We start from the raw sequence: 71,563 nt of genomic DNA on the forward strand, positions 1-71,563 counted from the left end.
AGACGTCTATTTGGGGCAATAAACCTTTCCGGTGACCTATGAGATTTTTGACGACCTCTTTGGGGACACTCGGCGAGATTTTCAGAGAAGTCCAGTGGGCTGTACCCGGTGACCGGAATCCGGCGAAAGTTGGCCGGAATCCCGCGACCGGGCTCCGGCGAAGTCTCCTATGGTTCTCTCTCTTCCATTTTTTTTCTCTCTCTAAGTAACAAAGGGATTGTTTGAACCTATATTTGGCAAGTCCGACGTGGCAAATAGGTGGGCCCGGCCCGCAAGGCCTAATGAATGACCGCGGCCAATTAGCCACGGCACATTAAATGTTTGTTGTCAAATTTATGACCGAAGATAACATGTGCACAGAGCCATTATTAAGATCAAATGAATCACAAGGCGTAATGAATGACTGCGGACCCACAAGTCGTAATGAATGACCGAGGCTAATTAGCCACGACACATCAAAAAGGTTGATTGTCAGGAGAAACGTTACCAAAGTTTGAGGCAATTAACTTGAATAAGCATAAGGAGGTGTTATTGCCAATCATCAGTTACAAGACCTGATTGATTGCTCATGAAAGAATCAATCATTGATAATGTCAAAAATATCACAAACATGAATACTATTCTATTTATAATCAATGCGGTCTTAGCTGTAAAGGCTGAGATTGTTGTTTTCCTTCATTCAGTAATTTAGCTTCACTATAAAAATGACCATAGGATTCATTGTTAGAGGTCCTCGACCAAACGCTCTACGCTATTACTCAAATTTTATCTCAATACATTTCAACAATTCAACAACGCTTATCAATCTTTACGTATTTATCTTATAGCTTTCTTTACCGGTATTTATCTTTCCTGCACTTTACTTTGTTGCTCTTTACATTCATGCAGTTTATCTTCCTGCACTTTATTTGTTGCACTTTATTTCCCGCGATTTACATTGTTGTTCTTTATCTTCCTGCACTTTATTTTCTGCACCTTTACATTCCTGCACTTTCTTTACCTGAACTTTCGTTTATGCTATTTATTTGTTTGTTATTTACTTTACGTCAATTACTTTATACAAAATCACAAAAAGAATTATCATCACTTCACTTTCACCTTAATCACCGAGTTACACAGCACGAAGACTGCGGCTAGTTAAGGCCGATCCGTGCTAAAGTCCTTGCATTCAAGGCAGAGAGAACCCCGCGGTCAATATTGATCCTTCGTCGGCCCAGAATCAACTGATCAGAAGTTGGATAGGCGTAAGATCTACAATCTATAACAAAACCTCGCTTGGCCTACCGGCCGCGAGTTGGCACGCCCGCTCACACGTCACCACTCCAGAAGGACACGTGTAAGCCAAAGAAGTCCTCGGCCCAATGAGACGCGGCCGGGACGATTTTTGAGCGTTACACAACACGAAAACTGCGGCTAGTTAAGGCCGATCCGTGCTAAAGTCCTTACATTCAAGGCAAAGAGAACCCCGCGACCGAGATTGATCCTTCCTCGGCCCACAATCAACCTATCAGAAATTAGATAGGCGTAAGATCTACAATCTATAACAAAACCTTTCTTGGCCTACCGGCCGCGAGTTGGCACACCCGCTCACACGTCACCACTCCAAAAGGACACGTGTAAGCCAAAGAAGCCCTCGACCCAGTGACACGCGGCCGGGACGAATTTTGAGCGAACAGGGATGGGGGTAAAATAGTCTTCAAAACAAAAACAAAAAAACAAAAAAAAAAGACTTAATGGGGTATTAGGTTTGATTTGGGTAAGAGGGAACTAAAAAAACTTAATGGAGTAAGTGAGACATAATCTCTTTAATTTTAGTTTGTTGGGCCTCAATGTTTTATTGGGCCTCTCTCAAATGATTGGTTTCTTTAAGTTGGAGCACGGGTGGAACTTGCTTTAGTCATTACGCTACAGTTGGTCTAGTTCATCGATAGTGGCTTGACTTTGGGTGCTCATGACCCAAGTACTATTGCCAAATTAATCAGGTTTTTTTTTTAATTAGTAATTATCAATTTTCGTGCACTGTTGTACCCAAAATAATTGAAAAAATTTATGATGGAGAATGAAAATGGCAAAGGAGGGGACATAAAGTTCATATACACATGGAAAGGGGACAAGGCTCACATGTAAGAAACATGCATTGCTAAATTGAATTCCATCAATTCTATTCAAAGCGATCTCTGTTTGGTTCCATGTTAGCATGCATCTTTATCTTATCCTCTTTTCCTCTTCGTCAAATTATTATCCTTCAAACATCTTCTCCAATCATACATTTACATATAGGGCCATTCTTTGGCGCCCATCTTCCTCTTTTTGTAACCCAAAACCGATGCACTCCCCGACTCATTTCTCTCACCGACCCATCCCGTCCCTGCAGTCCTATTTAATGCATAATAACATTTTCTGTAGTGGAAATTATTCTATGCACCAAAAACAAGACCAATCTATAGTCACAACTTCAATCTATCTTATACTATACTAGGTCACTACTATAGAGAATCAATTAAATGTTATTGTCGTCTTGTCGATGAACCAAAAATCTATTGTCAACAAATCAAAAGGCTATGTTGAGATAATAAAAAACTACTATCATTATTCAGAAAAATTATTGTCATTCTCTGGAAAAGTCATTGCCATCTTTTGAAAATTTACATTCTAAAACTGAAAAAAAAAAAAAAAAAAAAAAAAACTATTGCTGATGAACTGAGAAATTATTGTCATTCTCAACATAACTGGTGTCATTCACAAGAATAGTTATTAAATCATTCGAAAAGCTATTGACATCTTCTGAAAATTTAATGTTGACGAAGTAAAAAACTAATGCTAGCTAGAAAACAAAAAAAAAAACTATTGAGTAACCAAAAAATGATAATATGTGTCTTAAAAATTGTACTTATGACTAATTTGCTATTATAAAAATGGAATGTACAAAATGTTAATGCTAAGCTTGAAACACTTCAAGAGAATCACCGCCATGTTAGCATAAACATAAAAACTTTACGCAAACACATGCTTATTATTATTAGTACAAGAACAGAATATGAACATGAAGCTACTTGGATCAAGAAACACCTGTTGGAGTTGATAAGGCCATTGCCAACACAAATCCTCTGTGCTTCTTTCTCTGATGTGTTATCTATCTATGGGGCAAGAAATCTGAATATCTCGGTGAACAAAGATAATAGTCGGATCAATGATGGTGGAATAATACCGAATCTGCAGCGCACTAAGCAGTACGCATTGACGGCGAGGTCCAATTGATATGTAGATGCGACTTGCGAGCAGTTCTTAATATATTAAATGAAATTATTTTATGCACCGACGGTGTAAATGACCCAACACTTATAAGATGATCTCAACACTTGATATTTATAATTAATATTTATATTAATAACCTAAGAGTGTATTTAATATAATATAATCATTCATTTATGTCGGTGTACTGAATCCTCCCCAATATATTAATGAGGTTTAAATATGATCGAGCACATTTTGTTTTGAAATGATCGAGAAACTGGACGAGTTACTTGAGACATGATGCATTTGGTGACCGTTAGTCTGAGTTGACAATAAATTATGGATCAGTGTGCCTGCTACATATAACCTAATCAAAGTTACTATTAATTTGTTTCCATCTTCTTGAGATCTCCTCTCATGCATTTAATTAACTAGCTTGATCAGACTGATTAAACCAATAACCAACTTTAAGTTCCTTGGATATTCGAACATCGCAAGCAATTACTAATTAACTATAATCTAGGCAGCTTACGATGTAACGACTACAAGATCCGATCGAGTAATATATGTATCATTGTATCCTGTATGCGTGAGTGGATCTATCCGCAACATACGGAAACTAAGCGGATATTTGTGCTCTTAATTTGTGATCGATCAGGATGGCGGTAACGTAACAGATGCCATGCAGCATTAATGAGTACATATGTCGATAAATTGTAGCATGTTAGTTATTTGTAAAATAACCACTGTAAGTGGCCTAGTGGTTCTTGTCTAGTTGGGTGTGCTCCCTAACCTAGGTACGAACCCCGAAGCTGTCAAAGTTGTCAGACACTGTGCTGCAATGCACAGTTTGAGCATTTCACATGCGCCGAAGGGGTTTATTTTGGGCCTAGAAAGCTTTTGGGTTCTCATTGACAAAGTCAAAAAAGTTATTTGTAAAATTAACATCGTAAAAGACATGAGTTTGAATTTTTTTTTTTTTACCCGGCTACAATCAAATGGCAGCCCCCTACTAGTGATTCGGTCAAAATCAATTTTGATGGTTTGGTTTGTAGAGCCTATGCAGCTCGAGGCTTTGTTATTCGAAACTCCTTTAGAAGTCATCTAGCTGCAGCTACAGGAAATATAACAGTTCCTGTTGCTGAAGCTACTGCCCTCCGAGACAGCCTTGCTTTCGCAAAAGACAAAGGCTACATAAGAATTGAAGTGGCATGGAAGGCGATTCCAAACTAGTCATTAATGCTGTCAATGGTGTGATTGCCCCTCTCTGGAGATTGTTAAAGACCATTCAAGATATAAGGGGTATTGCAGCTCATTTTGATTCAATTTCTTTCAAACATGTTCTAAGATGAGCAAACTTTGTTACTGATGCAATAACAGACCTAGGTCGTAATACTGATGTAGGTGCTTCTTGAAACAATAAAGTTTCGTCTGAGACTTCTAGAGCCTTATTGTTTGATGTTGTAAACTCTGATTGCCCCAGAAATTTTATCCTTTAATGTATTTCTCTTATTAATATATATATATATATATATATATATATATATATATATATATATATATATATATATATAGGGCCCTTCTAGTGAGGGATCCCTTTTTTTGGTCTTTTCTAGGGATAGGGCATTAGACCAACTTTTCGATCATATTTTCACATCTCAACCGTTTATTTTTTAGGTCCTAATGTATAGATCACTTCTGCAAATTTTCAGCTAATTTGATGATCGTTAAGGCATCCAATACTGCAATTTACCATTATAAATACGAACGGTTCCGGTTCGACAGATTCGGTCCGTTCGTGTAAATTGCAGTTTTGGATGTCTTAACGATCATCGATTTAGCTGAAAATTTGCAGAAGTGATCTACACATTAGGACTTAAAAATGAACGGTTAAGATGCCGAAATATAATCAAAAAGTTTGTTTAATGCCTATCCCTATAAAAGACAAAAAAAAGGATCCCTTATTGGAAGGGCCCTATATATATATATATCTGTTTACACATTACAAATTTTATTTTTCTTGTATAAATTTACGTACATTCAATCTGATCTATATATAATTGTCTAGTTTTGATCCTCAATCAATTGTCGATGGGTCGGTACGTATCATACATTGTTTAATATTTACATTTTCTTAGTACAGTTTATTAGTTACATTTGACGGCATGGGTGACATTTTTTGGATCCCTATATATCATTTCTACATACGTCGTCATATTCTAGTTACGTTAATATTATGTTGTCGTCGTGTTCAAGAAAGATCGAAATATAACTGCTATGGGGTTTCTTAGCCAATTAAGGTAGATATGGTAGCTCCACCCAACCCCTCATTCAATCATTTACATATCCCTTGCTTTTTGTTAATTGGTTAAAAAGAACCGGTTGTTCAACTGTTCTTATTCATATAATCTCAACTACTCAACTACTTATGTTATAATATATTAGTTGTTACATTCTTATCTTATTTATGTGAACGGACTCCATCAGAAAAATAATTACGGTCCGATCCATTGCTTCTGCTATAGAATCTGTGCTAGGTCGTCACCTTTGAAAACCTAGAAAATAAATCTCTAGAGTGAAGAAAAAAATTTATTTTACACAATTCTTGAATGGAAAAGTAGCTTTACTATTTGCTAGAAAACGAAGCCACGAAATAAAATGCCTATAAAATGTCCATGATTATTAATTATAAGTTTGTAACAACACCTTAATCATGATATAATGTTTTCTTGCTAGATAGTCGGCATGCATGTCCGATAGTCTGATTACTACCTCATTTCGGACTTACAGTTAAATTTTCATAATCATTCACATTCCTTTAAATATCATTTCAAAATATCTCTATCTGATATATCTTGATTTAATTGCAGTTGTGCCGTACCCAAAATTGAAGCATACCTCTTGGATTAACTGGTCTTAATTAGTATCAGAAAAGCTAAAGATGAATGTAACAACACCCAGAGAGAAGGAAGCTGCTATTGCACCAAACTTTCACTAGAGAAATGACATGATTATAAGTTACAAACTTGTTAGTTAATTAGGTCAGTGGCTAGGGTTGGTGGCACAGATATATCGACCAGAACCACGTACCCAATAACAATTAAGATGATATTAGAACCTAAATTATTTGTGTATATAATTGGAGTTGTTAAGCAATGACGATTACAACTTGAATTTGCACTTCAACCTTATATGTATGCGATCGGATCAATATAATAAACTATATTCTGTGCCCACCCACAACCATGCATGACTACTTCAAATGTACTAGATCAATTTGGGCAGTTTTTTTTTTTTTTTTAATTTATATTTTAATATAAAAGCGAGAAGATGACTAACTCAAATGTACCAGTACTAGATCAATTTGGGCAGTTGTTCTTATGGAAAAAGGAAACAAAACAAAACGAAAAGAGTCAAATAATCTGAAGCATATGGTGGTACATTTGATTAAATATTGTCATATCATAGTACTTTATGAGATAATTTAGGGTTTTTTTTTTTTTTTTTTTTTTTTTTGCTACCGGAATGAGAGATTGTTATACGCTAGCTTTAGTTTGTGGTAATAATATTAATGTTTTAAAAAAAAAATGCGTGAGGCGAGGCTTTTGGTGTAAGCCTTAAGCCTAAAAGTGCCTTGAGGCACTTCGTGTTGAGACGTAGCCTTTTCGCACATTGCATTTTTATAATAAAAATTATATTATACGTAACAAATATAAAGAATCATAATTATTTTATTAGAAACTACTAAAATATGTAAGAGTGTAAGATAATATCATAATATCATCCAAATTCAACTTTAATGAAATTGTCTCCCCCTCCGGTCAATCCGTTTAGTTGGGTTTATCCTAGAGGCTTCTCTTTGTAATTTTGAGTTTCTCCTATAACAAAAAATCATCCAAATTTAACGTGAACTCACACCCGTGTTTCATTTATCCTCTAAAGAGTTAGTTCTTGCTATGATAAATATGAAATTGTTATGATCTTCCTATTAAAAAAATAAAAAATAAAAAAAGCCTTTCAAGGTAGCCTCAAGGCATTTTGATGAAGCCTCGCATGCTTTAGGATGCGCTATTTTTAAAACTGGTAATAATTCATTGAAATTGAATAAAAATATGTATGTATACTTTGAAGAAAACCAATTAATTATATAGTTGTTGTTTAAATTACTCAATGAGTTTTAGTTTAGTCGGTTTCAGATTATTTTTCTTCTTCTGAATGAGATGAAAAGCTTAATATACATTTAATTGCCGTCCCAAATATCATAGATAAACAATCTTGGATCTTTTTTCTTTTTTGTTTTGAATGAAACTCTATCTGGGAGTGTCATCTACATCCACTCGATTGCAATGAGAAGAAGACACAAAGATCTGTACAGGTTAAGCAGATACAGTCTCTTGCTCTGCGACCAAAATTATAGATTTAACTATTAAGTGTTGAGAATATATACATCCCACATAGGAAAAATGTGACATTGCATGTGGCTGGGTTTATAAGAATTTGGGCCACTGCATCCATTGTCAATTGGTTTTGACATGGATGTGAACCCCAAATCCACTTTATCATGATGTCAAAGCGGGTTATCCAACGTGTGCATGTCTCACGGCCACGCGGACTCCACATCACTCAAAGTTGTCCACATGTATGGCTTGAAAATTCGCCACACGTGTGGGGGTGTGTTGAAAATATATACATTCCACGTGGAAAAAATGGAACATTGCCTGTGAGTTTATAAGAATTTGAGTTACTCCATCTATTGTCAATTGATTTTGGATGTAAACCCCAAAATATTTTATCCGTAAGCATTGCTTTCACATCGAATGGTATTGGCTTGACTTAAATAATCCCATGATCCTTGCATTTAAACTACCAACAACTCACATATATACTTTGTTTATATGCATGTATGAATCATCATCATCTTGCCTTCGAATTATATATGAAGTTGTACGTCATCTGGTAAAGGTGAAAACTTGTTTTATGTATTGACTATAGTGGATGCTATATACCCATGCTTTATGATACAACCGCGTAATGCCGCGCTTTACTATTTCTTTTTTTTTGAATGAATGGAGGTCAGCCCTTTATTGATAAACAAAAACTTACATCAAGCAAACATCAGCTGCCACAGCAGCTTGAATGAAAGAAGGTGTAGAAAAGAAGAAAAAATCTTGCGGCTCACTGCATGCATGAGCAGCAAGGACATGGGCTACCATATTAGCAGTCCTACCCTTGTATGTGATATGAATATCTGTGTTTGCAGCCAAGATTGCTGCCAAGTCGTCGTACAAACGTCCAAGAGGCGAGGTATTGCTCCCAATATGGTTGGTCAGTTGGCGCTGCACCATGAGTGCATCAGTTTCCACCACAGCAGGCCTAAATTTCTTTTAAATTGCACTGAAGATTAAGGTATTCTTTTAAGTTTTCTATAATGTTCTTAATTAAAGATGAGAAAATTGACCTCATGTGGCATGTGAGGTCCAGAAATTTGCCAAAATGTTGACCGAGTTTTTTTAATGAATTAAAAGTGGGTCAGAACTATAGATGCTCTGATGCTCATGTTTAACCAACCATATGAATATATGAATCAAACAACGATTTATTTTTATATATTGCCGGTGAAGCTTTTTTTTATTAATTTTAAATACAAGACTATAAAAATGAAGAATCTGATAATAGAAACGATTCACCATCCTCCATTAATAAAAAAGAAAAAAAGATTCATGATTGATATAAATAATTAAACTTAGCAATAGATTATAGATCTAAAGCTTTGCAAACTGAGAAACCAAATAAATTAAATTAATCCCAAAAATAAATAGAATAATATCCTCCTAAACACTTAAATGTTGAACCAATTCGGCAAACCAATTTATTTGAATTTTTTTTGTCTATGTGAAACCACTTATTGATTTTCCGTCTCGAGTTCACTTTTTTTTTTTTCCCTTTATATATTTTGGTTTCTTATCCATTGTTTTTACTATCATGACTGAAATAAACATATGAGGTTTGTTATATTAGTGATTTCTATATACAGTGTCCTTAAACGTAAGTCATCATTTGTAAACTTCACTTTAAATAAATGATTGCCTTCGACCCCATTTTGGTTTTTAACGGAGGCTTTTGTTTTTGGTTACCCTGAACTCTAAGCCACGTAGTATTTAGTGCTAACTTTTATATATGTTTTTAGCTTGAGGAAGTGAAATTCCATTATATTAGCAGCATGTTCATCAAACCATGGTTGGCTGAACGTGTATGACTAAAGAATATTTGACTCAACTACCAAAATTAGGGGTGGACGGCGGAGTCACGTTGGGGCCCAGTGAATTCCATGACCCATTGAGTATTTATTTATTTTTTAATGCTGAAGCATGTATTTAACGTACTTGATGTGGTCTGTCTAGTGTAGTGGGTTCCAGGCTTCTAGCTTAGTAAGCAACAATGTGGTCTGTCTTGGAAACTTACTTGATGCATTTTTGAGTTTTTTTGTTGTTGTATGGACTGAATATTTGTATTCATATATAATACATATTATTTTATTAGATATTAACACTATTAGTTCTAGTTTTGAACTAATTTTACGTATGCTATATTCCCATGTTAATTCAGCTTGGGATACATATACATAATATGTATGGATAACTTCAATTATTTGTTTGCATGACCAACTTTACGTTGACACACTAGTAATTAAGATGATTGATATCCAATAAAGCAGCATATCTCTATGTACAAAGTGTAACTGTAACAGTAATAGAATATGCAATTGTACGTGACATCACAACTAAGACCTAGTTGTTCTTAGGGTTCTTCACAAGTAGTACATCGCGATGTATATATTATAATATTATATTACATACTTTATAATGGATGCTCATGTTGCCCTAGAAATACATCATAGCTTTTATTACGCAAGAGTTGTATGATTGAAGCATGTATAATGTGGTAGCTTAGCTTAGGAAGCTAGGGTGTGGGGTTTAGAACAGCCATGATGATGATTATCAAAGTATGTATGTAAGTTTGAAAGAGATGGATAAGGAGTTTGTTGAATATGGAATGAGAAAACGACATGAACAAAGGCACAGCTGGAGGCTGTAAGCTATGCCCATATATTGCTGATGGAATTAATAACAATTCTGAAGGACACCCACAAATATTTAATGGCTCATGTTATTGGTGCACTAGTCCGCTAATAATCATTATTTCATTACTCACCCACCCCCACAATTCCAGCTCCAATAATATCCATAGCCATCAGGTGCTCCCCTATTTGTTTGAAAGAAAAGTCGATATAGATGTCCATCGTCCATACTAATAATTATTCTTGTTTCTTACTACTTGTCTTTCACAATATAAGAGAAAACCTAGTTAATCACTTCACTAACAAGTTTCATCATTACATGTTTTGAGGTTCTTCTTGAAACCAAACACGATTGGCTGCTGGAGTTGTGATCGATATATCACAATCCATTGACATGTATGCTCCTTTCAAAATCAACTCATTCTACACGGTACCATTGTGGTTCACCCAATTATGGATCATGAATCGGTATATGCAATAATGGGTTGAGTAGTGATTAAGAAAGGTTAGAAAGCAGTCAAAGTACATACATGCAATAATGCATTGCAAAATGTAATGACTAAGAGATTATTGTCACTACAGGAAAACGAGTCATTTACGACGTGCTAAAAACGCCGTAAATGAAAATTTACGACGTGCAAATGCGTGCAAAAGTGCGCTCTTATAGACCGTGTCGTAAAAAAAAAAAAATTTAACTTTTTTACATTATGCACGCCGTAAATGATCCAAAAGCACGCCGTAGAATTTGTTTTGCACGCCGTAAATGACTCAAAAACACGCAGTAAAATTTGCTTTGCACGCCGTAAATTTTGCTTTAAGGCATGCTTTGCACGCCGTAAAATTTAGTTTAAGGCATACTTTGCACGCCGTAAATTTAATTTTTTTTAAATAAAAAAAAATCAATTCTCTATTGTTCCAATATCACCCAAAAGTTTTATAAATAAGAAGAATAACAAATTTGTCTAATTCTTTGCTTGTTGCAAAGAACCTTCACTTGTATAAAAAGTTGAGTAGTATACAAACAAATGTTGTGAAGCAATCACAAATGAAGCTTATAGCAAAACCAATAAAAAAAATAAACCTAAAGTACATAAGGGTGGATTGCCTCAACACAGCACATTCCACTTGAAAGACATCTTGTTTCTTAAGAGACCAGCTTCACTTTGGATCTTCATGATAAGTTTCAACACTTACAGATGCCTCTTGTGTCCCCATTGAAGTTGGAACTGGACAATATTGAATAAGACATTAATAAATAGATGGTCATAAGTCTGCTAAGTTATCAACACATACATCCTATAATGAAGATAAATTCCTAGAATTTACAGAACCAACAAGTGCTATTGGTAAGTGTTAAAACTTCTAAGTAGAGTTCATCAGAGTTTAAGGATACAACTAATGCCTAGACACCAAACAGAAACCATGTAAGCTTAAATTCTCAAATGGACACTACACCAATTTCGGAATCAGACAACACATATCAGACGACAGCAAACATTTTAACTGTCGTCTGAAATAATCAGACGACAGCAAGAAATATTCTGTCGTCTAAGTTTTCGAATCCAACAACAGTTTTTTCTTGGCTCTTGTGCAAAAGCATTTCAGACAATGGTTGATTTTTTTGATGTTGTTTGAATGAGTCAATTCAGACAACAGTTATTACGTGATGTTGTCCAAGGTTCATTTATACAATGGTTGATAAAAGATGTTGTCTGATTGTTTTTAATCAGATAACAGTTATTATTTCTCTGTTGTGCAATTACCATTAATACAATGGTTGAAAAATATGTCGTCTGATTGTTTTGATTCACACAACAGTTTTTCAGTTGTCTATTGTGCAACTCTCTTTCAGACAATATACTGAAATTGCTGTTGTCTGAGTTTTAGGGTTCAATAGATGCTTATTGGCGCCCTTCTTAATTGACTTGGCCAAATTTTCAATTTTTCATTTCCCACCATTAGGCCAAAACCCGAGCTCGCGCTTCTCTCTCTCAAAATCACTCTTCATCTCCCCGATCTCACCAGTTATTACCTCTCATCTCTCTCGTTCTCTTATCTTATCCTAAACAAGATTAGATCAGAGAGTCGGGTGTTCGAGAGGGCGGCCATACAAGGAAGGGCGAGCCCATCACAGTAAACCTTTCTCAGATCCAATCTCTCTGCGCCGATATGGACGGCCTCTGGCTCTCCCAACGCCGCCACCACCACTCGGACAAATATGACGACAGCCGCCGTGCCCAGCCCTATAATCTGTCCCTCAAAAAGGCCCAGCCCCCTCAGCCAGGCAAGAAGCAGTTCATCATCGAACCCTTCAAAGGTTTGGCCTCAATCCCAAAGCTCGCATCTGTCACGGTAATTACAATCTACCACTCTCCCTTCCCCAATTCGGCCTTGATTTTATGAATTTGTTTGCCATTTTGAGTTTGGGCTGATCTTAATTGCAATTGGGTTGAATGGAGCAGCCGAGAAGTGTATCAGGGTCGTCACAAAGCCCCTAGATCGCCTCCATTGCAGCCGCAGGTCATTCTTGTCACTTTTATCTTTCTGCGAGATGGTCATAGCTAGTATCTAACACAGTTGCTGCAACATGAAAAGTGCAGTAAACTAACTCAAATTGCTTAGAAGTCCTTGGAGGAGGGGAGTTTTTATCATGGCATTGAGGCATATCTTCTCACGTGTATCCGCTAAGACCAAGCCGGCTTCTATCCATGTTTGCAAAGAAAGCCAACCATGGTCGCCGAAGCACCACCGTCGAAGCTCCAATCCCAGATCGATTTCTCGATCGATTGGGTTATGTTCTCAATCGTCTCCTCCTAATAGAAGCTGAACTCATTGATGGCGAGGTCGTTGGTTTTAGGACCCTGGCGTTTTTGATCTGTATGAGGTAAAGGCTGTAATTCATCTTCTCGATCTTCATATGCAGGCCATCTATCATTTGATTTGCTTTTTTGAAGATGGTATTAGGCAAATAGGTGTGTCGATGTTCATAAACCATGTCTTGTTCAAGAAACACAAAGGTATATGCCACTTTGCTTTTGCTCTTCCCCAAATTTTCAATTGGCTTATTAGGTTGTTGAATGTTTTGACTCATTTTGAGCTTATGTATTGAATGTTGCAGAAACCCCATGCGTTTTGCCAGAGGGGAAACCAAGTAAGAACTTGTATAATTAAGTTGCATCCATATGCCCAACTGTAATATATTAGAGAGAAAATCATGTATGGGATTGAGTCATTTTACAATAAGCACATATGGGTATTTCTTCCTTATGTATCAAAAGAAATTTTGTATAACTAAAGGAGATTTTGTCCTGTTTTTTTATTTGCAGATTTTGTAAAATTGAAAGAACTGTTCTTTTTAGTGATATTATCCGAGCATGGCATCCCAGGAAACCTATCTTTTTTTACTTTTGAGCTATATTTTACAATGTTTAATTATGTCTTGATATCTGGCTATTATCCTACCTCAGTAAGCACATGGCTTTTTAGAAGTATATATGATTATGTTTGTGAAACACAAAGGCAGGACATTTCAACTTTGAGTTCTCACTGTTCCTAATCCTGAAATTATAAAGATTGCTCTTTTGACATTGAAATGAGACTAATTTGAGCTCATATATTGGATGTTACAGAAAGCGCATGTGTTTTGCCAGTGCAATCTGAGGAAAAACCAAGTAAGAATTCTGTCACCTATTTTCCTTCATATCGAAGATTATTGCGGTGCTATCGGATTTGTTTTGCTAGTTCAAAGTCTTACTGTTATGAACCAATTATTACGGTTATTGCTGGCTTTTGGAGGTTGATTTGCTGATTGACTGTTTACCCCAGTTCAGTTTTGTTTGTATGGAATGCCCAAGCATGTGTCAAGTCCCATGTTAGGTCAATTTGTAAGCCTACACAGAGAGCTACATCAGTGACAAATTGTAGATATCTGCACTGTATGTTGGATTTCTTTGGCGTATGTAATTGATCATAGGAAACTTGGTCAATGCTCCAATGAGTAGAGGGTAGTGCGTTATCACACCAGTATGACTCATCTTTGGGTCGCAATAGTTCGAAGACTGTGGATCAATAATCTTTAGTTTGGGAACATGCAAAGATTAATATCTTACATATACTGTTATACTTCTATGGTTGCAAAGAGTAATGCCCTAAAGAAAATTTTCTCATGTATTTCCTTAAATTGAAACATAATTTCATTTCTCTAGTTCAGTTTAGTATTTCTTTGTTCACTTTCTTTGCTATTCCTTCATTTACAATTGATTTTGTAAGTTAGTTACTTAAAATAGTAGAGATAATGTGGTTACACAAAAGGAGTTACTTATAACTGGGTTTGGAAGTTTTTGTTTATGCTGCTGGAAATGATATCTTAGCTTTTAATTTACTTTAACTCTACTTGCTGCAGATCCTAGTGTGCGCAGAGCAGGAAACGAGTCATTTAAAGGGTAAGGCAAATTTATTTCTTAATTGCTTCATATGTGTTTGTGTTTAAGAATAAGTATATATTTTAGTGAAAAGTGGGAAGAACATGTTATGTATCTGCTCATGGTTCTTATTTATAGGTAAAGAACATGAACTTGTCATATCCAATGCTAGGAGTGATGCTGATCATCTTGTTGAACTGGTATTGTTCCACCTAGCTCTTTTTTATAGCATTACGTCTTTTCTTGAGTACATAGAACTAAACATATGAAAGTCTACTGTACAGTAACAAATGTGATCATCATCTTGTGAGACTTTTCCCTTTGAAGTTTAACTAGGACAAGATTATGTCAAAAGTGATCTTCAGAACCTTAGCCATTATAGAGCATCCCTGACCTTAGATTCTCAGAAAATCTAGGTTCTGATTCCAGTGCAACGGTTATAATTTCTTGCAGCGGGTTACCTCAACTCAGCGAATGGCTGAGAGTTCAGTTCTTGATGCACATACTAGTGAAGTAAGTTTTCCAAAAACTGTATGTCTTCTTTCTAGCAGCATTTTCAGTAGATTTATATCTTCAGACTGCATGGTTTCTTCATGATTCTTACAGCAGTTATGACTCGTGCAGGCTCAAGAATCTAACAGTTACCGGCACTATGTGGCTTCAACAACCGAACGAGATGGTGGGGCAAATGCATTGTTTTCACTTATTTGTGAGGTTTAGGATGTTAATGCGCATCACATTTATGGACAAGTATAAGTTTATGGTTAGTGTTTTATGGTTAGGGTTAATGTTGGGATGGAATGACTTTGTTGAATATATGGATGAATGTATCGGATCTTTACATAAATGAATTTGTTTTGAATGTGTTGTCATTTGGATTCCATATATGTAGAATGTTGGTCTTTTGAATGTCTCTCAGACCATTCTATTCTAGCTAAAAACTATTGTCTAATAATTATTCATCATAAAATGCCTAGCAAAAACTGTTGTATGAGCTATCTAACTATAATACATTAAGGACTAAAAGAATGAGAAAGCCATTGTCTAGCAAAACAACAGACAACAGTTTTTCGGAGAAACCTATAATATCAATAATGGATAGACAAGGGGAATTTCAACTACATGTTGTCTGACCCAACCTTCAGACAACAGCAAGCATATAAGCCCCTGTTTTCTGACACAACCTTCAGACAACAGCAAGCATATAACCCGCTGTTGTTCTTTCTGGTATTCAGACAACAGACAGCATAGTAGTCGCTGTTGTAGTAAACTTTATCAGACGACAGTTTTTTGGTATTGTCTGATCCATGTATCAGACGGCATTGAGATAGACAACAGCAAAGTATATAATCAGACGACAGTGAAAAACTGTCGTCTGATTGAAAAATTGGTGTAGTGGGACTAATGAACAAGCATAGAAAACTACTTTTCATTTTCCTTAGTACAGTAACTACATTGAAAGGTGAAATAGTATACCTTCCTATCCTTCCAATGTAATCATCTATACAAGAATGCAAAGATATGTTGCTGCACCGGGAGGCCTTTGTGGCATTGCCATGGAAGCCTCTTACCTCACTGTTAATGCTCAAAGTCTGGCGGTAGCCAAACCTTCGTTTAACGCGGGTCCGGTGGGCGGACCGCTACTCTGTATACTTGGTGATCCTTGCTGGCTGCCAAATGAAAGACAGGGCGTCAGAGGGAGACCGCGTTGGGCGGTCTTCACTTCTCCGATGCCTAAGTCAGTTGATACATATAGGCAGCATAATAATAAATGAGTAGTTAATGCGTAATAATGAAGAGAGAAGAGAGGACCTTTTATAGGTGAGGAGAGGTCTGATCTTCTCTTTGTTTTCGATGTGGGACTGATGTGCTTCAGTTCCCAGTTTCAGTAGCTTCTGATGCCATCTTGGCAGAGTGCGTTGCGGCGCGTCAGTGGTGATCCCGGGGAACTCTTGTGCTCAGGCCGTGGCCCGCCTGGCTGCCTATCCGTGGGTCACTCCTTTGACGGTAGTTGGTACCTCTGGCGGTACGATGAGCGTGGCTGATTATAGCTAATTATGCTTTGCAAACGTACATGTAGGTACACCCACTGCATAGTGAACCAGTAAAACTTGAATCAAAGCCTTCTAACATTGTAGGTATATGTTTATCATGATATGTACAAGAACTTATGTGTGTGATACTAAGAAAATAGATCACTAAGAAAGCTAGTAACTTCATGAATTACAGAAAGTGTGCCCAATGTATGAAATCAAATCACTTTATCAATAGAAAATATACATATTTGCTATCATGAAACCTTTGGGAACTATGTTAAGTAAACTAACACCACGGAAAAGAATATAGATATGGAATAGAGTTTACCATGTTTATATTGAACCTTGCTGTAGCTATAGCAATCTGTGGTGCTAAGAACACGTCAGTCTGCAATTAGAAACATCTAATTGATCAGATTTGCTTTAAAGAGCTCAAATAGCTTGGGAAAAAAAAAACATCAATCAAGTCTCTTCTATTTCTGTAGAGAGAACAACAAAGACCATCAAAATTTCACACCTTTGCATAACAAAGTTAACAGAGCCAACAGAGGATAATATAAACCAAAAGTGAAGAGTGGTAAATGTACTGAATTAAAAGGCTTATAGAAATTACCCTGCAAGCTTTCTGGCAAGGTACAAGAAAGGTTTCTCAAAGTTGTAATTGCTCTTGGCAGAGATTTCATAGTACTGGAGATTTTTCTTCCTATGAAAGGTAACCTCCTGTGCTTTCATCTGCCTATTCTTTACATCCACCTTGTTTCCGCACAAAACAATCGGAATGTTCTCGCATACCCTGGAAGCAACAAAGAAAGCCAATTAGCTAGAAGACCATTAAGAATAAATAGGGACTGACATCAGTAGTAATATGGAATAAAACCCAACACAAACCTGCATAGGTCACGGTGCCATGTCGGGACATTCTTGTATGTCAAACGAGCAGTGACATCAAACATGATAATGGCACACTGTCCAGGAAATACTCTTCATTTCAGATGCTGAAAGCAGATCACTAATGCAGGAGAAAAGAGGTTAGTTCCAAAATAAGTTCCATTTTAGCACTGTATTATGTCCAGAGCAAGGGACAGAAAAAAAAATCTGATTTAAAAGTAGACCTGTAAATGGATCGGATTTGGATCGGATCGACCTAAATCCAAATCCGTTTACTTAAAAAAAAATTTGATCCAAACCCGCTCCGTTAACCCGGCGGATCGTTGATAGCTCGATCCAAATCCGTATCCGCCGGGTTAACGGATACCCGATCCGCTAATCCGACCCGTTATAATTTCAAATAATTTAAAATTTTAAATAGTAATATTAAATTTATATCATGATACCTCATAAGATATTAATAAAATATTAAAACAACATTAAAAGTATCACCAAAAGTAGAATTATATTATCAAAATTCTTAATGCTTCTTAGAATATTGGGTGATAGATTGTCCCTTAGATTTCTGCAAAAAAATTGTATTAGAAATTCTTCATATTTTATATTATATATATATATATATATATATATATATATATATATATATATATTTTTGAGAAAATTATATTTTATATTTTTTTAAAATAATAATATATTAATAAAAAATAATATTTTATTATTACAAAAACGGGCCGGATCATTAATGGATCGGATCAACCTAGATCCGTATTTGATCCGTTAAATAAATGGGTTAACGGATTCGGATCATTAACGGATCAACGGATCAAAACTTTCGATCCAAACCCGTCCAATAGTCACGGATCTGGAGCGGGTCCGGATCAAAATCCGGTCCATTTACAGGTCTATTTAAAAGTAAATAAACAAGAATTTCTAAGACCTATTGTTTGTTGTCAAATACCTACTCCTTGTGTCCACGTATCTGTTTCCTTAATGAGTGACAGCAAAAGCTGCATATGGCATTGATACTTATATATTCTATTGCATCTCATCATTTGCTCCTTAAATCTATGTGACCTCTCTACTGGAGGAACCTTTGTTAACATTTACCAAAAGGTCTGCATACTGAGTTTCCTAAATTAGTCTTCCTATTTTGAGGAAATTTCATCTTGATGTCAAGAAATAGGCTGCCAATTAAAAGTCTAGCACAACTGACAAAGTTATGAATGAAACCTTTTACTTATAAATAAGAAGCCATTTTAAAGTTTCTTATTTACTCCAAATCACAAATATTATAATCTCTGAAAAAAGCAGCTAAGCACAAGTCTTTCAATTGATAATTCCATTCTGAAACCCCAAACAGAGTTTAAGGGGAATTTAATCGAACACCTGGTGTGCGATAAACACCCACTTCCACAAAAACAATCATTTCAAGAGAAAAAATTGCATCGATCTATCTCAAAATTCATATTGAAAAAGAAAACGATTCTAGACTGAGAGTAACAATAATTCAGACAAACTCTTAACACAGACTCTAGCTAAGCAACCAACAAAGATATCAATAGCAACATCAATGGCCTCACAGAAATTTCAAATAAGCAAATTTCGATCATGATAAAATAAGATAGAGGTGTACCTTTGAATTTGTATGGTGCTTCAGAGCTGAATCATTGATGATAAGATCTCAGTTCTTCAGGTGCAGATGAAGCTCTGAGAGAGAGAGAAAGAGAGAGAGCAGAAATCAATTTAATCGAAAATGAATCAGGAAATTTCAAGGTTCGAAGATGCAAAATCCAAATACAAAATCAAATTCAACAGAAAGATCAGAAAACCTAAATCAAAGCACCGACGGCGAATTGCTTGTGAGCTGGTTCACCGACGGCGAGAGAAACGCTCTCCGGTTGCGGATGCAGAATCCAACATGAATAAGGAGGATTAGGAGGACGAATCTGATCTCGGCGGACTCGTGATTCGAGCTCTTGCGGTAATCGGTGATGGCGGTGCGACGTCGTACAGCGTCTTCCGTCTTGGTCGACGTCATCGCGGCGGTGCTTGGGAGGAGAAATGAGACAAAGGAAGGCCCGGCTCTCAAGGCTTTTGGGAGAAGAAGAAATCGATGGTTCTCGTCCCTTATCGGACGAGAGAGAGAGAGAGAGATCAGATAAGGGAGAGCGGGGTTTAAACCTCTGATATGAGAGGGAGAGATAATTAACAAATTTTCTAGCGCTTTTTTACTGCCAAAACACGGCGTGCTTTCAACGCACGCCCTAAATTTTGTTCTAAAAATGAGAGTTTTACGGCGTGTATTTAATGCACGCCTTAAATGATACTCATTTACGGCACGCATTAAATGTGCGCCGTAAATCACGTGTCGTGAATAATCATTTTTCCTGTAGTATGTGGAATAGAACCCGTGAAATTATTTATAACCTCACTTCACATCTCACTTGGACTTAGCGGGTGTGGTGTTTTTATTTCAGTAGACATTGATGTATTATTAAGAGATTCGTTCAATTATATTCCTCAAATTGTCATTTGCAATTTTTTCTCTTCAGCTTCTCCCTTCACTAAGAACATGAATCTTCTAGGGAATGGGAGACAAAACATTATGAAGGAGTCTCAAATATGAAAAAAAATCGATCAAAACCAGTACACTTTCTTCATCTTTGAACAAAAATTACCTCTTTTTATAACATCAACAAAAATATCATTTTGTCATTTTTGTAATAGGAAAAAAAAAGTAGTCATTTTGCCATGAAAATTGTCTATACTACATTTCATTTACAACTTTATTGTGAGATTTCAACATAAATTTTTGTCTTTAATGTCTCGTAGTCTTTCATAAACTATTGCAATGTTTTGCAATTTTCGTTAACTTTCGTAGTGTTTCATCTATAAAGGATATTTTAAATATTTCACGTGACAAAATGACCATTTTTGTTGAAGTCATGAAAAAAGGCTATTTTTATTCTCCAACTATTTAACATGCTTATTTTAGATAATCGTCTAATATAAAATAACAGAAGTTGTAGTCCTGCACTGGACCCAATATGGGTAGCCACATATCAGTTATATGGTTATATTGAGAAGACATAAATAAACAGAAATATTGAACCCACCACCATTGCCAACACCACGAGAATTCCTTGCCACAACACCATAATCCTAAGACCTTAAAGTATTTAAGGAGGTTTTCTTACTGAGAAATTCTTGCATAGGAGTTGCCGTACCACGTGGCGGTGCGGCCTTCCAATCAAAAGAAAGAAAAATTTCATTCTTTTCCGAAACTGCTCCTGGTTTTTAATGTGAAATACCCAAAATACCTCCCCTGCTTGGGTACTGATTGGGCAGCACCCGTACGTAAGTCTCTCTCTTTCTTACTTCAACCTTTTCAGAGTGAGTTGTTTGAAAAAATCATTACTATATGTTGGCAAATCTAGAAAGCCAGGAACGATGCCATTTTTGGAATCAACCGCTAATCCTGTTTCTGTTGTTGCAGCAGCTGCTGCAAATAACAAGAAACACTGATAACCAAACTGTGGTTACTAGTAATGTGCTTTCATCCTGCCAACCAAACTTAATTAGATGGCATGCTCTTAGTAGTGACTATGTTAAAATTAATTTTGATGGTTCAGTTTGTAAGGACTCTGCTGCAGGAGGTCGTGTGATCAAGGACTCCTATGGAAGACCTCTTATAGAAGCTGCTAGACATGTCGGTAATACAACAGTTCCAGTTGCGGAAGCCACTGTTTTGCTTAATAGCCTCACTTGTGCAAGGTGATATATTTAAAACTAGTCATAGATGCAATCAAAGGAGTAATAGCCCCACCTTGGAGATTAATCAAAATCATTGAAGACATAAAGAGAATTGCTACTCAGTTCCAGTCGATCTCCTTCAAGCATGTTTTGAGAGAAGCAAATTTTGTAGCAGATGCAGTAGCAAACTTAGGTCACAATACCTTGTAAATGCTTCTTGGACCAATAGGGTTCCAATTGAGGCTTCGAAAGCTTTGTTGTTTGATACTACAAACTCGGTTGCTCCAGAAGTTTTAATATCTAATTTATTTTACTTTCTTTAAAAAAAAAAACATAAGAGATCGAAACCAACCCAAACCCGAAAGACGTCAAAAATCAGTAGGAAAAAAAATCCCCTAAAAGAGGGAGCATGAAAGAGAGGAGAGCACATTAGAGCCCCCAAGGTAGACTGCACCCAAGAAAAGACGAGGCAAGGTCTAGATGTGTTACCAACAACTCAAAAGGTTGAGTGCCACCGCTCTGATACTTCTTGTAAAAACGTACACTAAGAACATGTTCAGCGGTTTGGTGGTGACCATGAAGAGCCAAAAAACGCTTCCACCGGCCTAAGCTTGACCAGCCAAATCAAGGTTTTTCATGACCGAGGCTAAGAAATAGGCGAGGCCCGTGACAAAAAGCTTGACCCAAGCTCGCCGGCTGCCAGCTCGGCCCAGCACCCATCGTGGCTGACGTCAGCGTCTGTTGTGGAGAGAGACACGCGATGAAGACCTTGCATTGGAACCAGTTTCTTGTCGCCTAGCACCGCAAAAGGCATATCGCGTGCTGCACCCATAATTTGTCGCATAGTGACAATGAAGGAGACGGAGGCGCCCACATGGAACAAAGCCGTTGGGTGGTTTGGATTTTTGAAACCAACGGTCAATTAATCTAGGCAGTTGGTTTTAATTAATTTGCAGATCTAACGGCTTCTAATTAAGCTATGTGTATATACATGTAGCGGTAACAAAAAAAATTGTAAAAAATTCTAAAATTTTTCCTATAAATACCTACCATTTATTTTACTTCTCACACCAAAAAAATTATCTTTCATACAAAGTGTTTCTTCCTCCTCCTATAGCTCTCTACTTCCAAATTTTTTCCTCCTCCTATATCCAATATGGCTGAACAAAGAGTAGATCAAAGTGTAGATGAAAATGCCGAATCTGGGACGAGATGGACGAATGAGGAAGACATTTAATTGTGCAAGTCTTGGAAATATGTGGGACAAAATCCGGCTTTGGGTAAAGATCGAAAGAAAACTGATCTATGGAAGGGTGTGAAGCACCACTATGCCGCAAATTGGAGTGGAAAGGTCTGAAAAAGCCCACACATCGTGGTGAAGCTACGAGTTCTGTTCCTAGCTTCGTTCCCTTTCCGAAAAGCTATAGCAATCACAATTCTGACACCGAATGCCAAATTTGCAGCAAACTGAATTTTCCCTTGTCACAATCAAGCTACTCTTCGATCCTTGTTGCCATCCGTTCTACATCAATTATCCATAAATGTCCATTATACCATCTATTTACATCAAATATATTTCAATTTTACAATAAACAAATTAATAAAAAATTCAATTAACAGTAATTGACCGGTCAAGAAACAGAACGGATGGAAACACATGTCCAGTGGCAGTGAACAATGTCTTGACCCAGTAACCTTAACATTTTCACCCAACGGATAAACTTGCTCTAACAGGAGTTATGTGACTTGTCATGGCAAGATGCCAGGATGTTTAAACTTGGCTATCAATAAAATGGGTTGCACAATTGCAATGCTGATCAAAATACTCTAAGATGGATGAATTGGGAGGGGGGGGGTCCCTATATCCGAAACCGAAGAGAAAAGGCAAGGAGAAAGCTCATGTGGCATGGGGTTGAGAAGTCACTATCTGCCACGTTGTCGATGATGCCAGCGTGGACATTCTGTGTGGGTTCCAGCTGGCATTTGCAGATCATTGAAGGAATAAAACCAGAAAAAGCTAATAAAGTTAGGCTGTTTGCTGCTTCGAGAGTCGGGTATGAAGCCCTAAAGATTAAACTCCAGGCTGTTTCGAGTTGGGAGAAAGAAAATGGCGGCAGACTCACATGCTTTGTTTGGTTTCCTACATATATGCCTATTTTCAATTCTAGTCAATCCAATCCAATTTCCTCGCAAACATATATACTACTACTATAATTTTTTTTTTTTTCTCGAATGAAAAATTTATATACTGCTAATTCAGTAAGTCTCATTTTAAACTATCAAATAATTTAATAATCAGAAAATGTGATTATAAATTAACATCATAAATAATTTTTTCTTTTAACTTATACCAATGTTGTATTCTTCAAAAATATACACTCTCGGCATGAGGGTGATGAATTAAACATCAAACAATTGGAGGAAAGAGGCACTAATATTATTTAGCTAGCTAATTTCTATGATGTGACCACAGAAGAAAAGGAAAGAGAAAAAGGAAAAAAAAAAAAGCTAATTTGTATGTATGATCAGTTTATTTAGTCACAATCACAGCTGGAATCCCTTGGAACACGACGAGATGTAAGTTGCACGACATACCCAGTCAATCAATAATTCAAAAAATTTTCAAAAAAAAAAAAAAATCAATAATTCAAAACTCTGTTTATATCACCCAACCACTACGCCACCCTCGGCCTATTACAATGTGCAGTTAATTAATTTCTACTGTGCCGCCTGTAACACGGTAATTAGGTTCCCCATACTGTTATTAAGGCTTAATTCATTGGTCAGAGAAAAAAACCATGAATTTGTAACACACATTAATCAATAATGTTATTAATTAGCTGGCAGCTATTGGTTTTGCCATGCAATGCACAGACATGACATTCTATTATGTGAATCATTGGCTTTGGTATGAGGAGGGAGTTTGAACCAACCCACTATTAGTCATACATGCTTATCATCAGGAACCAACTTACTAAACTCATATATAATTGCTAGATTCCTTCATTTGCAAAAAAATAAACTAAAAAAGTTAGGAGGAGAACAGGATTATATAGTTATCACCATCTTCATCCCACTTAGCTTAACTTAATTAGCTTTGATATATAAATAAGCAAAGCATAAGAGAATAAGCCAGAAGCCTCCTTAACCCACTTGTTCAAATCCGCGCTAGCTTTCCTCTCTTTCTTTTCAATTTTCATAAATAAACGTAAACGCGTACACAGCCTATCAGAGTTTCATGTTCCCGCCGCCTGTTTCCTATTAACCCATTGCCCCATTTTCTATATTCCACTCTCTCTGAATGGTCAATACTCAATACTTCAATGCTGCTAGTAAAGTAAAAGGAAGCTCATAAATAGAGAAAATCATCTAAACAAGAAGAAGAAGAGGAAACAGAGCCTCTCTCTGTCCACCAATGGCCAAGTCAAAAAGCAACAAGAACAAGGTCTCTTACATTTCAGTCCCTTCTCAGATAATCAATTCTTTGTCTGCATCTTCTCTTCAATCCCTCCTTACCTCACCCAAGAAATCATGTTCAAGGAGCAAAGCAAGGTACTTGAGCTTGCTGACCAAGTACAGGAGCCCAAGTTTCTGGGTTTTCTTCCTCTTCCTCTTTGGAATTCTTGGTATGCTCAAGTTGGGATTTAATTTAAACACTCTGATCCCTTATTCTCCTTACCCATGCGCCACAAGCCAGTTCCACGCCTTGGTCTCCTCAAATGGGTATTTGAAATCACACATGAGTATTGCCTCAAACGAAAATGGTCAGAAAGCTGAGGTCTTTGACAGTTTCAGCCATTCGCTTCCCTTGATTCTAAAGGAGAAGGAGGAGGAGCCCAAATCAGAACCAAACAGTGACAAGGCAATAAGTGACTTCTGGAAGCAACCAGATGGTTTGGGGTATAGGCCATGCTTGGATTTCACCCGGGACTATCAGAAGGCGAGTGTAGTGACAGTGAAGGACAGGACTAAATACCTGATGGTTGTGGTTGCCGGAGGGCTAAACCAGCAAAGGAACCAGATTGTTGATGCCGTGGTTATTGCTAGGATTCTTGGGGCAGCTTTGGTCGTTCCCATTTTGCAAGTCAATGTCATCTGGGGAGATGAAAGGTACATCATGTTTCTTACTCAAACAGATCACATTTAATCAGTTTGTGTTTTCCCTCGATGTGTCATTATCCATGTGCAACTTACGAATTTCCTATTTATAGCTTATATGAACTCCGTTCAATCACTTTAATCCCCAAATTGATTGAATCATATTCTTTCCTTCCATACTCGTTTTTCCTTCGTTTTTTTGAATAGCTTCCTATATGGTTAGGCTATTGCTGATATTGTACCTGAAAGTTGTTTCCTGTGTTTCTTGATTTGTGATGGATGCAGTGAATTTTCTGATATATTTGATATGGAGCACTTCAAGAAAGTTCTTGCTAATGATGTCCGTATAGTTTCTTCACTGCCATCAACACATATAATGACAAGGCCAGTGGAGGAGAAACGGACTCCTCTTCATGTTTCTCCTAGTTGGATCCGGTCACGCTATCTCAAGCGGGTGAGAATCATTACTGTCTTTGTTTGCTTTGAACCAATCCTCCTCCTCTTGTTTTTCAGAAGATTTTAATAGGGAATTATGAAATAGAGTAAAGATGCTTAGGCAGCTGTTAGTTTGCTGTAGATACTGCCACACATTTTGTTATTGTGGAGTTGAACTTATTTGTGGGCCTAGTGACGCACAAATGAGTTTGTGTGGGGTGTGATCTCCTGAAAAAGTATCAACTTTCAAGCAACTGCTGTTGTCTTCCTTTTGGTTTACTAGTGTTGCTGCAATGGGATGGAAATTGTTATAACTTGTTAAAATTATGCTCAAGCATGTGGTGATCAGTGATCGTACAAATATGAAGAGCCATCCATTTCAAGTCAATAGCTAAAGCTTACCAACTAATTGTAGTAGTTAAAGATGGATGTTCTGGATAGATAAACAGTATGTGCTGCCTTTAAACTAGAAAAAAAAAAAAAAACCAGAGTATTATAATTTCCTTTTTTCCTTTTTTGTTTTTGTTTTTAAGAGTATTTTTCCTTTGGCCTGTATCTATAACATCATCTTTTCTTTTTTTATCTCCACAGATTAAAAGAGAAGGAGTTTTGCTTCTTAGAGGCTTGGATTCAAGGCTTTCTAAGGATCTTCCTTCTGATCTTCAGAAGCTTCGTTGCAAGGTATTATACTGAACAAGTTAATTTCTTCCTACATGACTCACTGTGTTTCTTCTTTGTCCGTTGTATGATTGAAAATTATTGACTAGATTTCTACCATATTCACAAAACCTTTATTTTTGTATAGCAATCCCGGATCACTATGTCTAATTATTGAGATGAGATGAGGTTCTTGAGATGGCTGATTCTAACATCTCCTTTGCTTGATTTCAGGTTGCTTTTCATGCATTGAGGTTTGCTCCTCCAATTTTGGGAATTGGTAACAAGCTTGCGGAGAGGATGCGTAGCAAGGGACCCTACCTTGCCCTTCATCTAAGAATGGAGAAGGATGTATGGGTGAGGACTGGTTGCCTTCCTGGTCTGAGTCATGAATACGATGAGATAGTAAACAGCGAAAGGATACAACGGCCTGAGCTCCTAACTGCAAGATCAAACATGACTTACCATGAAAGAAAACTTGCTGGTCTCTGCCCCTTGAACGCCGTGGAAGTGACTAGGTAAGAAAGTTCTAGTCATATATAGGCATCTGCTTTTAGAAACTTGAGAGCAGTTTGCCAATAATGTTTTTCTATGCATCACAGTTGTCTAACAGGGAAAATTTTGTGTTTTAGGTTGCTAAAAGCTCTAGGAGCTCCTAAAGATGCAAGAATATATTGGGCTGGAGGGGAGCCATTGGGTGGAAGAGAAGCCTTGCTACCATTAACCCGGGAGTTTTCCCATTTTTACAATAAGGAAGATCTTGCATTGCCTGGTGAGCTAGAACCTTTTGCAAAAAGAGCTTCTGTCATGGCTGCCATTGATTACATAGTTTCTGAGAACAGTGATGTCTTCATGCCATCTCATGGAGGAAATATGGGCCATGCACTCCAGGTATACTAATTAATTATGGGTTTAGATATGCATGTTTGTGAGAGAAGTGTTACTAAGACCATGAAAACACTATATTTACTTGTTGCATTTCCTAAGTGGAATAACTTGAAACATTTATTTGTGTGAAGAGAGGATGCAACAGCTTATATGCATTGTAGGATTCAAAACTAATTACCTACATTGATGGGGCATTCCTTGACCAAAAGTGATTTGTATTCTTTTTCAGGGACAACGTGCCTATGCTGGTCACAAGAAGTATATAACACCAGACAAAAGGCATATGCTTCCTTATTTTCTGGACTCTTCGCTCCCTGAAGTAGAGTTTAATAGGATCATAAAGGAGTTGCACAGTGATTCCTTAGGGCAGCCAGACATTCGGATTAGTAAAGTTGGAAGAGATGTTACAAAGTATCCCATCCCGGAGTGTATGTGCAGTGATTCTCATGCTCATCCCCACTTGTGAGTCAATGCTGAATGTTTCCAGTATAGCAATGGACTGCTGCATACTAAGATTGAAACTCTAAGCAAATCCTTGAATTGGAGCCTTTGGAAAGTGGAATATTCTTCAGGGCAGTGATGGTTCTTTGGATAGCCATTTCTTGAGAACAATCGCGGACTCCACTCATTTTGTGAGTTTTCTCACTTATTTTTCCACCTTCCTTCCTTTGAGACACATTCAAGCAAAGCAACAAGTCGTCTGCCTTTTAAGGCAATAGTCTATGGTTCTGTGATGAAAAGGCAGCAGGTGAAGAAGGCGGCCCCCTAAATTCTTTGATTCGTTTTAGGAAGAATTCTTTTAGGATATATTTATATACCATATTGGTTTCGTTAATTTATTGTACTACTACATCGGTGTATTATAGAACATGCATGTAAGTAAATAAGTATAATCTAAAGTGATACTTTATAGATCCGTCTCCCTAGCTCACATGATGATAGAAATGACATATTCTGCCGTTCTGCATGCACAACAATTGCCTGGAATCTGTCTCTGTTGTACGAGAATTGTGATTGTGTTTATTATTGATAATAGGAGCCCTTTAAATAGGGAGTTACAAGGTACACAAAAGGTAATAGAATCCGAATACAATTGAATACATAGAACACTTTCCTATTACAACTCTAAACCCTAGTTTGTAGAGGCACACATTATGTTGACATCCTTCAACACTCTTCCTTGTGCCGCTCAAACTTGGCGATGACGCTTTGATTGTTGCCTCGTTAAAAACCTTGTCAGGTAACAAAAACCCTGTGGGACAAAAATAACCCTGGTCGAAGGACAAAAAGAGCACAACACGTCCTTCACTCTTCGAGATCTAACATGTAGACATCATACCTCCCCTGATGTCCATATCTCCCCCTGATTGCTACAATCATGGGAGTTCAGATAACTTCATTAATCCGATGCTCTTCACATGTTTCTCGAAGGTGGATTTTGGTAACGACTGAGTAAATAAGTCCGCTACATTATCCTCAGATCGGATTTGGTTCACTTCAATATTTAGAAGTGCCTGTTGTTGCTGATTGTAAAAGAACTTAGGCGATATATGCTTGGTGTTGCCGCCCTTGATGAAACCTAATTTCATTTGTTCAATACAAGTTGCATTATCCTCATAAATGCATGTAGTCTCATCTGTGGTAGACTTCAAACCACAAGTTCCACGAATATGTTTAACTATAGACCTTAGCCATATGCATTCTCGCACAGCTTCATGTAGAGCAATAATCTCTGCATGATTTGAGGAAGTAGCAACAAGGGTCTGCTTTATAGACCTCCAAGATATCGCAGTGCTTCCCATGGTAAAGACATAACCCGTTTGGGAGCGACCTTTGTGAGGGTCAGAGAGATACCCTGCATCAGCAAAACCCATCAAGACATCGTTGTCATTTTGATGGAGGGGAAGAGGAGCACGGAAGGTGGCGTTTTGCCTTGTGGAGTCCGATCCCACACTTCCGTTATTTCTTTTCTCTCTGTAGGGATAAAACAAGCCCATATCAATCGTACCTCTCAAGTATCGAAAGATTGTCTTTACACCAATCCAATGGCGGCGTGTTGGCGCAGAACTGTGTCGAGCTAACAAGTTCACTGCAAATGAGATATCCGGTCTTGTGCATTGAGCTAAGTACAATAATGCGCCTATTGCACTTAGATAGGACACTTCAGCCTGTAATAAGTCTTCGTCCTCATCCCTTGGACGAAATGGATCTTTTCCGGGCTCAAGACTACGGCCGATCATGGGAGTACTCACAGGCTTTGCTTTATCTTTGTCAAAGCGCCTTAGTAATTTTTGAGTATATGCTGACTGATGGATCATAATCCCAGCACTACGGTGCTCGAGCTCTAGTCCGAGACAAAATCGTGTTTTCCCAAGATCTTTCATCTCAAATTCGGATTTTAAGTATTTAGCAGTTTTCTTTAACTCATCTAGAGTTCCAATTAGGTTCATGTCATCGACATACACTGCTACAATTGCAAATCCGGAACTTGTCCTTTTTATAAACACGCATGGGCATATTTCATTGTTGACATATCCCTTCCCAATCAAGTAGTCACTTAGACGGTTATACCACATCCGTCCGAATTGTTTCAATCCATATAGTAAGCGTCTCAATCTTATTGAAAACGCGCTCCGTGGTTTAGAGCCACTTGACTTGGGTTATTGAAGTCCATCTGGAACCTTCATATATATCTCTGAATCTAGATCCCCATAGAGATATGCTGTAACCACATCCATAAGCTGCATGTCAAGTTTTTCGGAAACTACCAAACTGACAAGGCAGCAGAACGTTATAACGTCCATTACGGGAGAATATGTCTCCTCGTAGTCGATTCCAGGGTGTTGTGAGAAACCTTGCGCCACAAGGCGGGTTTTGTATCTAACAACCTCATTTTTCTCATTACGCTTTCTAACAAAGACCCATTTATGGCCAACAAGCTTTATATTTGGGGGTGTCAGCGTTATAGGCCCAAATACATGTCTCTTTGTTAGTGAATCCAATTCAACATGGATCGCATCTTTCCATTTAGTCCAATCTGCTCTTCGTTGACATTCTTCAACGGAGCGAGGTTCGATATCATCGTGTTCTATAATTCCTTGAGCTATAGAATATGCAGCAAATACATCATCAAGGATAATAGGATCTCGATTCAAAGTCTCATGTACACTAGTGTAATTCATGGAGATCTCCCTATTCCCTGGAATTGGTTCTACCATTGGAGCGTCCCCCAATGATGTCTCTTGGACATAACCATAATCCGGAATATCTTCATGAGACGGGTTATTTGTGTCGATGATTAATGGATCACTTTGTGCCAAACTCGCTTTCTTTCTTGGGCGAGAATCCATCGAACCTTTGGGCCTCCCACGTTTCCTTGCTGGGAGCCCGGCCTGAGCCACATTACCATCACTATTAGTGGTGGCGGCGCCATGCCCAATACCCCTTGGGGTGGCGCCATGTCCATGATTTTTAGGGACATCAATCCTTGCAGGCACGTTTGCAGCAGGTATATGTGATCTTGTAACTTTAGCGATATCAGAAAATGCGTCAGGCATAGAGTCTGCTATGTTATGAAGATCGAGAATTCTCCGCATTTTAATTCCGGACTGTACGGTTCGGGGATCAAGATGAGACAAAGTGGGGACAGACCATGACAATTCCTGTCGTTCCTGTTGAACATTATTGTTCTTATCTCTCCCTAACGACGGGAAGACTGTCTCATCATAGTGACAATCCGCAAATCTAGCGGTAAATAAATCGTCTGTCAAGGGTTCTAAGTAGCGGATAATAGTTGGAGAGTCATATCCAACATAAATGCCTAATCGTCTTTGAGGACCCATTTTGGTGCGCTGTGGCGGCGCAATTGGCACATAAACTGCACACCCAAATATGCGTAAGTGTGAGAAGTCAAGCTCATATCCAGTAAACAACTGGGACGCAGAAAAGGGTTAAGTGGCAGTAGGCCTCAGACGAATAAGCACAGCTGCATGCAATATTGCATATCCCCAAGCAGAAACAGGGAGATTGGTGCGCATAACCAATGCTCTAGCAACCATTTGAAGTCTTTTAATGGCAGCTTCTGCTAGACCATTTTGGGTGTGAACGTGAGGAACAGGGTGTTCAACCTCAATCCCAATGGACATGCAATAGTCATCCAAAGTTTTTGATGTAAACTCTCCAGCATTGTCAAGATGAATTGACTTAATGGGATGATCAGGGTGGTGAGCCCGTAACTTAATGATTTGTGCTAGGAGTTTAGCAAATGCAGCATTTCGTGTGGACAAAAGCATGACATGTGACCAGCGTGTCGATGCATCAACCAACACCATAAAATATCTAAATGGTCCGCAAGTTGGTTGGATAGGTCCACAAATATCACCTTGGATTGTTTGTAAGAATGGTATATTTTCTTTGGTGTCCTTTGCATAGGATGGTTTAGATCCTAACTTTGCTAAGGAGCAGGCTTTGCAAAACGAATGATGGGCTTTGGAAGCAACCAAGGAAGAATTTGGTTGTTCCACGAAGTCACAATTGACTTTAGAAGTAGAAAAAGGAACCAAGGAGGCATTAGTGGTGTCAATGCCACTGTTGGGCGGCAGGGGGTAGGCTGTTTTGGCTCTACCTTGGACCAAATTTTGGTTTTGACTTCTTTTCGTTTTGAAAAATGGATGTCCGTGTGAAGTCTTTAGTATACGGATCATCATATCACGACCTGGGTGTCCCAGACGATCGTGCCAAAGCCTGTATGTGTCAGAATCCCATAAGTCATCTCTCATGACATGGTTAGATTCAACGACTCGAATAGTGGTTGCATACAACCCACTAGAGCGACACATAAGTTTCTCTAATACTCGTTTATGTCCGTAGTCATTAGAGGTGATGCAAAAGAACTCTTGTCCATTCTCACAATGTGTTTCCACATGAAAACTATTGGCTCTTATTTCTTTAAAACTCAATAGGGTTCTTCCAGCCCTAGGAGCATATAGAGCTTCGGTGACATTAATACTTGTGCCATTTGGCAACATAAATTGAGCTGGTCCTCGACCATGAATCAATTGTGATGGTTCAGCCATCGTAGTCACAGAAGATCGACTAGGCGTCATCCATAGAAATGGTTGCCTATGTCGCAATATAGTATGTGTGGTGCCACTATCAACAAGACATTCCAACTCTCCAGGAAACATACTGAAAAATAATAAAGTTCGAAATTAAAAACATGTCCATGACATTGAATAATAATACGATACTTTATTAATAAATATAGCCAATGATTACATCTAGGCCTGACAATTGGGCGGTCACGGGCGGGTTACGGGCGGGCTTAACGGGTTGGCGGTCTTAACGGGTTTAACCCGTTATAACCCGTTAAGATAACGGGTTATAACAGGTTGAGCCCGTTGGGTTCGCGGGTTACCCGTTGGAACCCGTTAAGCCCGCTAAGGTTTTTTTATTTTTTTTATTTTATTTTTTTTTATTTTAAAATTCTTTTCTAATCAATTACTCTTTTCTTTTTTTTTTTCAACCCATTACCCATTGAAACTCTTTTTTTTAAATTTTTTTTTCACTTTCTAGATATTATAATATCAATGTTTCAGAATGTAGATTCAGGAATTGCAACAGATGTTTCATATGCTTCCAGAAGTATCCTACTTTGAGTAAATCTAATTTGAATCGGTACTTGTGATAATATTTTTCAAACTTCATATTCATCTCTAATCCCATTCATCTCATGAAGCCATCTTGGTGTCTCATGGCTTGTTGAATGCTGTGCTGGATAACAAATACCTTGGGAAAAAACAAATTTGTAGTAGGATACTTGGTTCCAAAAAATAAGAGAGTGACCTCATAGAAATATCCAAGAAATTTAGAAATCTTCTCTATTTTGTCCCATTCATCAGGAGATGGACAACACTTAAAATCAATGTCACTTAATGCAAAGTTAATCAATGCACGACGATAGTAAATTGCACTATCGAGCATAAGATAGGTGGAGTTCCACCTAGTGGGCACATCTTGTCTCAAGCCTCTTCTACTACCTCCCATTCCCACTTGTACAATACACTCCAAAAATCTTTGCTTCCTTGCCATAGAACCTTTAATGTACTTGATGCAATCACGTACCTTTATAACTGAATGATCAATTGATTTCAATCCATCTTGAACTATTAAATTCAAGATGTGAGCACAACATCGAACATGGAAAAATTTTCCATTTAACAAAAGAAGCCCTCTAAAGTTCAATTGAGTTCTCAATTTCTCAACAAATGAATCATTAGCAGATGCATTATCCAATGTAATTGAAAACAATCTCTTATCAATCTCCCACTCACATATCAATGAATTGATCTTTTCAGCTAGGGCAATACCATTATGTGGTGGAGGCATATGACAAAAACTAAGTATCCTTTTATGCAATTTCCATTCTGAATCAATGAAATGTGCTGTGAGTGTTAAATAACCATCAGTTGCTTGAGAACTCCACAAATCAGAAGTTAAACAAATTCTCCCTTTAACTGAACTTAACAGATTCTGAAGTTTCAACTTTTCACTATCAAATAGCTTCAAAACATGGGCTTTAACGGTATTTCTACAAGGCAACTTAAGTGAAGGAGAAATATATTGAAAGACAGCTCTGATTCCCTCGTACTCCACAAAACTAAATGGCAAGTCATGCTGAACAATGGCCTCGATTAACAATTCAGAAAACTTTTCATACTGAAATTTTGAAGAACGTGTAGAAGACTGAGGTGACACTACATTACTCGAACTATAACAAGTATCATGATGACGTAAAAGGCTACCTGTTCCCGTAATAGAATCACACGTATACACAGCTCCACACTTTATGCATTCTGCACGCTCTATTTGATCCTCAGTCACAGGCAATTCTTTAAATGATATCCAACAACGAGAAGTTTTCTTTCGCTTCCTAACTAGAACACCTCTAGCGTGAAGTCTTTTACTCGTTCCATGTCCACTTTCTGCCACAGCTTCTCCTCTTTCTTCCATTGTATTAATTGTCTCATCATTCATACTTGTCTGAACACAATCAAGAAAACAATCAATAACATACAAGAGAAATTGCATATACAGTTAAGTAATTACATCAAATCAATCAAGTTGAATAAATATATAGAAAGCTAAGTAATTAAAGCCATTCTTAGAAAGCAAGGCCGGACACCAACCAATCAATAACATATTGATTGATGAAACAATCAAGCTGAATAAATATATAGAAAGCTAAGTAATTAAAGCCATTCTCAGAAAGCAAGGCCGGACACCAACCAATCAATAACATATTGATTGATGAAACGATAAAAGCAACCATATTGGCATCAGATTTTCCATCAATGAAACAAAAAGAACCCAATTTGAATACAGGGATTAATTGATCCCAAAAAGAACAGATTAATGGATAAGAAATTCATTAAACTTACAAACCTACGACTGAAGAAGCAAGCAAAAGAAAAGGACAGTACCAACACAACAAAACCAAATTCTAATGAACTAAACAACAGCTAAACTCCAATTCTAACAATTCTCTGAGCTTCCTAGAAACAGAAGCCCATAAAGAAGTGCAAAATCAAACCATCTCCACAGATTATCTAGCTCCTTTGCCCCTTCATATCCTCAGAAAAATCCATATATATTGCACATCAGAAAAATAAAAAAACCCAGATCCAAATACAAACACCAATTCGCAAATCCCAGAAAATACAAACACCCACCAGTTCGCAAATCCCAGAAAACAAACAATACTGAGATCGATAGAAAGAAAGCTAAGAAAACATAAATGAAACAGAACAAGCATGACTCACCATGTAGCTCGTCGGCGAGAACAGAACAAGCTGAAAATGAAGAGTTGCGAGAAGTGAAAGAAGAGAAATGGGTAGACTGTAGAGGCTTCCGTCGGCGAACTGGAGCCCGTCGGCGAACTCTTTGGCAGCGGCGGCCGGCGGCGTAGAGATGGGTAGACTGTAGAGGGTTCGAGCGGCTAAAATGGAGAAGAGGAGAGTGTCAGCGAGAGAAGTGAGGGTTAGAGTGTTAGACTGCTTTTTTTCTTCTAATTGGGCTCCATGGGTTCCGTCGTGCAAACTGTTTCCGCCCGTTAACTAACGGGTTGTTAACGGGTTGGCAGCCCATTAACACGTTAAGTTATTGGGCGGAAATAAATGGGTTTTTAGCGGGCGGTTAATGGGCGGTTAACGGGTCATGGGCTGAATTGCCAGGCCTAATTACATCAAAGGTTCCAAAAAGTCTAATCCAAAATAAAGAAAATCAAATGTGGACAAATTGTAGTCACTCAGTCCGTTTGGTAACTCCAATCAAATATGACCAGGAAAGTAGGGAGATGTTGGTGGAGCGAGGCTCTCTTAAGTACCAATGACCTCAATGACTTTCCTAGACATCATATTTTATTGGGTGCGCCACATAAGAAAGAGTTGATATAATTGTCATTTATTGACTAAGGCATATTTGCCATTACAAAATTCTTGGAAAATAAAAAGGACTATTCTAATCAAAGTCTGCAGCATCCTTGTGCACTTCATCTTCAGCTTTGAAGTCCTCTATGGTGAGGTTGACATCTCCACCATCTTCTTCTCCTTCTTCTGCAAGGTACACTTCTTGTTCCCTCAAGTCCCTATATGCCCTGTATCTTGCAGCTAGTTGCTCGCTTGCCTTGCATTGCTTGAACCAATGCTCACTTGACCCACATCGATGACACATGTCATTATGGTTACCTCCCCTCAATTGAGGTGCACGTTGTGGTCGTTCCCTAGGAGGGTTGGCGCCACCACCACGACCCATGGCGCCACCACCACGGGCTATGGCTCCACCACCACGGCTAGGGTTGCCACGACCTCCTCTCCCACGTGTGGCATTGCCACCACGTGTATCCGTTCCAAACTTGCGGTTTCCTTCCTGATTAGGGCGGTTATATGGACCCATACGTCCCTCATATCCCTTATTCCTAGGGTTCCGCTCCTTGCGCACTCCTTTGGGTGCATTATAATTCGCCTCATGAACGCTCTTAGTTCCAATGGCCTTGAATTATAATTCCTCATGAGTATGTTATCATGTTTCTCAGCTACAAATATGATATTGATAAGCTGATGAAACCTCGTGATCCGTCCAGCATTGACTTCAGTACGATATTGCTTTGATATCACAATGGCTGACACGGGGAAGGTGGAGAGAGTCTTCTCAATTAGCTCTTGCTCTGTGATAGGTTTTACACAAAATCTCAACATGGATTGTATGCGAAGAGCTTCTGAATTATATTCAGCAACAGACTTGAAGTCAGCAAAGCGTAGATTGTTCCATTGAACCTTCAAGTCAGGGAGGAGGGAATCTTGGACATTGCCAAAGCGCTCTTCTAGCGCTACCCATAGCTCTCTTGCATCCTTGATCGACATATACTCCAATCTGAGTGCTTTGTCCATATGACGTCGCATCAAGATGACTACTTGAGCATGTTTTACAAGTGTTCGGACGAACACAAGATCCGGGTTAGGTGCCTGGATTATGAGCAATATTCCCTTTGAAGTGAGATGGTTCTCAACATCGGTTACCCAGCTATGGTACTCCGAGCCTGTTGAGTCAAGCATGGGAAAGTCGAGTCTAGGTTCATTCGACATCCTGAAAATAAGAAGAGAAGATATATTAGTTTCAGAGCTAAACTTCCACGAAAACTAAAATAATAAGATTTCCGAGCTATGCTACCAAGAAATCAATTTCCAAGAATCTCTTTTGGATTAGACCAAACAATAATGTTTTAATATGGTCACAATTTGATACTTACGGACGCTCTTAGTCCAAGCATTATGAACACTCTTAGTTCATATATACGAACGCTCTTAGTTCGTTTAATTATGAACACTCTTAGTTCATGCGAACACTCTTAGTTTGTTAAGCGTGAATCCCCACAATTCCGCTTTGTTAAATACTCAAAACCATTTGGCAACATATATTCCAACATTCTGCAGAAAATAAAAGAAATTTAAAGTACAAAAAACAGCAACTTTAATTACAAAATCTTACGTGATGATTTGGGCTTGAGAACACGCGCGTGTTGGAGCAGGCGTGTTAGGGCAGCAGCAGCAGCAACTGGTTTTTCGGCAGCAGGAAGGTTTTCGGCAGCAGCAGGGTTTTTCAGTGCAGCAGGGAGGTTTTCCGGTGTGCAGCAAGGAGGTTTTCGGCGTGCAGCAGCAGCAGCAAGGTGCGGCAGGTGCAGCAGGGGCTGCAGTGGCTTGCGGCAGGTTGCAGGAGTAGTGGTAGGTTGAAGGAGGAGGGACAGCAGGCAGGGACTGCAGGTCGTGCAGCAGGAAGCTTGCGGCAGGAGGATGGAAGGTGCGGCAAGGAGGCTAGGGTTTGCGGCAACAGGATTTGCAGTTAGGGTTTGCGGTTGCAGCTTTTTGGTTTTTGGGTTTTTTTCTTTTTTCTTTTGGGCTAGGGTTAGAACTCGTGCTGATAACGTGTTGTAGGAGAATTGTGATTGTGTTTATTATTGATAATAGGAGCCCTTTAAATAGGGAGTTACAAGGTATACAAAAGGTAATAGAATCCGAATACAATTGAATACCTAGAACACTTTCCTATTACAACTCTAAACCCTAGTTTGTAGAGGCACACATTATGTCGACATCATTCAACAATGTCCTTGTAATGTTCTTCATTTCTGCATACAAGAAATACCAAAACAAAGAAATTTTTCAATCAATGAGTGTTGCAAAATTTGGGAATAGGAAATAATGGGTTCTTAATAAAGAACTAGGCCAAAAGCAGCCCAATCTTTTTGGGAGATTCCTTGAGGCGAAATTTTCTCAAGGCGGATGTAGGTGAGGTGAAATCCCTTCGAGGTGGGTTTAGATGAGGTGAAATCCTCTCAATGTGGATTTAGGTGAGGTGAAATCCCCTCAATGCGGGTTGAAATGAGGCAAGGTGAAATCCCTTCCTAATGATGTTCCAATTAGAAGACGGGCCGAAACAGACGGCTCAGTCTGTTTGGGGAACTCTTAGAAGGTTGGATCTCTTCGAGGAGAAATCCTTTTCAAGTGTATCTGGATAAGGGGAAACCAGTCAGCGAAATTAGTCAGCTTGGTCAAATCCGTAGCAAGTGGGAAGTACTTCCCTACGTTGTCCTGAGAGTGATGCAGTGGATCCACTAACGCATGATGATACGCTAAAATCAAGCGCTCAACTTAACCCTGCAAGATGTAGTCATTAGCAGTATAGAGTAAGTAAAGATCGTTCGATGCCAGAGATTGAGGGTAACAAATTAATCACATAAAATAAAAATAAAAACTAATTTAAACTAACTAAAGCACAAAACAAATGTACGGGGGAGATTTCTCTCTCGTGTTTCTTTGGTAGCCGCAAGGCCGTCCTTCTGTTTTTTGATCGATCTCTTCGATCACTCTCCCATCTCCCTATCCTCTGATTCTCCATCCATTCATTGTTCTGTTCCTTAATCCCTATCTTCCAATATGGGGATTCTGAAGGTCTAAGCTGTTTGGGCGACCCGTGATGAGGATCCGCATCAACCGGTTATAGAGGCACCGGTGTTTCTTTTGCACGTCTGGGCGGCGTTAATGGTGGTGGTCCTGAACTGCTTCAAAGCTCAGATTGTTTCTCTCTGGTTGGTCTCTGTGCATAGCTTGGTGTTTTGGCCTTGGTTTTTTGACCCGGGTGGCGGAGGCATCATGGATTCTGGCGGCGCCGCTGGTGGCCGAGATGCGGGCGGTGGTAAGTTTGGTGATGGTGATAGCGAGGCGTTGTCTTTCCCCATGGGTCACGGCAAGGCAAGGTCTTTCCCCTTGTCCATGGCTTTGCTTCCTCTCCTAGGTGCGACTCTAGTGGTGGTGGCCGTGCTGTTTTGCCATGGTGAAGATGATGTGCCGGCGGCTGGCAGTTATCTGCGTCTAGGATGACTAGGGTTTGATTCAGGTCTAGGGTTTGTTGGGGTTTGAGTGTGGGCCTAACCCATTCTATTTTTATTTTTATTTTATTTTCTTTTCTTTTCCCCTTTGTTGTTGGGCTTGGAAGTGACAGGCCACGTCTAACACATTGGGGGTAGGTTTTTGTTTTTTTGTTTTTTAGTTTTCATATGTGGAACTGGTGGGGTGTGCTTTTTGAGAATGGTCATAGTCGGCTTGGAATCCCCACTTTTGTTCTGTATATGTAGGGCTCTTGAAGTTGGAGTGTGTTACTTTTGAGAAATTTGTTTCCAGTCCGTGGCTGGCTTCTTGTAACCGTTACTACTGCTTGTGCTTGGGTCCGATTAATAAAAGTGTTTACGTTTCTCCTCAAAAAAAAAGAAAAAAAAAAGCACAAAACAAATAACAAAACTAAGAAAAAGAAAAACGTCAAAGAGGGAAAAAAGATGGCAGGACAAGACGGGATAGAAGGGTGCGTTGCAATCCTAAGTTGAAACAGATTTGGGGTTTTAAGTTTGGATTAAATTCAGTTTAGTCCCTTGAACTTTAGGGCTAAAATCAGTTTGGTCCCTCTTTTTGAAAATCGATCTCGATGGTCCCTATACTCTCAAATGACATCACCCAAGTCCAAAATTTGAGTTTGACTCCAAAAATGACGTCAGCTGCTGACTTGGAGCAGACATAGGGCCCCACTTTTCAGTATTTAACCCTTCAAGAAGGGTAAAACGGACATTCTACCTTTGAATCTTCAACTTCAATTCGATCAAAACTAGGATCGAATGTGTTAGGCTCCTCTTCCTTTTTGAATTCAATCCCCAGACCCGATCGTCCACCTAATCCAGATCCTCCCCTACACCTTCCCTCGACCACCTCGCCTCCGTTTTTCTTCTAATCACACTCCTCTCTTTTCTCTACACCTGCAATTCCAACCGGCCACCCCAATACAGAGCACGACCGCCACCGCCCCACTCCAAACCCTCCTCGACCTCATCAACTTCCAACAAAATCTCATACCCATGATATCAAACTGCGCTCAACCTAGACAAAATCCAATTTTCCAAACTGCTCCCAATCACATACACAGATTTGGGATTCAATCCAAAACCCTAAAACAAGAATTGAAGCAAATAGGAATGAGAATCAGCTCCAAACAAGAATCTCATACCCATTATATCAATCGGATTCAAATTCCGATTCTTCACCAAACAGCAGATGGAACAAGAGCTCTCCTTCAAATCAGAATCAGCTCCAATTTCGGCCAAGGTTTCGACTTCGACGCAGGACATGGCACTTTGAAGGGAGAGGAGCCACTTCATGTCGCCGATGGAGGACTCGAGGAGGTTAGACACCTTGTGGAAGTCGGCGGTGGTGGTGATGGAGAAGACCTGGCGAAGGACGTCGCTGTGCTTGCACTTGCGGACGAGGGTGAGGGCGCGGTCGAGGTTCTTGGCCACGTCGGCGGCGATGCGTCGGACGGGGCGCTGGTAGAGGGAGAGGGAGGCGGTGGCGATCCTGACGGCAGATCAGATCATCTGGGAGAGAGAGAGAGAGCAGATCGGGGAGAGAGAGAAAATATAGAGAAAAACAATTAAAAAAAGAGAGAAAAAAAATTAGAAAAATTTGAAATGTCCATTTTGCCCTCATTGTGGGCCCCCATGTCGGCTCCAACTCAGCAGCTGACGTCACTTTTGGAGCCAAATTCAAATTTTGGACTCGGGTGATGTCATTTGAGAGTATAGGGACCATCGTAATCGATTTTCAGAAAGAGGGACCAATCTAATTTTAGGCCTAAAGTTCAGGGGAGTAAAATGAATATAATCCTTTAAGTTTCTATGAAAATAAAAGGAAAAATAAGAAAGCAAAATCAATTTTAGAGTTGGAAGATAATATGGAGAAGACGTTAGAGACTCGGGAATCCACCACCAATTACTTCCGAACAATGTTAAATTAACCTAGTTTCAATTACTAAGGTGTGAACAGAAACCAACCAAGAAACAAGTCGTAGCAGATCATGTCCCTTATTATTGTTTCCCTAAGTACTTAGTCTATGTGAACGCATAATAACTAAGCCTATCAAACATGCAATCAAGGTATAGAACGTTATCCTAGCAACAACACATATAGTGTCAACACATTTGAAGCATTAAGATCTCATGGAAACGATTAGTTATAGAGTTGCAGTCTAGTGTGGAACGCCTACCTAGCATGCTCTTCTAGTTGTTTAAAACATCAGCTTTTGTCCAAAGCCTTGCATACTTGTGGATTAGAAAACAAGATGATTAGGTGAATTATTTTCTAAACCTAGCTCCAATTACATGCATAAATCATATGTTGGCCACCATAAAACAAACACATGCAAAAGTTTTCAATCAATTAGAATTAGACAACCAATTCACACCAAAGATCAAGAAACTAAATTAAAACAAACATATGTTCTACATAATTGGGGCTTCAAACCTCGCCCCTAACAAAAAGTAACTAGCCACACATCGTCTTAAATTCAACAAATAAAAACAAGAGTACTAGATTACAAGAGGATAAAAACCGTAAAAGAGAGAATATGAGAACCACAAATTCAATTTTAGGCAGCCTTGGACGCAAGCACTCCTTCAGGATGGGTGACGGCTAAGCTGGATGGAACATGGATGATGATGTGCACGGTTTTTGCTCTTGGAGGACTTGGGAATTTTAAGACTTTGTGTACTAGGGTTTGGGGGCAGAAGATGGCACTGTAGGCTGGTTGTTTGCAACGTGTTCAGAGCCTCTATATGTATGGAATACACAGCCCAAGTTTCCTTTTCCAATTCTGCTTTGAAAGCCTCCCCTAGTTGCTTGAGGATTCCTTTGATTGGTGCACAATTAAATGATTTTCAAGCCTTAGTAATCTTCCCAAAATCTTGAGGAATCATTCTAGGACTCTCCTTGATATTCTCAGCATCAATAACCTTCCAAAAATGCCCAAGAAATCCGTCCAAAGAAGAGTCTCGGCCAAAATGCCCTGTTTTGACTAGGATTCAATTTCTGTCTCTGAAGCTTCATTCTTGGACAAGGAACGACTTCCTCTTGCTATGCTTCTGGATGGTTCTTGACTCCTACGTGTTCTATGAAATCACATATTCTATAATAATCAATAAACTTCTGGAAAAACTCCAAGAAAGTTCCCGCAAAAGATCTCCAAAAAAGCTGACAGTTTCTGTCTCATCGAGAAGCCTAATTTGAGCTTGATTTGCTGCTGCCTCGTTGACACTTCTGACCAGTTCTTTATCTCTTGTTCAATCAAAACATCATTTATTTAAGGATCACTGTCCCTTTCTGCAAAGTTGCAGCTGGAATAATGCAAGAATTGCTCCTCAAAACCGTTCCCAGAAAGCTGATTCTGAAACTGCAGTTTTCTGCTTTGCAGCAACTGTTTTGCACAACGATTTCCGTGGACTTCCCTTGTAATTTCCGGCCAAAAGGTTTATCAATCTTGGTCCTTTGCATCATTACTTCATGATCCATGGCTTCGTTGCTCCCTTTAAGCTCTTATTTCTCTTGAACTACTTCACAAAATACCTAAAAAGAAAACAAAGTTAAAACTGATTTTTTAAAGAAAATAACTAAGAAAAGTGTAAATGATTACACACTATATTTGTCGCATTTTATGCTCCTATCAAATTCCCCCACACTTAGCTTTTGCTAGTCCCTTAGCAAAATCAAAACAAATAAAATAAAACAAAGACTCAAAAGACTCAAAACAAACTATGCCTTCAACATTGTTGTCTCAGAAATCTCTTACTTTCATAGCATCAAGATTAGCACGCAACCAAGAGTCAATCATGAGTAATTCAAAAGTTAATTATAACATATATTCCACATATAAACATGTAAGACACGGATGTGACAATGGTGATGGGTGGAGCTCAACATGTATCCAACAAGTATGATTCAACCTCACAGGATTCACCACTCTTTCTTCTCTCCAATCAAGGGTAATGCTTAAAAGCTTTTTCACTCAAATATATGTGAGAGATGATAATATTTTTGACAAAAAAAAAGCTCATATATATAAAGAAAGAAAGCCTATGTCGAAATATATGTAATAATGATTTTTTTTTTTTACGATCTCATGAAAGATACCAACTACTTGCCAAACGGACCGAACCATATGCTCAACTCTTGTAACCAATCTCCACAGATCAAAGGTTGTCCATCTTAAGGAACCATATTACACCCTGTGGTGGTGTAATAGGCACTTAAATGACACACCCAAAGATGCATAAGTGCGAGATATCAGACTTGTACCTAGTCACTAGCTGTAACGTAGATTAGGGTTGAGTGGCAGTGAGTCTTAGACGAATTAATATAGCTGCATGCAGTATTGCATATCCCCAAGAGAAAATAGGGAGATTGGTGCGCATAACCAATGTCAGGGCTACCATTTGTAGTTGCTTAATGGTAGCTTCCATGAGACCATTTTGGGTTTGTACATGAGGAACATGATGCTCAACATCAATTTGTAGTGACATGCAATAGTCATCGAACATTTTTGACGTAAACTCCCCCACATTATCGGGTCAAATTGACTTAATAGGATGGTCCGGTTAGTGAGCCCGTAGAGACGGATAATCTGGGCTAGGAGTTTAGCATAAGCAGCATTTCTAGTGGACAAAAGTGCGATATGTGACCAACGTGTCGACGTGTCAACCAACACCATAAAATATTTAAAACTTCCGCAAGGTGGTTGAATTGGTCCACAAATATCCCCTTGGATTATTTGCTGGAACAGAATGAGTATTTTAGGATCCTTTGCGTAGGACGGTCTCGGTCATAATTTCCTTAAGGAATAGACTTTGCAAAACGAGCGAGGAGCCTGAGGAGCAACTAATGAGGATTTTGGTTAGGCCTGAGCATTTGAAATGCTATTGGAAGTAAAGTTGGTTATTACAACATCACCTGGTGAGCCATCACTATGATGGACGCCATCCATGGTTTCATGGATGTGGACGTCACTGGCCCTAGGTCGGCGGTGGACGGCGGCTGCGCCAGAAGTAGCGGCGGTGGCTGTCACACTTAGTATAGTAATCAACCTTTGGTTCTTGCTTCGTTTCGCTAGAAAGAATGGATGTCCATAGGAAGCCTTGAGTATACATCATATCACAACCAGGATGTCTTAGTCGGTCATGTCAAAGCCAATATGTGTCAGAATCCAAGAGATCTTCTTTGATGACATTATTGGATTCAATAGGTCGAATGACAGTGACATAAAGTCCACTAGATTGACAATAAGCTTCTCTAAGATGCGCTTTCGTCCACAATCATTAGAGGTAATGCAAAGAAATTCTTTTCCATTCTCTGTATGCATTTTCGCATGAAATCCTTTGGTTCTGATATCTTTAAAGCTCAACAGGGTTCGATTTGCCCTAGGAGCATAGAGAGCTTCTGTGATAGTAATCAAGGTGCCAGTAGACAAGAGGAATTTGGTCATTACATGTCCTTGAACTAATCATGTTGGCCCAACTATCGTCACAGAGTAATATGTAGGCAACATCTCTCAGAATAATTACCTATGGTGGAGAATGGTGTGCGTAGTCGCATTATCCACAAGACATTGTAATTTTCCAGAATCCATTCCTAAAAGAAAAGCTCAGAATTAAAATGGAGTCATAATGAAAAGAAGTCTAAATTTTATTCATAAGCCAACATAGTACATCATTGTTTCTTTAACACTACTACAAAAAAAGCATTTTAGGACGTTCGAAAAACGTCATTGAAAACTTTAGATGACACGCAAAAAAAACGTCATCTATCAAGGAGTCATTGTAAGTCACTTATAAGGACGTTCAAAAAACGTCCTCTAATGTTTATAAGGACGCCAGAAAAACGTCATCTAATCTAAAAAAAAACGTCATCTAATGTCTTTAAGGACACTTAAAAAGCGTCCTCTAATGTCTTTAAGGACATTAGAAGAGTGTCCTCTAATGTATATTAGGACACTTTTTTAAGTGTCCTTAAATCCGATAAAAGGGTCATCTAATGTATACTAGGACGCTAAAAAAACGTCCTTATATCTATTATAGAACACAAAAAAAAAATGTCCTTGAAACAAAAAGAAGACATTTACATACAAATAATCTTTACAATCCCAAAACAAATGTCATTGTATCTATTACTCATTACAATATACTTGACTACAAGCACATTCTAGTAACTAATTCCTAGCTATACCTTCTAATCTTATGTAATCCTAGATGACAATAGTTAACTAAGCTACAATTAAAACCAACTAAATAATTCCTTATTACATGTTGATATCCTATGTGATCTTAGATGACTATAGAGGCACAAAACTTGGTTTCATCATCTCCAATATCTTCATCCACTACCTGATAGATATAACAAAATGCCAAACATTTAACAGAAATCAGAGGCCCAACTTAATGACACATCTCAAATCTGCTACAATACAACACTGGAAAAAAAAATAGAATGCAAAAGCTTTGACTCACCTTTGATACAGTTTGAAGAAACATGACAAGGAACAATTACCTGCACCGAAAGGATTTTCAAAAGTAAAAACAATAAGAGATTGTCAGTGAAAAGTTTCTTAGTTAGCATGTATGGTATGTTTAAGGCTTAGCTTACTGCACTACAAGTTGTCAGTGATAAGACCTGCATAATAGATATAACACACACACATAATGAATCAGATACACATATAATGATGCTTACATTTAACCCAGAGCTTTGTACTCCATGACTGAAGGACTCTGGACATTATAAATAAAATATATCAGCAATTATTCAGAACTGTCTACCTAGTGCATAGAAATGAACTGTCTAGTTTAAGAGAAATCAAACAAAGTTGGATACAAGCACTAACATCAGCAAATGCAAACCATTTATTAACATGGACAAGCACTAAGCTTAACATCAGTAAATGATCAATTGCTAATCTTCATATATTCAACATATGCTTGCTTATTATTCTGTACTTACATGATCAACATAAGTGCTGCAATACCTTTTCTTAGAATTCTCAAACGCAATAAAATCATGATCACTATAATTAGTGCATTGTTAGCTTAAGAAACTTTTATGTTAAACATAGGAGATAATCATCTACATGCAGGTCAAGGAAACATACTCATAATGGTGGCATAGTTTCAAAAGCCACAGTCAATTAGTAATGTGCAGACAAATCATTGTATTGCAAAGAGGAAGGGTAAAATACCTCTCCACCATCATCAAGAACAAAAAACTCACCATGTTTAAAGGGAGACATGGTACCAGCAGCCGTATTCAACTAGAAATCTGCAGATTATTGGCAAATAGAGTAAGGAATAAACTGAAATTAAAGCAAGAGTCTAGTTCTTGATATCATCTATTTGGACCAAAATTTACAAACTTTAATTGAAGAAATAGTAAACTCCTCGCTTTATTAATAAAGATACTGTAAGAGACTACCTTGATTCCGAATTACATTGCATGAGAGAACCCTTATCACAACATTGGTCTTCATACGCATCCTATCCTACACAGATATATAAAAAGAAAATGATTGAGAAAAGTTAAATCTGCATGACAGTATGCAAGCAGCACTACTTTTGCAATTGTTATCATCACCATGCTGGATCAAAGAGAGAAGGAGCCAAGGCAGTCACATTCAAGTATTAAACTACTCTGCTTTGGTGAATTGAAATTGTAAAAGAAAGATACAGGGTGCTTCCTGGATTTTTGCAAGTTAATACAGGCCAGAACAAAAGCCGATGCAAGATATTGACAGACCTCCACCTGACGATCAGGAAAAAGAAAATCCAGAATATAAAAACTATATATATGCTTTTTAAGCTATAGTTAAATGTGATTCAAAATTTCAAAGCAAAGGAGAATGTAGATACCAAAGACGTAGTGATCCAAGCTTTTGTTTGGTGTGTACTCATATATCAGCATATTTTCTTCCCTCCAACCAGATTCACATGGTGCTGTATTGCAGTAAGTGTAACCTCGTTTTGAAACTCTTCAAGGCCTTGGTTTGAAGGTTTTGAAAGTCTGTTCAATGCTATTTGCTGACCCTTCCTTAATGTACCTAGAAAAACACATCAATTATTAGCATATTCCTACAAAGCACCAACTTTTTTACTGTGATATGAAGTATTCTGCATTGCATTTCAAAATTTATATAATAATCGTCATTGATGCTACCTGGTATACTAACGTAAAAAATAACAGTGAGGCTTTTACCTTAAACTTTACTTAGCTTTGGCGGAGAGGTTTTCTCTGTTGCTACTAAGTAGTTTGCACTGTTCAAATAGAGCTGAGGCTGCATACAAATAAATGAATAGAAGTAAGAAAAGAATATCGTATAAGCAAAATGTATCTGGATTAAATCCCCCTCACTATTGTTCTTTAGATTTGAATAGGTATAGTCAATTTAGAGATAATGAACTCTGTTGATATCCAGCATCAACAAAACCCTTAACAAATCAAAACTTTAATCTGTTCAAAAGCAACAGAAACAAAAAACAAATCAAAGCCCACTACTACAGAAAATAGTGAAATACCAATTCAAACTTCCAATCGTATCTCTCACTCTATCGATTTCAATGGAAATTGTCAGAAAATGAATTAAAGGTAGAATCTTTACAACGAAATTAGTTTCCTGTGTGCAGAAGATCATCATGGTTTCAAAGGATATCAAGCAATGACATGGTTTTGGGATGATTTTAGCAGACACAAGATTCATTGTGGCTGAAGTTTAGAAATTAGAACTTATCGTTTAGAGGCAGAGGCGCGGACCAGAGGGAGACTGAGGTAGAGACACAGTGGAGGCTTGGAACAGAGGCGCGGTGCAGCTGCGGTGGCCTGGGGGGAGAGCGAAGAGCTGCGGTGGCTTGAGTCTGTTTGTTTTGGGGATCGAGCGAGTCTGAGGTAGAGACACAGTGGAGGTTTGAAACAGAGGCGCGGTGTAGCTGCGGTGGCTTAGGGGGAGAGCGAAGAGCGAAGACGAGCGAACAGCTGCAGTGGCTTGGGTCTATTTTTTTTGGGGATCGAGGGAGTCTGAGGTAGAGACACGGTCGCGGTGCAGCTGCGGTGGCTTGGGGGGAGAGCGAAGAGCTGCGGTGGCTTGGGTCTGTTTGTTTTGGGGATCGAATGAATCGATCTGCTCTGATACCTGGGTTTGATTAAATGAACAGGGTGAATTCTAAAGTGAATTTGGCGAGATTCCATGGTGGGAAATTGAAACTCAGAGAGGGAAATTTTGGAGAACCCGGGAAAGTGAAAATTTAGGGTTTCTCTTTCAATTTTGCTGCAGAGTGCTGTGATTTTGGAGACTGATATATATACTTCTATATTATTGTTCTCTATGTTTGGGTTTCAGCGAATCGACCCTAGGACCTTACCAAACTTAGAGATGCCTTAGTTTAGCTGAGTGGGTGGCCATGCTCCCCCTCCGTGTTTTCAGAAAAACTAAAAACGTCCTAAGAATAATACAAGGACGCATTTTAAAAATGATGTCATTGTATCCAAAATCCATGTGTCCCCAATTTAGTTTTCTGTAGTAGTGTAACTAAAGAAAATCTAATCCGAAAACTAGCTAATGCAAAATAACAGTAGTTGTTTAACTTCTGTCGGTAACTCCAAAATAAATAGAACCAGGTGAGTAAAGAGATGTTGGTGGAGCAAAACTCGCTTAAGTACCACTCTCAAAACATTCCTAGACATCATACTCATTTTGGATGAGCCTAGTTGAAGAAAATCTAAACCAATGGCATTTACTACAAAAATATATGGCAATAGCCTATAACATCTCTTGGAAAAATTAAAGACTTATACAAAATGGCCAATCTTTTGATCTTGACCTTTGAAGTCTTCTACCCTCATCTAGAGATCATCATCTTGATCTTCTTGTTCCATGTAATTTGCTTCCCTTGCTTCACGATACACCTTGTACGCATTTGCAACTTTCTGGAACGCAATACATGCCTTTCTCCAATGTCTGGGTACTCCACATCAAAGACAAGCATCTTTATGGTCTGGCTTCCTTGATCGAGGAACATTTGGGGCGCGTTTGGGATGGCTATTTCCCTTGGTGGCATCACCACCATAGCTAGAGGCTCTGCCTCCCTCTCTCTTTACACGTTGACCACCTCGGTTCTTTCCCCGCTTCGTTTGGCAGTTACCTTCCTTAGTAGAGCGAGGATATGGACCAGGATTTCCAAAATTATCCCTAACCTTAGTGTCTTGCTCTTGGTACCCTCCCTTAGGGGTGCAACTATAATTAGACTCCAGAGTAGACTTGGTTCCATGGGTTTAGAGTTATAGTTCTTCACAATGATGTTGTCGTGCTTCTCAGCTACATTCATGGCTCCAATTAACTCATGAAACCTTGTGATGCGTTCTGCAGTGACATCTATCTAATAGTTCTTAGCAACCATCATTGTAGAGATGAGGAAGGTAGAGATTGAGAGTCCTCTAGAACATCATCGCATTAGTGATATTCTTTCCACAGAATTTCATCATAGATTTGATGCGAAGGGCTTCCAAGTTGTAGTCAAGAACTGTCTTGAAATCACAAAAGCGGAGTTTGTGCCATCTCACTTCTAAATCAGGAACCAAGGAGTCGCAAACGTTGTTAAAACTCTCTTTGAGTGAGACCACAACCTTCTGGGATCTTCTTCATTCAGGTACTCATATTGGAGCGAGTCATCCATGTGACGAGTCATTCATATGACGAGTTATGAGGATGACGACTTTTTCCTTGTTTTCCTCTAAATTAAGTAGCTCTATTTGCTTCCAAAGCAGCAGCTTGGGCAGGAGTAGGCACGACCGTGCTGGGATCAAGAATCGTTTTCAAGATTCCTTGGGCCTTAAGATGCTGGCGGACATCACGAACCCACTTGTAATATCCAGAGCCTGTTGTCCCCAATGGAGCGAAGTCCAACTTATTTAGGTTACTCATCCTGAAAAATAACAAGAAAAGAGGGTTAGTTTCTGAGCGAAAAAGGCTACCACGAAAACAATAAAAAATTTCTGAGCGTAGTCGCTCCCAAGAAATTATGAATTTATGAGCGTACGAACTCCCAAGAAATTCGATTCCAAGAGATCTTGTATTATATCGAAACAATTATGTGTGTGTGGTCGATTGTATATTCTCATCAAACTCCAAGTTTGGAGATCTGAACAAACTCTAAGTTTGGAGATAGCACGAACCCCCACAGTTCAGCTTAGGTCTTCCCACAAAAAAAGAAGAAGTGGGGGGTAGAAGAAGGGAGGTTGAAAGTCCCCGAGAAAAGAAAAGAATTAAAAGTACTTGAAAGCGGGAACTTTTATAAAAAGTTACCTTGATTTAGGCTTGCTAGAAAACTTGGTCGGATTCTGGTCGGAAAAACGTTGTCGGAAAACTTGGGTGGCCTGACGGGCTGGGGAGTGGCCAGAAACTTGCAAGCTGCTACTGGGGTGTAGGGGCGCTGAGGCTGCAACGATGCGCGGAGGGTGCGCTAAGGTGCAGCAAGCGCTGGGACGCTGAGGCAAGGCTAAGCTGGTGTGCGGGGCTGGCAGGCGAGACTAGCGCGAGGGGCTTCAAGTGACGGCGTGCGCGGGGGCTGCACATGCATGGCACACAAGTGAGGCTAACCAGACTGGTTCAGGATTTTCGGTGGCCGGCTCAGGACTTTTTAGGCCAGTTCTGGTGGTTCCACCACCAGTTAGGCAGTTATGGACTCCGGGGATCAAGGGCTTCAAGATGTAGGCTGGAGGTAGCTAGAATTTGAAGGTTATGAATTTAGGGTTTCAAGGTTAGGGCTTCGTGCTGATAACATGTTTTAGGAAATGAGAGATTGGGAGAGAATGATCTGTGCTTTAATTGATAATAGGGGTCTCTTTATATAGAGGACTACAAACATAGATTATGAGCCTTACAAGGAAACTAAACCGTACAATGATTAAGATATCTTCAAATATATCTGTAAGACTAACCCAATTATAATACGGACAAGTCACTAGAGTTTGAACCAGACACATAAATTAGATGTCCTTAAACACAATCAACAACTTGTTGCTATTTAACATTGACAAACCCTAGACCAGAATCAAGCAAAAAAATCAACTTGGATCGGCACCCGGATCCCACTTGGAGATAACCACCACTAGTTGCAGCCGTCGCTACCAAACGACCATCACCCCCTAGGATTGGAATCAGCATGCTTGCAGAGAAATTGAAATATTTGCCAACACCAACACCGGCCACAATCGAAACCTGCCAGATTGGCTGATTGTAGACATGAACCGCTTTGGAATGATGATCGTGCGGTTAGAGGAGATCGATCAAGCAATGAGGAAAACATCATCCAAATCCTTTTCGTTGACGGAGTCTTCCTCACCTTAGAATGCAAATGTCACAGCAAGTTTGGTGATCGAATCGTCAACCAATTAAGGTCATGGTTATGACAATGATAGAGGTGGATTTGTGAGAGATAAAAGTAAAAGAAAGAAAGAACGAAAAACAAAGAGGTTGAGAATAAGAAAAGATAGATCGAAAGTGTGAAGTATGAATTTTACTCTCCTAAATAAGAAGATAAATCAGAATTTTAGGGCATTGTTCCCGTTCTATTGTTTATTTTTACCTTTTGAGAATGCTTCCTGTTCTATTGGTTATTTCATCAAAGAACCATAAATAAATAAATAAATAATATACTAGTAATAACTATTAACCATGCTGTTTAAAAAAAAAAAAAAACTATTAACCATGCAAAACATTTCCAAAGTGCTGAAGACATGCATCATTATTGTTTTATTACGAATCATGCATTCCGCCTTAGAGCTGTAATTTATAATGCAGACACCACATGTTATTGATTCCTAGTCATAAGCTAGGGCTAGTTACTGATACAATTATCACATAATCAAACGCATCATAGAATAGAATTTAGATGGAGATGCTATTAGGGACTCCCATTCCTGTGACCCCTTGTTTTGAGAATGGTTTCAGAAGCTCATATGGAACAACCCCTGCTCCAACTCTGTTTTTCAGGTTCTTATCGGCGTTCCTCTGATTAATAATTCTTTCTAGCTCTTTTAAACTGTCTTTGAAACACTCGAATGCATCCATTATAACAGGATTTTCAGTCCAAGATGGCTCCAAAATCTCACCAATATACTCCTCTTCAGGTGAATGTGTCGATAACACATCTAACACAGCCATCACTGTTGTTGCTTGAATCTTTGAGGGAAAGCAGTTTAGCAGTATTGTTCCGGGTTTCGTCATAAAAGTATTGACAACCTCCTCGGATGGATCTTCACATGGCATGTTGGTTCTAGCTATTGTAGGTCGGTTTGGAAAGTATCCAGCGTATGTGTACTGACCAAAGTTCACTGCTGCATGATGACCAGATGTCACCCAAATTATTGTTGTCAAAACATGAATGAGATCTTCTGGGGTTTTCAAAACAGGCCACCACGGCTCATCTTTTTTGTCTTCATGGCCTTTAGTTCTAACTTCTGTCCACCAACCCTGAAGCTCCTGATCACATTTAACAAGACCAACGTCTGGGTAGTAGTGTTTTACATAGTCGCTCACCCACTGGTTAATGGCATCCCAAAGAATAAGACCATCGTTTGCAAAAGGATAGTCTTCAATTGTTAGCTTCAGACCATGCTTGGCTGTAGGATCCTCAACTGCCATTCCCCTAAAAGAAATATAAACAAATAAATTAGTAGTTGAAATTCTATGTGGTGCTCTAGGGTATTATTCTACTCAACTAGATACCAAATATATCATATATTTATAATTTTAGTCGTTTGATCCTATGGACTACCTTCTTATCAGATCGGCTGGCAAAGCTTCCATGTCAAAGCGCCAGAGCTGGTCATACGCAGCAGAACTGAGCTCCATGGAGTACTTTCCTGGTGAAAAGCTACTCTCAATGACTCCGCCTGCGTTAATGAGGCTTTCTCGAGCCAGAGCATTGATTTCCATTGTATACCGAAAATGAGGACAAAGAAGCCTATAAATGGGATGCATGGCACTCATTTGCCGATTCGCTGCAATTATGTATGGCTCTGTCACACAATGAGTCCGCAGCCTGTGAAAACAATAATAATTACAAACAAGTTATCTCACATGATCTATGTAGGTGCATATATGTTTGCGAAATTTGGTTACCACCTGCCAATAAGAGTATGGATTTAACCCCAGTGTAGTACCATTGTCTTACCAGTGGATCACAAGCTGATGATAGCCAGAGTCATGAGCACAAACATGAGCTTTAGCAAGCCTCCATAGCCAGGCACCGGTGGCATCCCAGCATGGGACGAAGACTTGCTTCCATTGTGGCTTGTCACCAATTGGTGGCCGAGTAAGTTCAATAGCAATAGGCCTCAGTGAGCCATTCTCAGTGAGAAAGAATACTGTCCGAGAACCATACAATGTGGTCCCTTCAATTTCTCTCACTTTATTCACTAAAGGAATGAGCAGGTCATGATAATCCAAAAGAAACAGCTTCTTTTTGTCCAAGGCCTGCATTTCAATTTCAAGCAGTTTTTCTTTCACAGAAAATAAATAGCATAAATGCTCGTGCATAAACACACATACTCACAGTAACGAGATTTCAAGTCAGATGAATCAGAAGGGGGAACAATTCATCGACTTAAACAGAAAGACAATCAAAACAGGTGGATGTAATGAGGTTAATACTGTACACACTACACAATGTGAGACTAGCAAGAGATTTCATAATCTACCTCATTGACAGTCATGAAACCCTTGATCTCTTTCTCCACCAGTTCAGTAGTAATCAATGATTCAGGGGTGCCGTTAATCTCAGGGTCAAGTTTACTTTTCAGTGGCCATTCCTGTAATGAAAGAAGAAAAAAGCAAGAGTTGAGAACGACAAGAGAAAATAAAAATAGATGTAACCAACTAAAACACAGAACTGATCGAGGATGGGATGGAAAAAAGAAACTACATGTTTTGGTTTACTTAAGGAAGTAAAGGTGTTGTATCCGAAAAAGCACAAGGGAAGCATACCTTAACTAGCTCAATACTAAATGGATTAAGACCAGCTAGAGTTTGCCGAGAAAATTCTTCATCGCTGAACCAAGAAAATTTATCACCTGCAATATAAGGGATAATCAAGAGCTAACAATATAATGAAATGAGGCCAGCAATGTGGTTGTGTTTTCAGAAAAAAATAAATAAATAAAGGATTGTTCCTTGGAAGTTCTGCATATATAAAGAAGAGGCATACGGTCAAGCATTGCAGGGGTCTCAAAGAGCAAAAGATCGTTCTGCCCATCACTGACAGCCTTCACTAGCCTTGGAATGACTGACCCCAAAAAACCGTTTGTTTTTGGCTTAGGCAATGCAATGCCTTCATTAAACAATGAATCTATTTCTTCGAAGAGTGGAAATCCCAAGTCCCGATCAATAAGTGATATCTCAAGCTGAGGGAGCAAAGCGTGCAGCACAGATTTTAGTGTCTTTCCTGAGAATGTCAGATGTTTCTCCTCTGAAAACGCTTCATCTCTTGGTATATACACACTGGTGCTTCTTTCTTCAGATAATGGGTCTGCATTGACATTCGACAGTAGAATATAAAATAATTTCAAACTTCGACATCCTTGATATTTAATGAACATATCAAACAGCAAAAAATGGTTCAGTTGTTACAACGTACTAAATCTTATATAATCTATTTGAATAAAAGAAAATATCACAGATATATACATTTGTGCATATGTTAACCAGATGCTACTAATCTCCTATTAATTAAATCCGAGTTTGTCTGATGTAGACAAGAGTAGTGCTATAGAACATAGACACCAAATAGATTTCAAAAGTTTTGGATACCAAGTTCCCAAATCCCAACTAATGCGATAGTGTTCAATTTAGTGTCTAGAACTTCAGAAAAGTTTTGGCGAAAATATTACATTTTCTTACTGATCACATTATTTGTAGTTGTGAATTCGAAAACTTGATCAGTACGTAAGAAACATTTTTTTAACAGAATCCATTTTGTCTATTGCTAGTGGTTAGTGGTTACCCTTTTCAGTGCGTGGACGTCCTGTTCTGCAGCGCCTAGGGTAGGGAAGCTCTTTGCCTCCCAGGACTGGCCTAGCCAGTTTGCTATCTGGAACTCCGAGATCATTATATTTATCATAATCGTAAATCCTGTCCGATGTTTTTCTTTCGCCGTCTCCATTTCCTCGCAAATTTTGCAGCTCCATTTCTCTTAGCCTCTTCAACCCACTTGGAGTGTCTGATGGCAAGTAAGACTGTTTCATTGTTCACACAAATTAACATATTAGAATTATGTATGCACATTGTTTTACGTCAAAGAACCAGTCACATGCAGCATAGTAATCTAAGGAAGGAAACCTAAGAAAATCTTATATGACCAATGTTCATTTGAATCTAGTAATTCATCCTAATAAACTTTAAGCAGCAGTTAGTAAGGGATCATATATGGGGTATATAAAGGAGGAGTGGACATCAAAGAGTCATTTCCTATAATAAAAGCAAAAGTATGCATCGCGATCACTTACCTTGTTGGTGAAGAAAACTCTCTTCTGTGCATTATAATGTTTGGAATGAACCCATGAGGTACAAGGAATGGAGAGAGTGGAGGCATTTGGGAAGCCGGTGAGGTCGATGGTCTGGATGTAAATCTCCTTGTGGTGCTCATTCTCAACCAGAACAGCTCCAATCTCTCCAAAACCTGCTGGGATGCTGAACTCACTCTCATATATCACCTCCTCAACGTCTCTCCTCACTCTGTGCGAGTGCCCCTTGATCGCTTCCTTCTCTTTTCCCGTCTCTACCAGAATTGAATTAATATACAATTAAATTTCACTCACCTGAAATTATTAACCGTGCGTCTTGTTCATCAGGACTTAGGTTAACCCAGAAAACCTCAAAGCCTTGAGGCCTCCTTTTGGTTCCCGTCAAGGAATAAAACTTCATTTTTTATAAATCTATTCCCTCACCATTTCTTTACTAAAGAGTCTGCATGTCTACATTTATGTGCTTGTAAAAGTAAAAAATAATAATAAACTCATTATATCGGGTTTATTATTCACACATTGCTACCATCTCATACTTAATACACCACATATTAACTTTTTTATTTTAACATTTTACTAAAAACACAATCACGCCTAGTACCATTTGGTCTAGTGGCATAAGTCTTATCTTTATAAGTGAGAGGTCGCGAGTTTGACTCACAATAGACTAAAAAAAAAAAAAAAAACCATAAACTTCTTAAACTATTCTCATTCATAATACACCATATCTATTCACTAAATATACATGCATTATATTTAACAACATGCATTATCATTATCAGTCATTATATATACGTTAATATTATACTAGAGTGAGAAGTTTGGCTGAACACCAAGAAACGAGTACAACGGGTTATGAAGAACAAATAAAACGAACAGAGGATTAGGTGGACACAACACAATTTTCATTATGGCAAATTTTTATATGATTGGAATTGTATATATATTGTTATTTGGTCAAGAAATGCACCATCGATCTCTAAATTGCAAATATAATATAATTCACGTCATTCACGTTGAGTAGAAAAAAAAGGATAAAGTGGGATAGTATATTCCAACTATGTTTCTTCATTTTTGATATAAATACCTCTTTTGGTAATTTAATCTGATGTTGGGTGTAGAAAAAAATGATGTGTATTCAATATTAAGAGGTGTGTGAATAGAATTTATTTGGCAAGAATGAAAATATTTGGATAAACTGATAATATAACTACCCAACCTATGGACGACCTTGAGAATTCAATTACAAAAAGAATAAAAACAAAAAACAATTTGAAATATCCAGAAATTTGCCGAGTAAAAAAAATTATATAATCAAAATAAATTAGTCTCTAATACCACAATATCATTCAATGAAATTCTCTTTCTTAAAAAAAAAAAAAAAGCCAATTGATGTATATAAATGAGGGGAAAAGTTATTAGTCCATGCATGTGGTTTAGTGATGCCCAAATTCCCAAAATTAACATTATGGTTTAAAATATTTAATTTCACACATGTGATGTGCAAGGATAAGTTTGTCATTTTAATTTTAAAAAGCTAGAAGAAATTAAATTTAAAAAAAAATCAGAATCCCACAACCGCCCGATATCATTTGGTCTAGTGGCATTAGTCTCTGCTTTTTAAGTAGGAGGTTGTGAGTTCAACTTACGAAAGATTAGTTGTTGTAATTTTTTTTTGGGTGATGCTATTCGCACACCCATTTTTTCTATTCACACACCCCCTCTTTCATTACTTTATTTTTTTCAAATTACCCTAACTACCCTCTCTTGTAATTATGTTTCCTTTTCTTTTCTCTTTTTTCCATTTGACAAGTCAATCATGAATTAAATGTCATTATACAATAAACCAATTTTTCTTGTGAATGTCATTGTTGATTAGAAGAAAAAAAAAAAAAAAAACCGATAGCCAGGACGAAATGCAATATGTCAAATGTTCTGCAATTAGTGTGGCAAAGTTTAGGGCTCAGATGAAAAATCACGATGTAACTGTGTTTGGGATTTAGGTATGTGATCATGACTGCTATACAAAACTGAAGAAAGATATAAGCATATCACCTAAACTAAAGGAGATCCAAAACCTCTCACATTTGATTAAGCAAAGTTTATTCAAGATACTATTCCCAGTGACATAAAGTATTTTGTAGAGCGATAATATGACTAAAGTCAAAATGAAATCAAAGCGTCAATAATTTCAAAATTATCAATCAACTGAAGTCAAAACTATGATTAGCAAGCAAGTCATACCAAAATCAAACTAAGACGAACAGAACGCAAAAATTTAAAGCTCCTAGTCCACCAAATCGCTGAGAAATTGATCTTTTTAGCCGAGAGCGATGGATTGAAATACACCAAATAATTTCAGTTAGAATCTTACTAGGAATGATGGATTCAAAGGGGCTCGAATCATTACTAAACTCATATTTTTCTTCCATGTCTCCATTGCAAATCAGATGTAAATTTTTTTTTCAAAGATGGTTCTAAAGTTGCTTGTTCTACCTTAATTAAACTTCAAAGCATCACGTTAGAGAGATAGAATGACTATGCTAGAGAAGTTTTTGATGGAAAAGAAAAGAGAAAATCATAAAGAGTTTTGAAGTTCTCTATGTTTGCAGGAAAATAAGAGTTTATGATTTGAAGATGATTGACTTGCCAAAAAGAAAAAAGAAAAAAAAACAGAATTTTTAGGGAGGGTAGTTAGGGTAATTTATAAAAAAAAATTAAAAATAATAGATAAATAGAAGGGGTGTGTGAATAGAGAAAATGGGTGTGCGAATAGCACCACCCTTTTTTTTTTTTAAAACAATAGTTGTTGTAATTTGAGTTTGTTGTTGTAATTAAAAAAAGAATCTCACAAACCTACCTATCGCCATCACTGACGCATTGATCTACATCCCCTCTCCAATCAATATTGATGACGATAACCATAAAAAATTCCTTCTTGAAAAATCTCGTATATTGATTAAATGAAGGAAAATGATTTGTGGCCTCAATGAGGCCTAAGATTTGTGGCCTCAATTTTAGGTGTCATGCCTTGTCATCTGTACACATCACCTATTTGTCAAATCATGCCATGTAATTCTTGAGAAAAATACCATCTTATCCTTCCAAAATCTAATGACTCTAAATTATTTTGGTTTCTTATAAAAAGAAACAAATTTTGGCTTACTTTCATTTTTTTCTTTTCATTACACTCATGTTAGATTTAAACAACAATTTTTTTTTCTTTAATCAAGAATAGAAAAAATTTCATGTAATTCAGTCAATAGACTTGCATGTACATTTGATTAATAGATTTGCAGAACACATGTATATGAATTCAACCTTTATTGGGTTCCTACAAATTTTGAAAATATAATGTGAAAAATGCATATTCATATGATTGTATATAGGGCAATGATATAGGGCCTCAATGAGGCCTAAGATTTGTGGCCTCAAATCCTAGGTGTCATGCCATGTAAGCAAATACAATTTTTTTTTTAATTCCACATAATATATCTTACCACATCATACTATTGCAACACCAACTTTGCCCTTTTATATTTCCTTTTAGATGTTATTAGGGGGTGAATCAATTACATTAATGAATTTAATTAGGTGATGAAAAAAATATCAGCTATTAATTATGTACTAATTTAAGAGATATGTCTACAAATTATTTGACCAATATTTTTCTTCATTTAATTAAATTCTTTCCCATAATTTCTCTTTCCAAATAGCATTAATATATTGAATTAGGTGTCAAGAAATAGGCATTAAATTTTCTTTCTAAATATTGATTAATTTCATCCAAAAAAATAGCATTAGTAAATTGAATTTGGAAAATACGTGGTCTAAATTAAGAGGTAAGAAAAAATTCCATGTTAGTACCGGTCATTAATTACCATCTACAATCTAAATATTAGGGAAAAAACAAACAAAAAATAATAAACTCAATTTCAATGTTTAAACCCTAGCTACATAAAGAGAAAAAAAAATGAACAAAAGAATATATAATAATCATATGAATATGTATTTTTCACATTATATTTTCAAAATTTGCAGGAACCCAATAAAGGTTGAATTTATATACATGTGTTATGCAAAGTTCGAATATATGTATGTGCAAATCTATTGATTGAATTACATGAAATTTTTTCTATTCTTAATTGAAGAAAAAAAAAATTGTTGTTTAAATTGAAGCATGAGTGTAATGAAAAGGAAAAATGAAAAAAAAAAACTAAAATATTTTTTTTTAGAAAAAAACCAAACTAATTTAGGGTCATTAGATTTTGAAAAGATAAAATGGTATTTTTCTCAAGAATTACATAACATGATTTGATAAATAAGTGACATGTATATGTGACATGACATGACACCTAAGATTGAGGCCATAAATCTTAGGCCTCATTGAGGCCACAAATCATTTTCCTTGTATATATTCTTTTGTTCATTGTTTTCTCCTTATGTAGCTAGGGTTTAAACGTTAGATCTGAATTTATTATTTTTTGTTTGTTTTTCTCTTATATTTAGATTGTAGATGTTAATTAATGGCTGCTAATTAACGTGGAATTTTTTCTTACCTCTTAATTTAGACATGAGTATTTCCCAAATTTGATTTATTAATGCTATTTTTTTTTATGAAATTAATATTTTTTTTTATGAAATTAATCAATATTTGGAAAGAAAATTAAAGTTAACGTCTAGCTATTTCTTGACACATAATTCAATATATTAATGCCATTTGGAAAGAAAAATTAAAGGAAAATATTTAATTAAATGAAGAAAAATGGAAAATTCTACAATGTGTTAACGTATGACATGCATACAATTGCCTTAAAAGTGGTAAAATGAGTCCTCAAAATAGTAATATTAGTCCTTAAAGTAGTAACATGAGTCCTTAAAGTAGTAAATTTTCTTAGTTACCACATGAGTCCTCAAAATTGTAATATTAGTCCTCAAAGTGGTAACATGAGTCATTTAAGTGGCAAATTTTCTTAGTTTACCATATGTGTCCTCAAAATAGTAATATTAGTCCTCAAAGTGGTAACATGAGTCCTTAAAGGGGTAAAAATAGTTGATGTATGAGAAATGTTAACATACCATAGCTTTACCCAAGAAAAATATTGGTCAAAGAATCCGTAGATATATCTCTTAAATTAATACATAATTAATAGCTGATATTTTTTTCGTCACCTAATTAAATTAATTAATGTAATTGATTCACCCCCTAACATCTAAAAGGAAATGTAAAAGGGTAAATTTGGTGTTGCAATAGTTTGATGTGAAAGATATATTATGTGGAATTGAAAATATAATTTGTATTTACTTACATGGCATGACACCTAGGATTTGAGGCCACAAATCTTAGGCCTTATTGAGGCCCCATATCATTGCCCTCAAATGAAAAGTCAGCAGAGAATAAATCATCAACATTTTTTTTTCAAGTTGATGTAATCAACGTTTGCGTGAGCTATGATCTCAAGCTTTGCCATTGTTGACAGCAAATAGGAGGAGGTTGTGGAATTCTGTTTTTTTTTTTTTAGTCTCATTTTCCACAACATCTCTAATTTAATTTTTTTTTTGTTGAATTCTTTGATTGAGATGACAAAATTATCTTTACGCATGACTCGCACATTAGAAAATTTTTGTCAAAATTAGCTTTTAGACTAACATTGATCAAACTTCACAAATTACAAGATAAAATTAAAAATTTTGAAACCACAAGGTTAATATTGAGCATCACTCCAAACTATAGGACCATTTAACACTTTTACCCTAAAAGGTAAAAGTTATTAATTAGTGTACAAGTATGACTGTAACAAGGCAAATCTATGTGCCTAGCGTTGCAATTTTAAGGATGACTTTTTCATCCTCTTATAATATCGATCATGTATAATAAAATTATCTTTCACAAATTATTTAAACCATTTCCACGGTTTTATTATGAATTTATGACGGAGACCGAAAATAACATTTCTAGCGTCACTAATCAACCATTCCAATAACACTTGAGCTACTTAAGACTTATAGGTAATTTGATTAAACAATGCATTAATTTAAAAAATTGTGATTGGTTTTGTGGTTACATGTGAAAAGCACGTCATACGTATAGTTAGAAAAGGATATGCAAGTTGCTCAATCAGAAATCAGTACTCATCAAATAAGTTCTTAGCTCAATTCTTTTTTAGATAATTTTTTTTTTTGGAACTTTTCAGTCAAAGGGATTAAATCTCTTCTGAGTAAGAAAGGCATGTGTGTGGCACGCATGCAAGGACGGAACTAGGATTATAAAAGAAGGTGGGCTGAATCAAACTAAGTTTTATGTTGGCCTTTTATGTTTCAAGGAAAAAAAAAATTTCACCAATCTTTTTTATAACATTTCCTTGATGAAAATCTAAATTAATATAGGATCTAGAATTCAATGCTAAACTCTTAATTGAAAAAAATGATAAAATTGAAGAATTCATTTATTTTGTTTTGGTCTGATAGAGAAGTCTATCTTAGATGAACAAGGAAAAAAAAATAGTTAAAACACCAAGAAAAGAATCATAGAAGAGAAGAATAGAAGAAAATGAATTAGAGATGAGAGAGAGACTATTCTATGACCTATACCCTACATATATTTCTCTCAAAAATGGGGTGGCTGAGGTGTGTGGGTTGCAGCACACCTCAGCCACCCCTGATTCCGTGCCTGCGCGCACTTATAAGCAACTGAGCAAATGAACAACAACGAAAACAATAGTTTTATCTTTACCTTCTGTTGAAATAGAGAGAAAAGGAAATTGAGATTTTTTTTTCTTTTTGAGATAATTGGATCATTTTATTCATTGAATGGGGTACAAATAATAGGGGTATTTGAGTTTAATTATTTATCTTTTCTTTTTATTTTTGAAAGGTAATGTTTCTTAATAGGTTTATATTTTCGTGGAGGGTACTTTGAAGTCTCACTATTTTGCATGAAATAATCTACTAAATAAATATTAATTACACATCGACTCTATGCAGATTGTGTATAGTTATGAAAAAACTTGATCAGTAGGTGATCAAGTGGCCGGCGTGGGCATTTTAATTGTGCGAACTACTTCACTCTCAACTACTCTTGACATTACTTATATATATATATATATATATATATATATATATCCTATCCAGAGCGAGGCCTCGCTCTGAAATTAAAGTGCGAGGTTGGAGTTTAGGGTCACTTTTAATTGATAGAAATAGTGCAGTGGTGATGTGGGAATCAAAAATATATATATGCAAATTGCGTGGTTCCGCTAGCTGCCTAGTTGAATATCTATGTTAATTGCTTAAATATTCATGTATTCATATATAAACGTAATTAAATCAATAGCATAGCGGCTTTTCAAAACATCAAGACCTAATGAAAACTGCACCTACAGTTAGCTAGCAGCTGGATAGAAATTATCGAAATTTAACTAGACCTGAAGTAGCTAGTTGGTTAGGTTCCTGATATGATCATGAATGAAGTTTTAATGCAAGGGCTTACTGGGATCAAGCTTGGCACTAACTAGCTCCAGCAGCAAGGTTTTGCCTGCCAAGTCCTCGAGGTGACGAATGATCCCTATAGTGGATCGGAAGCCTCCGGCTGTTGCTATGACTGTAACCACAGCTTTTATGGTTAGTACTACTTGATACTCTGCAGGTTTGAGTACATCATTGGAAACTTGATCATCATAGTGGGGTCCCTGCTGCAGCTGAGAATTCATCCTAACTAGCTAGTTGATCGATGATCAGCTTAAGTTTTTTGCTTGCCAGAATGCTCTACTGAGGCCGTGTATTTATAGAGAAAAATAGCTACCCTAGAACTTGCGAATAGTTTGGTTCCGTAGTAAGAAATATTATTAATTATACATTAAAACCCTAAAAGTATGTTTGTCTGTTTTAACGTACAGTATTCCAACAGCTACGTACTCTAGCGAATAGAAAAGAAGATCCACTTTGTAAAATATGCAAATTGTGAAAGAAAATTCAATGACCATGTGGGATATACATGCAAATCAAATTCAGTGATGTACGGTACTCATTGAAAATTCGTCCTAGTATTTTATTGCTATTTATGTTTTGCCAAAACGTAAATTTCTGGTTGTTTTCTTCTAACATTAATTGCTTCTTTTGCCAAGTTGGTGTAAAATATATTGGTACAGGCATATATTTCGAGTTTATCCTAATTGGCTGCTTTTAAGGCCAAGATCTCTGCTTCGATCTTGTCCATAGATGCAGTGGAAGAATACTAACAATATTAGCCAAAGTCAATTAAACATTACCTAATTTCCTTTTGTTAATTAATGATAAAATATAATGAGATTATAACAACTCATATGTAATCTAGATTGAAGCTATCAACATATGTAATCTAGTTTGAATTCAAGTAATCTAGATAAGACTATACATTTTCTATCTCTAGATATGTTGGAATTCTTGGGAGAAAGAAAAAATGGGTTAGTGGACTAATTGAAGCTAGTCGTAGAAAAATATAGAGATAGAAAATGTTGATTGGGTTGTGGCTTTTCCTTGGCTGATGGATTTGAGAGATTGAGATCTCTTGGCGATAAAAGAATTACAACCTGAATGTGGGGTTTATGGAAATTGGAGAATACTCCGATAAGTCCGATTTGTGTATCAAGAGGAAGAAGAAAGGGAGAGGTGGAGAACCTTTTTTTTTTTTTTTTTTGACAACGAAATGGAGAACCTTTTCATATGGGCAAATAAGTAATTCTCATTGAAAAGTATGTTAAATATCATATCTACCCTTGATTTTAACGGAGCTTGGACAAAAATTGATTCACTTTTTTTAAATTAAGGTACCTAATTGATAATTTTTGAAGTTTAGATACTATATTGTCCAGTTCAATAAAGTTCAGACACTACACATAATAAAGATCCTTAGTAAAATGTACGAACTCAAAAAAGTATTATTATTTTATTTTATTTTTTTCCCTTATAGAGCCAACTAACGAAAAGTACACCAAGTAACTCATCTTTGTGGTTAATTTATGGTGATTGATCAAATCACATCAGATCAATGGTCCTGGATTTTGGATCATGTTTTGTGTTTCTGCTACTTATCTACTCTTCTTATGTTTTGTAATTAACAGGAGTTGGAAGATGTAGTAGGCAGCTCAATTGCAAGAATGAGTCGTTCCCAAGTTTCATCATGCATGTATAGATTTATATATTAATGATGTATCAACGATATAATGTATAGTACTAAAATTCTGGTCGACGCTTTGATAAGTATGCAGTGTTTGGCAACGACGTCATAATTTGTGGCGATCAATTCTGCTTACTATTATACTATTATAGCAAGCAGAATTTAGTCTTATATATATATACTATTATTTAATTAAGAGATTAATAATCGTAACAGAAAATGAAATGGAGCTAAAAAAATGTCAATGACTGGTAGGTTTGAAAAAACAATTCAATTATTAGAAAAGTTCATGTCAAGGCTTCAAGCTGAAGTATGGTAATCTGATCAGCAGCTGAACTCATGAGGATGTCAAGTTGCTTATGAAACGTTAAGAGTCTTCTGAAGACTTGGCCTAATTGCCATTATCTTACAACGACTCTGGGCCCCAACAAAGAATAACCATTTTATGAAATTAAATTGTGGAAGAAAATTAATTGTGTGAAAATCAAATCAATTCAAATTGAAAGTTCGTAATTCTAACTTAGGCTCAACAAATTTTATCACTCTGCTAGGGTTTGAGAGAACGCCGCCCATGGGTATGCGTCTCTGCAACTTCCTCCATCTCCGATGGAGCAAAATTCCGGCACTTCCCCTGGTGTCGCAGCTATCGAGCACGGTCCAGGCCGTCTCTCCCTTTTATTTGTTCTTCTCCAAGGAGTCGAGGTCCTCGACCAGTGTTGAAGCGAGGCCGTTCACTCCTCCTCAGATTGGTTCGATCTGGACTTTGTGGTCGCCTTTGGTTCGTCGTCCTCTTGGATTAGGGGCTGTTGGTGACAGGAAAGTTTGGGATCCAGGGATCCTGACGGTATCTTGTTTTCCAGTATGTCTCAAACTACCAGAGGCGCTGGCAAATTTGGTGAGATCGTGGCGTTTGTGTTTGGAGAAACGGTCATTTTCCGGGTCTGGTCAGTTTCTGCTTAGGTCCCTTGGTGGGCAAGATTCGACGACCGGAAGATGCAGAAAGGTAGATGGTGGGCTGTCGGCGTGTGGGTCAGCTTTGATGGGAGCCATCGTCGCCTGGGCTGGTTCGATCGTGGTTGGTGTCAGGCTTAGGAGTTGGTTTTCGATCCGGCTTTCCAGGGCGATGAAGAGGCGATGGGAGTGGTGCTTGGGCGACATCTGTACTGCGGTCAGTATTGGCATTGGAGGCGGCGGGGGTTGTCGGGTTGATGGAGCCGTGAGTTTCTTTCTCCGACGAAGGGCGGTGGAGCGGTGGTCGAACCCGAGGTCAGAGACGCGATCATGGTTGGTGCCCAGAGAGGCGTTGGGTGCCCAAAGTACCCTGGTGGGCCTGGGCCTCTATTTTGTTGGGTTGCTCAAGTGGAATTTGGGCTGGGCCTTCCTTGGGGCTTGGCAGCTGGTGAATGAGCCCGAAGTTGTTAGGGTTCGCATTTGGGATCCAGGAGACTGTTTTTGGGCCCTAAATGCATGTTGGAATTGCTTCTTTGGTTACTTAGGTAGAAGATTGCTCTCTATTCAGCGCATTTTTTTGCGTGGGGTAGGCAAGGTCGGTCACACTACCGGCGGTTACCTTGATAGAAGGTTACCCTCTATTCGACGTATATCTTTGCGTGGAAGTACGGTCGACCATACTATTGGTACCGTTTTACATAGCCCGGACTCTGTCTGGTGCCTCATCAAATGCTTAATTGCATCCCTTCGTACCCTTGCTAGGTTTTATTTCCAATGCTTTGTTGCATCTAGTATTTCTCTTGCTATTTTATATTTTGCTGTAGTTTCTACATCTATCAGTTGTAATTTTTATTCTGTTTATTATTAATAAAATTGAGTTGACAGTTTCTCAAAAAAAAAAAAAAAAAAAAAAAAAAATTGAAAGTTCGTAATACTCTCTACCCTGTCATATAATATACAGTCGTGAAAGAAAACTCATTGGTCATGTGGGAATTAAAATATACAATTTGTGTCTGCGTTTTTACCAAAGGGAACATGCCGGCGGCTCTCAAAATGTTTTTCTAAGATCCAGATTCTGGAAAAATACAGCAACTAGCTGGTTGCACAGGGAATTATCTCACACTTAATTTAATTAGACGTAACATCAAGTCTTTTTTATTTTTCTCTTTTCTTTTTAATATATATTTTGTGAACGAACTTTGTATACAAGTGCTTGTAACACATGAGGCAGGTCTCTTGGAAATGGATTTATCTCAGATTTGTTGCCCAACTGACTTCAGCAGGTCTAATAATGCCAAAGGGATTATATTTCCTAGATTGTTTCATAGACAATAATTAAGTGAAGCTACATTAATCTTTAGCTCAAAGAAATAATGAGAGTGAAACGAAACCATTTCTCATGGAAATATTTAGGCTTCACATTATTAGTTATCACTGACGGATGCAGATTAATTAGGCGTTAGTTACTAATACAATTAAGAAAGCGCGCATCAACACATTTAGATGGAGATGCTGTTGGGAACTCCCTTTCCTGTGACCCCCGGTTCTGAGAATGGCTTCAAAAGCTCATATGGAACAACCCCTGCTCCGACTCTGTTTTTCAGCTTCATATTGGTGTTCCTCTCATCGATAATTCCTTCTAGCCTCTTCAAATTGCCGTTGAACCGCTCGAAAGCTGCGTTTATCACTGGGTTTTCAGCCCAAGATGACTCCACATTCCCACCAATATACTCCTCATCGGGTGAATGGTTCGATAATACATCCAAGACAGCCATCACTTTTGTTGCTTGAATCTGTGAGGGAAAGCACCTCAGCAATGCAGCTTCTGGTTTCTTCAAAAATATCTTGAAAAGATCCTCGTTTGGATCTTCGGTTGGCATGTTGCTTCGAGCTATTGTGGGCCGGTTCGGGAAGTATCCGGCATACGTGTACTGACCAAAGTTCACTGCAGCATGATGTCCAGCTGTAACCCAAATTATAGTTGTCAAAGTATGAATGAGATCTTCTGGGGTTTTCAAAACAGGCCACCATGGTTCATCTTTTTTATCTGCATGGCCTTCGGTTCTAACTTCTGTCCACCAAGCTTGAAGCTCGTTATCAGATTCAACAAGAGTTGGGTCTGGATAATAGTGGTTCACATAGTCACCCACCCACTCCTTAATGGCATCCCACAGAATGAGACCATCATTTGCAAATGGGTAGTCTTCAATTGTTAGCTTCAAACCATGCTCAGCTGTAGGATCCTCAACTGCCATTCCCCTGAAAGTAATGCAAACAAGTCAATTAGTAGCTGAAATTCCATGAAGTCTTATTTAAATTTGTTGTTTTTCTAAACTTCCAATCAAGTTCCTGCATCACACAATGTGAATAAATTTTATAGTAGTTTCATCATATAAAAGACCTTCTGATTAGATCTGCAGGCAAAGCTTCCATGTCAAAGCGCCAAAGCTGGTCATAAGCAGCAGAACTGAGCTCAATTGAGTACTTTGCTGGTGAGAAGCAGGTCTCAATTATTCCACCTGCATTAATGAGGGCTTCTCGAGCCAGAGCATTGATTTCCATTGTATAACGGAAATGAGGATGTAGAAGCCTATAGATGGGATGCATTGCACTTAGTTGTCGATTAGCTGCAATTATGTATGGTTCTGTACAACAATGAGTCCTCAGCCTGTGAAAATATAACATTAAAAAGTAGTTACAACCATGAAAGACGCGCATTTGCTAATTGCCCCATATCCATGCTTGAGATGGAGGCTTGAGGATTAGCCATTTTACATTTTTATCACGGTTTCAGAATCAAATATAAAGGACCAATTTGGTAACTAGCTGGCACTATGAAAAAAGGTTTTGAGTAATTTTTGGGGTACCAAATACTTACCAGTGGATGACAAGCTGATGATAGCCTGAATCATGGGCACAAACATGGGCTTTCGCAAGCCTCCAAAGCCAGCAACCAGTGGCATCCCATGTTGGGGTAAACACTTCCTTCCATTGGGGCTTGTCACCAATGGGTGGCCGAGTGAGTTCAATGGCAACAGGCCTCAGTGTGCCATTCTCATTGAGGAAGAAAAGTGTCCGAGAACCATACAGTGTGGTTCCTTCAACCTCTCTCACTTTGTTCACATAAGGCATGAGCAGATCATGATAATCCAAAATAAAGAGCTTCTTTCTTTTTAAGGCCTGCATTTCAATTTAAACCAATTTTTCCCTTTCACACAAAAGTAACAAAACAAACGACAAACTGTGATATGAGAATGGAATTTATATATATGTTATACCTCATTGACAGTCATAAAGCCTCTGATCTCATTCTCCACCAGTTCTGTGGTGATCAATGATTCAGCTGGGCCATAAATCTCGGGGTCAAGTTTACTTTTCAATGGCCATTCCTGATACGTCATTACAAATTTAGTGCCATTAGAGCAAAAAATGGAAGTTGATCAACCAAACCATAGATAGTCTGGTTTCGTTTTTAAATAGATATTGGAAAAACCAAAATGCACATGTTGGGTTTTCTAATTGAAGTGAAAGAGTTCTTTTGGTAACGGAAAATTCAAGAAGAAAGCATACCGTAACTAGCTCTATGCTATATGGATTAAGACCAGCTAGAGTTTGCCGAGAAAATTCTTCGTCTTTGAACCAAGAAAATTTATCACCTGCATAATTTGAGAGCTATCAATATCAAGGCAGTATACAAATGGGACATGAGGCCAACAATGAGGTTTTCAGAAGAGAATTAATTCTTGTTTATTAGTTTTGTATAGATATATAAAGAGGTAGCTAGAGGCATACGATCAAGTATTTCAGGGGTCTCAAAGAGCAAGAGATCATCTTGTCCATCGCTAATTGCCTTGACTAGCCTTGGTATGATTGACTGAAAAAAGCCACTAGCTTTTGGCTTAGGCAATGTGACTCCTTCATTGAACAATGAATCTATGGCTGTGAAGTAGGGAAATCCTAGCTCTGGATCAACAAGTGTTATCTCAAGCTGAGGAAGCAATGCGTGCAGCACAGATTTCAGGGTCTTTGTAGAGAATGTGAGCTGTTTCAACTCTGCAAACGCTTCATCTCTTGGCACATACACGCTGCTGCTTCTTTCCTCTGATAATGGATCTGCATTCACACAATAATATGATAAGAATAATCACATATATAGCTCTTATATGGGAAAATTACTGGTCCCCCCTTTAACTTTTGGTGCGTCGACAGTTCAGTCCCTGTTATTTCAATTTTAACAGATAACTCCCTAAACATTCAAATTTCACACAATTTGATCCAAAATTACCATTTTACCCCTCACTTATTTTTTTTTGTTTTTTTTTATTCTTCTCTCTCTCTTTTATACATATGTATATATGTGTGTGTGTGTGTCTGTATATATATTTTTTATTCTTCTCTCTCTTTATATATATATATATATATATCTACATATACATATACATATATATATATATATATGTATATGTATGTATATATATCTAATGTGTTTATGTATTTGGTAAGTCTATATACTATGTTTATGTTTCATATTATAAAAAAAATTCACAACTTTTATATATCTAATGTGTGTGTATATCTATATATATATATGTATGTATATGTAGATATATAAATATATGTATAATTTTATACATATTTGTGTGTATATATATAATGTATGTGTGTGTGTGTGTGTGTGTGTGTGTGTGTGTGTGTGTGTGTATGTATGTATGTATATGTATATGTGTGTGTGTGTATATATTAGATATATAAAAAAGAAGAAGTGAGGGGTAAAATGGTCATTTTGGACCAAATTATGTGAAATTTGAATGTGTGGGGAGTTATCTGTTAAAATTGGAATAGCAGGGACTGAACTGTCGAATCCTAAAAAGTTAAAGGGGGGACCAGTAATTTCCCCCTCTTATATATAGTGTTGCTATTGGTTAGTGGTGGTTACCCTTTTTAGTGCGTGGTCGTCCAGTTCTGCAACGCCTAGGGTACGGGTGGTCTTTGCCACCAAGGACAGGCCTAGCCAACTCGTCTTTGCTGTCCGGGTCTCCAAGATCATTGTATGTATCATAATCGTAAATCCTTTCAGATGATTTCCTTTCACCCTCGCCATTTCCTCGCAGAAGTTGCAGCTCCTCTTCTCTTAGCCTCTTGATCCCACTTGGTGTCTCTGATGGTAAGTAAGACTGTTTCATTGTCGACGACATTAGCACATCATCGTTAGAATGCATGAGACATTAATGTTGGTGTAAACGAAACTAGTCATATGTACCTTGTTGGTGAAAAAGATTCTCTTCTGCTTATTGTCATACTTGGAATGAGTCCATGAATTACATGGAACACTAACAGAGGTGCCATTTGGGAAGCCGGTGATCTCGATACTCTTGATGTAAGCCTCCTTGTGGTGATCATTCTCAACCTGAACCGCTCCGATATGCCCGAAACCCGCTGGGATCGTTAACACACTCTCGTACGTGACGATCGTCTCTTTTTGGTTCACTTTG

The 71,563-nt window shown here is 37.7% G+C and overlaps 4 protein-coding genes and 3 long non-coding RNA genes across 10 annotated transcripts in view; 3 read left to right on the top strand and 4 right to left on the bottom strand.

Annotated features, from left to right (window-relative positions):
* Nucleotides 1-11,226: 11,226 nt before the first annotated feature.
* Nucleotides 11,227-17,740, bottom strand: LOC133713800 (GTP-binding nuclear protein Ran1B-like). Of its 2 annotated transcripts, XR_009848248.1 has the most exons (4): nt 17,658-17,740; nt 17,383-17,562; nt 17,098-17,157; nt 11,227-11,538 (listed from the first exon to the last, which is right to left on the bottom strand). XR_009848248.1 is itself a non-coding variant. In XM_062139832.1 (2 exons), the coding sequence occupies exons 1-2, from the start codon at nt 17,720-17,722 to the stop codon at nt 17,379-17,381; spliced, it is 249 nt and encodes an 82-aa protein (XP_061995816.1). In that variant the 5' UTR covers nt 17,723-17,734; the 3' UTR covers nt 17,165-17,378. The 2 variants fall into 2 exon arrangements, 1 of the variants encoding a protein (XP_061995816.1); XM_062139832.1 differs by lacking the exons at nt 11,227-11,538; nt 17,098-17,157 and having other exon boundaries at nt 17,165-17,562; nt 17,658-17,734.
* Nucleotides 11,849-13,755, top strand: LOC133713750 (uncharacterized). The gene is made up of 3 exons (XR_009848233.1): nt 11,849-12,664; nt 12,775-13,329; nt 13,431-13,755. It is a non-coding gene; the product is annotated as an uncharacterized LOC133713750 (long non-coding RNA).
* On the top strand, nt 14,461-15,616 carry LOC133713966 (uncharacterized). The gene is made up of 4 exons (XR_009848371.1): nt 14,461-14,754; nt 14,872-14,933; nt 15,187-15,246; nt 15,358-15,616. It is a non-coding gene; the product is annotated as an uncharacterized LOC133713966 (long non-coding RNA).
* Nucleotides 17,741-24,433: 6,693 nt separating the features above from the next.
* Nucleotides 24,434-28,404, top strand: LOC133714714 (O-fucosyltransferase 20-like). The gene is made up of 6 exons (XM_062140930.1): nt 24,434-25,520; nt 25,794-25,962; nt 26,535-26,624; nt 26,835-27,118; nt 27,233-27,491; nt 27,718-28,404. The coding sequence occupies exons 1-6, from the start codon at nt 24,826-24,828 to the stop codon at nt 27,952-27,954; spliced, it is 1,734 nt and encodes a 577-aa protein (XP_061996914.1). The 5' UTR covers nt 24,434-24,825; the 3' UTR covers nt 27,955-28,404.
* Nucleotides 28,405-45,506: 17,102 nt separating this feature from the next.
* Nucleotides 45,507-47,731, bottom strand: LOC133718076 (uncharacterized). 2 transcript variants are annotated; one of them, XR_009850092.1, is made up of 6 exons: nt 47,651-47,731; nt 47,308-47,495; nt 46,874-47,200; nt 46,641-46,720; nt 45,916-45,955; nt 45,507-45,792 (listed from the first exon to the last, which is right to left on the bottom strand). It is a non-coding gene; the product is annotated as an uncharacterized LOC133718076 (long non-coding RNA). The 2 variants fall into 2 exon arrangements; XR_009850093.1 differs by lacking the exon at nt 47,651-47,731 and having other exon boundaries at nt 46,874-46,940; nt 47,033-47,200; nt 47,308-47,543.
* A 4,442-nt stretch (nt 47,732-52,173) lies between these two features.
* Nucleotides 52,174-63,724, bottom strand: LOC133715836 (linoleate 13S-lipoxygenase 2-1, chloroplastic-like). Its single transcript, XM_062142498.1, has 9 exons — nt 63,456-63,724; nt 55,952-56,223; nt 55,450-55,681; nt 54,655-54,975; nt 54,435-54,520; nt 54,149-54,259; nt 53,623-53,924; nt 53,224-53,490; nt 52,174-53,094 (listed from the first exon to the last, which is right to left on the bottom strand). The coding sequence occupies exons 1-9, from the start codon at nt 63,673-63,675 to the stop codon at nt 52,335-52,337; spliced, it is 2,571 nt and encodes an 856-aa protein (XP_061998482.1). The 5' UTR covers nt 63,676-63,724; the 3' UTR covers nt 52,174-52,334.
* A 3,721-nt stretch (nt 63,725-67,445) lies between these two features.
* The window catches only part of LOC133715732 (linoleate 13S-lipoxygenase 2-1, chloroplastic-like), an 84,547-nt gene continuing 80,429 nt past the window's right edge, over nt 67,446-71,563 (bottom strand). For both annotated transcript variants that reach the window (XM_062142357.1, XM_062142356.1), the window contains exons 2-9: nt 71,332-71,563; nt 71,008-71,245; nt 69,864-70,184; nt 69,642-69,727; nt 69,350-69,460; nt 68,950-69,251; nt 68,473-68,739; nt 67,446-68,330 (exon numbers count right to left, since the gene is read on the bottom strand). The exon at nt 71,332-71,563 is cut by the window's right edge and continues 40 nt beyond it. In XM_062142357.1, the coding sequence (XP_061998341.1) occupies nt 67,571-68,330; nt 68,473-68,739; nt 68,950-69,251; nt 69,350-69,460; nt 69,642-69,727; nt 69,864-70,184; nt 71,008-71,245; nt 71,332-71,563 (2,317 nt within the window). In that variant the 3' untranslated portion in view covers nt 67,446-67,570. The remainder of the gene's footprint in view (nt 68,331-68,472; nt 68,740-68,949; nt 69,252-69,349; nt 69,461-69,641; nt 69,728-69,863; nt 70,185-71,007; nt 71,246-71,331) is intronic.

Source organism: Rosa rugosa, chromosome 6, assembly GCF_958449725.1.
Source record: "Rosa rugosa chromosome 6, drRosRugo1.1, whole genome shotgun sequence".
NCBI lineage: Eukaryota > Viridiplantae > Streptophyta > Magnoliopsida > Rosales > Rosaceae > Rosa > Rosa rugosa.

What these genes read in the sequence shown, in the direction of transcription:
- LOC133715836 (XM_062142498.1), bottom strand. Translation starts at nt 63,675, where the DNA reads ATGAATTCTCAGCTGCAGCAGGGACCCCACTATGATGATCAAGTTTCC. An exon ending in GACCCCTGCAATGCTTGACC is followed by an intron (nt 54,521 to 54,654) that starts GTATGCCTCTTC and finishes CTTATATTGCAG; the next exon opens with GTGATAAATTTTCTTGGTTC. An exon ending in GTTTCATGACTGTCAATGAG is followed by an intron (nt 53,925 to 54,148) that starts GTAGATTATGAA and finishes ATTGAAATGCAG; the next exon opens with GCCTTGGACAAAAAGAAGCT.
- LOC133713800 (XM_062139832.1), bottom strand. Translation starts at nt 17,722, where the DNA reads ATGTTTGATGTCACTGCTCGTTTGACATACAAGAATGTCCCGACATGG. An exon ending in TGGCACCGTGACCTATGCAG is followed by an intron (nt 17,563 to 17,657) that starts GTTTGTGTTGGG and finishes TGTTGCTTCCAG; the next exon opens with GGTATGCGAGAACATTCCGA.
- LOC133714714 (XM_062140930.1), top strand. Translation starts at nt 24,826, where the DNA reads ATGGCCAAGTCAAAAAGCAACAAGAACAAGGTCTCTTACATTTCAGTC. An exon ending in GTCATCTGGGGAGATGAAAG is followed by an intron (nt 25,521 to 25,793) that starts GTACATCATGTT and finishes TGATGGATGCAG; the next exon opens with TGAATTTTCTGATATATTTG. An exon ending in TTCAGAAGCTTCGTTGCAAG is followed by an intron (nt 26,625 to 26,834) that starts GTATTATACTGA and finishes GCTTGATTTCAG; the next exon opens with GTTGCTTTTCATGCATTGAG.